General features: G+C 36.7%; 2 protein-coding genes and 2 long non-coding RNA genes across 4 annotated transcripts; 3 read left to right on the top strand and 1 right to left on the bottom strand.

Annotated features, from left to right (window-relative positions):
* The first annotated feature begins 32,292 nt into the window (after positions 1-32,292).
* LOC131646313 (embryonic abundant protein VF30.1-like) lies at positions 32,293-34,085 on the top strand. Its single transcript, XM_058916380.1, has 3 exons — positions 32,293-32,394; positions 32,725-32,830; positions 32,962-34,085. Exons 1-3 carry the CDS (start codon positions 32,356-32,358, stop codon positions 33,891-33,893), a joined length of 1,077 nt encoding a protein of 358 aa, XP_058772363.1. The 5' UTR covers positions 32,293-32,355; the 3' UTR covers positions 33,894-34,085.
* Positions 34,086-35,609: 1,524 nt separating this feature from the next.
* LOC131649404 (uncharacterized) lies at positions 35,610-36,221 on the bottom strand. Its single transcript, XM_058919165.1, has one exon. It carries the CDS (start codon positions 36,219-36,221, stop codon positions 35,610-35,612), a length of 612 nt encoding a protein of 203 aa, XP_058775148.1.
* An 8,044-nt stretch (positions 36,222-44,265) lies between these two features.
* On the top strand, positions 44,266-45,542 carry LOC131646314 (uncharacterized). Its single transcript, XR_009297411.1, has 3 exons — positions 44,266-44,483; positions 44,578-44,960; positions 45,382-45,542. It is a non-coding gene; the product is annotated as an uncharacterized LOC131646314 (long non-coding RNA).
* Positions 45,543-51,887: 6,345 nt separating this feature from the next.
* LOC131646315 (uncharacterized) lies at positions 51,888-53,164 on the top strand. Its single transcript, XR_009297412.1, has 3 exons — positions 51,888-52,105; positions 52,200-52,582; positions 53,004-53,164. It is a non-coding gene; the product is annotated as an uncharacterized LOC131646315 (long non-coding RNA).
* Positions 53,165-72,089: the final 18,925 nt, after the last annotated feature.

Consider the following 72,089-nt stretch of genomic DNA (forward strand, 5'->3'; position numbering starts at 1 on the left):
TATTCTACAAAGTGTTCGGGAAAGAATAAGGATCAAGAAAGTGACGCAAAGCTTGCAAAACAAGAAGAAGAAGAAGAAGAAGAAGAAGAAGAATAAGAAGAAGAAGAAGAGGAGATGATGCTGATGGTCACAACAAAAGATAAGGATAAATTCTAGGACTAATGGTACTTGAATTCAGGATGCTCATCACACATGTCTGGAAGGAAATATTGGTTTGTCAACATAAATCCCTCAATGAAGAATATGGTGCAATTTTCAAATGACAATACTCTAGCAGCTGAAGGTATTGGAGACGTTCTAATTATGAGAAAAGATGGCAAGAGGTCAGTAATTTCCAATGTGTTGTACATACCAGGAATGAAGAGCAACTTACTCAGCATTAGGCAGCTGGTCGAAAAGAACTACAAAGTGTCGATCAAAGACAAGATGATGAGAGTCGTCGATGCAAGTGGAAGGTTGATCTTGAAGGCTCCTGTGTCTCAAAATAGAACCTTTAAGATCGAACTCGATGTGATGGAGCACACGTGCCTTTCGACTGCAGCTAGCAGAGATGAATGGATGTGGCACTATCGACTAGGTCATCTCAGCTTCAAAGACATCAGAGACTTGAAAAGAAAGAATATGGTTTCAGGACTTCCAGAAATCGACATTCCAAACGAGGTATGTGAGGAATGTGTGCAGGCGAGAAGCACAAGAATAGCTTCAACAAGGATGCATGAAGTAAGTCAAAGGCTATTCTCGAAATCATATACTTTGATGTATATGGTCCTATCCAGGTGGATTCGAATGGAGGTAACAAATACTTTGTTACATTCATAGATGATTTCAGTCGAAAACTATGGAGTTATCTGATCAAGAAGAAAAGTGAAGTGATCCAGGTATTTGTCAAGTTTAAATCGATGGTCGAAAAACAAAATGGTTGAAAGCTCAAAGTTTTGAGAACTAATGGTGGTGGAGAATAAGTGTTGAAAGACTTCGGCATGTTATGTGAGAAAGTATGGATTGTGCATGAGGTGGTTCCACCCTACACTCTGTAGCAACCTGCCTAAAATTTTACTTAGAGAGTCGCCACCTATTCTACCAAGGCGAATAGGAAACCTTACGCAGACGCGAGATTCGCGGTAAGATACTATATTCAGGTCGAGGGAAGGTGTTAGGCACCCTCAACCCATTCCTAAAGGCTAACATCTCAAAGATAAAGGTTTATGGCAAGGCTTATAAAGAAAGGTGACAGAGAGTAATAAGAGTTAAAGGCTAATTATTTGAACATGATTAGAGTTTGGAAGAGGGGACTCGCCTTGTTGCCAAGTGCCTACGTATCTCCTTATGGAGAATCAGAGTCAACGTAGTTCGGGCACAGGGTTGTACGCCTTAGAATTGAATTTGATTGTATTTGAAGTTGTTTTGAAATTGTTTTTGAAATGCGAAGTTCGAAGGTATTTTGAATTACCTTATCGTAGTTTGAACATCGCAGAATTGAAGAGATGAAAATCCGTGGTTTGTGATTTGATGTATTTTAAGTGTTTTGGGCGTACAACCCTGATTTAATATGGCACTATTAACCGCAACGATCAATAGCTTCGAACGCCATAGTTAACAGATTAGTAAAGGATTGCTGGCAATTCTAATCGATTGATTCGATTATCACTTTTAGCAAATTGATATATTTTAATTATCAATTTATTAATTTATCGTTACCCCTCATAACCGATAGTTTCGATTACAAATAATAACGAATTGATAAGGGGAAATATGCTAATCATCATAACCAATAAGATGGTTAAAACCATTTAGCAAAATAATGTGTATTTTAACTTATAGGATTTGATTAATTAAATTAATCGATTATTAACCATCGCGACCAGTAAATTTAGTCGAAACGAATAATAATTTAAATCCTAATATTTTTGGCCAAGGGCCAATGGGATTGAGCGAACCCTAATGGACGAATCAACTTATAGGGTTGTTGTGATTTATTAATTAAAAATTGATTAAAGTAAATTAAGTCGAATAGTCGAAATAATCAACTAATCGGGATAAATTCTAACCCTAGTCATTAATAATCCTAATTTATATCTTAATCCTAATTATATATATTAATTAAACTAAACAATACTAATATATACATTAATAATGGATAAATAATAAAAATAAACCTGGAGGTGTTCCAGTGTGACTGCTCTTTGAGTCTCTATGATACACCTTTAGTCCTGGAACGTTTGATCTACTTTTGGCGTGATCTAATGGCTGGATATTGAGTGTGTACGGTGGGATCTCGCGCCTGAGGTGCGCTGGATCTGCATGCATATACTTACCAGAAAATTGATGAAAAATAATAAGGCCCTGGGGAATCGAACACACGTTCGTTCGCTGGCCAAGCATCAAAGACTCCCTCGCCAACTGTGTTGTATTGGCTGAGTGATGATTAAACGGAACGAGATAAATATAATGAATGCGAGATGATTTAAAATGGACGAAACTCGCGCCCAGCCAGGTCTTCTTCAACCTCGCGTTTTCTGCAAAATAAACCCACCTATGCCTACGGTTTGCTTCCCCGTCGCCAGAAGTCCTGCAAAACATACAAACCACTACACGCAACGAAAATAAAACGTGACACCATGGATGAACTTGCCTCACCATCACGAATTCACCTATGCCCCTAATTAAACCCAATTTTTCCTGCATCAAGAAACCCTCTTTTGGAACCTTAAAAGTCAACCATGGCATACGGCGACACAAGCAGGTAAACATTAGATTAAGCATCCAGAAAGTTACAGAGCATCATCACAAACATAAAAACGCAATCAAAATAAGTTTATAAGGCACGAATGGACGAAACCGATTCTGAAAAAAAGTGAGTCGTAAATCGTGAACACCAATATTGCTTCTGCGTGTTTTGATCGAAGAAGAGGATTTGAATAACTCCAGGAAGCATCAGGGGGTTGATTAGAATGCTCAAAATGCCTTGAAGCAAACTCCCCTCACCAAAAGGATCCTGACATTTTTCCTTCGTTTTATGAACTTGGTACGGCTTCTTCAGATGCAAAAAACCCCATCCCCTATCATTAGGATTCTCAGTGTATATATAATAGGTGAATTTAGGTCACTAAAACCGAAGTAAATCTTGATGAATCTTGAGTATGCAATTTGAAAAATATGATTTGTAAAACCTTCTAATTCTATCCAATTTCAACCTTTTCTTTCCAATCTTGTCTTGCACGATTTCCATGATATTATATGACATAATCTTGATATTTTGACCCCATAATAGATTTAAAATCAAATATTTAATTTTCCATTAATTATTCTAATTAAATTGAACCTAAAATGAATTAAATCAAAATAAATAAAATAACTAACAAAAAGGCATGGGGTTGGGCCAAGAGACTTCTACCAAGAATAAAATCTAGTTTGGATCAAGAATTATGGGCCCATTTGAAGAACAAAGCTTCTTTCTCTTTTCCTTTTTTATTATTTTTATTTGTTTCATAATTTTTTGTATTGTATTTAATATTTCAAAAGATAATTAAAACTAATAAAAGAATAAACCTATTAAAATTAATAATAACAGAAAATAATCAAACCAAATATTAAGATTAATAATCAGACAATACTAATTAATAATAATAATAGTTAAAAATGATCAAATCAAATATTGAAATTAATAGTCCAACAAAAAATCATAAGCTATATGATCAACTGTGAAACGGACTAAAAATCTCGAAGATGGCTGAGCCCAAACACCTTTTAACCTTAACCCTCATTTTAACTCAGGATATTCTATAAGAACGCAGGTTTGACAATAGGAATGTCAAACCCCATGATTCTTAATTTTGATCCTTGACGAATTAAAACATATAAATTGACTGGGCAAATTTTGGGGTATGACAGCTGCCCCTGTTCAATCTTCTTAAACCTGAAGAGTCAGATAGGCACGTCTGCCTATCGTAATCTAAAGGTAGAAGATGATTGGACACTGAAATGCCCTGAAATTTGCACTTGTTGGGAAAGAATTCCGTGGGAGATGGGCTTAAAGATGCCACCAAAAGTGAATACCATTTTTCAGAGTGTGAAGCAAACGCTTTTTTTTTTTGAAGGAGCTACGCATTTAGATCGTAGCGTGGCCTGAAAAGGCTACCTTGATTTTATGCAATGTTATGATGCATGCGATGCCTAATGCAGTGAGCTTCTCAAAATAAATGAGAGCCATGTATGTATATGCATAATGTATGAATGAGGCATGTTAATTGAATGATGCATGACTATTAGCTATGTTAGTAATTCTGAAAAGAAAGATAAAACCTTTGTTTGTTGTTGAAGTTTTCTCTGGAGAAGATCACTGCCGAGGGACTAACGTGACAAACCCAGTTGAGGAATCGTTTGAAAAAACCTTGCGCTTAAGTGTGAGAGAAGAGAACCGTCCTGCTAAAGCCTGAGTCTTACATAGCGAGGATTTGTAAGAGGGATCACTTGTTATGATTCTAACAAGCTCACCTGCACCAATAGGATCATTTGCGAGGGTTATCGCAAACTCACCTGCACCATTAGGATCCTTCGCGAGGGTTATCGCGAGTTCGCCTGCACCATTAGGGTCATTTACGAGGGTTATCGCAAATTCACCTGCACCATTAGGATCCTTCGCGAGGGTTATCGCGAATTCACCTGCACCATTAGGGTCATTTACGAGGGTTATCGCAAATTCACCTGCACCATTAGGATCCTTCGCGAGGGTTATCGCGAATTCACCTGCACCATTAGGGTCCTTCGCGAGGGTTATCGCGAATTCTCCTGCACCATTTAGGATAATTTGCTATGCTCATAGCAACTTCGCCTGCACCATTTAGGATCATTTACTATGTTTGTAGTAAACTCACCTGCACCATTTGGATCATTTGCCCTGGTTCAGACAAATTTCACCTGCACCATTTGGATTACTTGTCATAGTTTTGACAAGCTCACCTGCACCGTTAGGATTACTCGTCCTGGTTCGGACGAGTTTACCTGTATGAAAAAGATTCACCTGTTTGGAGACTCACGACTCAAGGGTCGGAAAACACACCTGTCACAACACGAGGGTTGGAAATCTCACGACACGAGGGTCGGAAAATACACCAATCACAACACGAGGGTTGGAAACTAGGCTTTTGCAGTATGATTTGATTTTTGATGTAATAGTCAGACGAGAACTGACTACCAGACGGGAACTGGATTTAATGTAACGGTCAGACGGGAACTGACTACCAGACGGGAACTGGATTCAATGTAACAGTCAGACGGGAACTGACTACCAGACGGGAACTGGATTCAATGTAACAGTCAGACGGGAACTGACTACCAGACGGGAACTGGATTTTGATGTAACAGTCAGACGGGAACTGACTACCAGACAGGAACTGGATTTTGATGTAACAGTCAGATGGGAACTGACTTTGAAAATGATTTGGATGGCCAATCAAAATTGGGTTTTTTTGTGATATGTGAATGCATTAGATGATATGCATATGCTAGTGTGTATGTATGTATGCTGATGCTGATGCAATCCCAAGATTTTATCTCTTTAAACCCATTGAACTTGTTTACTCCATGCTTGCACCTGTCCCATGACTATGCTTATGTTGGCTTTGTAATGTTTATGTATGCTTATGCATATGCGTATGTTTGGTCGACGTAATGAGTGGAGCGAAGTAATGTCTTCTGTAAGGTTACCTGAAAAGGTCTTTTGAATGGATGTGAATGTTTGTCTTAAAGAAGACTATCTGAAATGATTTTTCGAAATGGTAGCAATTTGTCTTAGAGAAGACCACCTGTAAAGGCTCTTAGAGTAGATAGAAATTTGTCTTAAAGAAGATCACTTGAAAAAGTTCTTAGCAAGGAATGAAGAATGTCTTTAAAGACGACTACCTGAAAAGGTTGAAAGATGTCTTAAAGAAGACTACCTGAAGAGGTTCTTGAGAGTGATGACGAATTGTTTTTTTTTTTAAAGAGACTACCTGAAAAGATACTTAGGACAAGAATGTCTCTAAGAAGCCTACCTGAAAAGGTGCTTAGAAGAAGGATGTCTTGAAGAAGACTACCTCCAAAGGTACTTAGAAAAAGAATGTCCTGAAGAAGACTACCTCAAAAGGTACTTAGAAAAGGGAACGTCTTGAAAAAGACTTCCTGAAAAGGAACTTTAGAAAAAGGGATGTCTTGAAGAAGATTACCTGAAAAGGTACTTAGAAAAAAGGGAATGCCTTGAAAAAGACTACCTGAAAAGGTGCTTAGAAATGACGATGATTGTCTTAGAGAAGACCCCCAGAAGGTTTTTTAGAAAAGAATGTCTTGAAGAAGACTACCTAAAAAGGTTCTTTGAAAAGAATGTCTTGAAGAAGACTACCTAAAAAGGTTCTTGGAAAAGAATGTCTTGAAAAAGACTACCTGAAGATACTCCTGAAAAGGATGACAATTTGTCTTGAATAAGACTGCTTGAGGAAACTCCTAGAAAGGATCGTGAGATTTGTCTTAAAGAAGACCACATAAAAAGTCACGGTGTTATGTATCAACCAATGTATGTAATGCATGATTTGTATGTATTTGTATGTATTTGCATGATACTCCGATGATAGGTTGTTGATAACCTAAGCGTATATAACTCGCTGGAGTTGCAGGTTTGTTTGATAAGGTGGGGTGTGATGCTAGCGCGATTCCCCGATACCTGTTTCTTGAATTTTGAAGATCGTAGTTAGGAGAAAGATTTTTCCGATGTTGTAAAGTGCGAGAACGCCTTTTCCTTATGTTGTGGGTCTTGCCCCAGTTTGACCCTTTGAATTACTTCACGCCTTATGGATTTGATATCTAATGCCCCTGATTGAGATTGCTTCGAGATGTAACCCAAGTCAATTGAACCTTAGGAAGAATGCCCCTAGTTAATAGGATGTTTGGTTGTATGCCCCTGTTTAGGAAAACCCTCTGGACGTGGTTTCCTCATTCAAGAGTCTTTATCAGAAATGATCGCCTTTGTGCTAAGTGTATATTCGTAAATGGCGTTGTATCCTTCGAAAAGTAATTCTAATGCGAATGCAAGTTTTGAAATCGAGGTCCGGCATGAATTAAGACTGAATGATTAGAAACGAATGTTTGAAGAAGCGTAGTGATTAGACATAGTTTTAACAAACATAGGAGTCAGTATAACAAAATCTTGCTTAATATGCTTTCGTAGTTAACCTTGCCTCAATTAGGACTTTTAAATGTTGTAACTTGGCCTGGTTCATGTTTTAAAAACAATGGATATAAGGCTCAAAATTTTATTTAACCCATCCCTTTCTCCTTGATGTTCTCCAGATCCTGAAGTTCGCCTAATCCAATGGATATGCTTTGTTTGTAAGAGAATCGGTTTTGATGTTGAGCAGAAGTCTTAGTATAGATCCAAGCACCGATGAAAAATGTTGTAAAGATCCAAGCATTGACGAGAAGCTTTGATGATTTAGCAGTCACAAGATTTATTCTTCGTATTTCGCCTTTGTATCCCTTATTTTTGCATGAATCAATTCTTTTGAATTTGATCCATCGGGATGCCCTGATTTTTGCCTAAGTCGTTTTTGTTTTTTCTGAAATTCTCCATTTTGACTTAGCGGGCATTTTTCTTTTGAAAGCTCCTTTTGATATTTGATCCTTGGATATTGAATGTTGTGACTGCCATATTGGTTTTGATTTGTAAACTTCGACTTTGACACTTCCTCGATCTTGAATGATGTATTGAGGAAGAAGATTGTTGTGAATGTTATCTTCATTTGCTTCCTCAACCTTGGATGAACGCGAGGAAGAAGATATGCTTGAAACTTTGCTTTGCTTGATCCTTATGCTTGGGCTGACTGATTCTCTTGACAACCAAAATACATCGTTGAATTAATTGAAATCTACCCTGCCCCTGGTTAAAATCAAGGTTTATTTGAAAAGTAGAAACAAGCTCCAACTCCTGGCTCGAGGGGGTGACGAGGGATTAACATCCTTATATCTCCACTGTTTGGGAATTGAAACAATGCCTGTACATCCTCGGCTCGGTCTTACTTTGAAAGCATATGTTTAGCTGGACTTAGTTATTTACATTCGTCATTCTCCCTTAAGTTTGTTAATAGTTGGGAGTGATAATTTGAAAGATAATTTGAAATGGAAAGTCGTAGTAGTGCAAAAGCGGAGCGAAAGAATTGATTTCAAAACATGCATGATTATTTTATTGAATTACTATTCGAAAGGTACAACGTTTTACATCAAATAGCATTTTGTGATCGTAGGAATTACAACTAGAAAGATAAACCTATTAATCCTAAGGGCAATCTCCTTTGTGAGTCCGTTGACCTAGCTTTACTCCTTAGTTCCTAGACTTGTAGAAGTAAAAGGGTAATCTCGAATTCTCCTTGGGCACGTCAAACCTGTCGGAAATGATTGTAAGCGGTGGGTTTTTGCCGTATCGGAACTTCATGAGTTTCCTTTGACTGAACCTCTTTTGCCTTTTTTTCTAAGGATAGCACAACACCATTTGCAGCCTTCAAAGTTTGTAGATTGATAGAAAAACCTATGGCCTTTTTGCCCCTTGGTATGGAGTTGGCATATGTCGCATTCTCTCTATCGTAGTTACGCATTTTTGTTCAGGGTATTGCCCTAGTTGGATTAATCCTTGCCCCCAGGTTATCGTAGAGCGTCCTTGTAAGTTTGCTATGTTCGTAGATGAACCCCCTTATGACTAGATACCCCTTTGAGTGTATCTATGGGGGAACTTCATTGTTGAACTAATCCTTGCTCGATAATAACCTTTGTTGCATTCACAATCCCGTTACGACAAGGCGTGGGCATGTGGCTGGCATGGTGAAAGGCGTCCTCTTTTCCTTAAGATCATTCTTAATTGTTTATCCTCCTTCTTTCTCCTCTTTAGTTTTTCTCCACGAGTCTCGGGAAATCGGCTAGCACGGTAAGTGTGGGTGCGGGCAAAGATATGAATGCAAATGTAAATGTCAATGTAAATGTATGGATGCATGAAAATGCAAATGCACGCGTACGCAAAGGACTCCTTTATTTTTTTTGTATGTTATGACTCCTTGTATGTAATGCGATGCGGACGTGCGACAAATATAATCCTAAGGATAGCCTATGCGGATTTAGGGACGACATTAGACTCTTAATGAGACACTTGCAGGCTAGATATTATGACACGTTAATGGGAATCCCTCAGACTAAGGGGTACGCGGAAAGTAGCAGCTGATGACCGTTCAGGATAGTCACCAAGTCTCATGACCTTCGAGAGGTCGTTCGACGTGTACTTACGAAGTTGTCCCTCGTGGGAAGGTTCTCTATGCGGAACACAACCTATCTAAGGACGATATAAGACGAAGTGAAATCCCTACAGGCTAGGGATTGAAGACGCGTAAATGGAAATCCGAACCCTACAAGTTAGAGGGTGCGCGGGAATAAACACGAGGTGACCGTTCAAGACAGTCACTATATCTCATGGCCATCGAGAGTCCAATCGACATGCGTTAATGAAGACGTCCTTCGTGGGAAGGCCACATGGTTGTAAAAATACAAAGGTGTAAAAGGAAAGTCCCTACGGGCTAGGGAGTGCGTAGGAGTAAGCATGGGGTGACCGTTCGAGACAGTCACTAGATCTCATGGCCATCGAGAGGCCAATCGACGTATGCTAACAAAGGTGTCCTTCGTACGAAGGACACGATTTTAAGAATAGGATCCCTATAGGCTAGGGAATATGTAGGGGTGCCTGCAAAATTGAAACGCATAGATACTCGAAGCATATAAATTGCAAACATATAATAAGTACATAAGCCCAAAAGTCCTAGGTTCATAGGTTCGACGTAGCGGCTCTTGGGAGCCAACCTTTTTATAGGGGGGTTCTAGAAGGTCTCATGGGGTCGTTCGTAGCCTCCGAGACTTTTTGTCTCTTCGGATTTTAGAACAACTCATTTTATCCATGAGGTTCGACTTTTTGGGGTAGGTTCTCGGAGAGATCAGCCAAGTATCCAGTCCTGCCCTCAACAAAGTCAAGCCTCGTTTTGGACATTTCCGAATACTCAACCCACTCTGAGTGGAGTTATCAATGAGACTCGTAGGCGATTCATACTCCCCTATGTCATACCCCAATTTTTGACCTAAGATACCACCTCATATCATTTGCATATGCATCATTTGCATCTCTAACAAATTGCATAGTTTGTGTTTGCTACTTGTGACTCAGCAGGATTTAATCAGGAAATCACTCATTAGTACAAGTAACAATCAATTAGGGTTTTGTTCCCCCTCCATCTCAAATGAATCATCTTCATCTACAATCAACATTTGGTCCTCAGAGATTCATTTCAACAAGCTCAACAGCTTTGAATCGACTGAATTAGGGTTTTGACTGAAGACAGCACACTCCTGACTCTTGCTCAGAATTTGACCTAATGGCTTGGGACATGATATCAAGACCTCAAGTGCATCATTTTGTCCTAATCCATTGGCTCATAACATCTCCTACACAAAGATTGATCAGACAAATCCTCAGATCAGGGTTTTGAACTATCAGGGACTGAAATCAGGGATCACATTTGGGAAACCCTAAAAATCCCCAAGAAGTCAATCAAAGGTTTCAATCATCCTCAAATAATCCCTATGACAACATCCAATGGAAATTGCATCTCAATTCAAGATCCACAGTCATCAAATCTCATCAGGTCGACAATTAGGGTTTTTGACCTAATTCACTGAACAACTGACTTTTTAATCAGGACATGGTGTCACAACTCAAACTATGGCTCAATATCCTCTAATGCTTCAATGTGATCCATTCATACCATCCATTTGATAAGGATAGCTTGGTTCATTTGAAATCTCCAGAAACGCGATTCGTCTGAAAAAGTCAACTGTACAAGATCACCATTGACTTTTGGGGAACTTTGGGCAACCATGACTTTTGAAGTTTTAAATCATCAATATATGATATGAGAAGTCATTTGATCAAGAAAAATCAAGAAAATCAATCAAGAATCAAAAAGTCAAAAGTTTGACTTTCCATACTTAGAAAAATTTCTAAGTGTTTTTCATGGTTTTTTCCAAACTTTGGAAGGGAATAACTCAAAATTTCACCTACAAACTGAAAAAAACTTCCAACATGAAAGTTGTAGACTTTGATCCAATGAACAACTTTGACACATATAATTTTTTTCCATAAGATCAACCATTTAAGAGATATGGAGCTTCAAAGTTGGTACTTTTTGAAAACTTCACTTAAAACTTCATTTTCTTCAAAGTTCATGGAACTTTTTCACCCATTTCCTTAAAGGTCTTGAAGAAACTTTCAACTAGGTTTTTGAAGTGTGTAACATGAGCTTTCCAAAATGTCCAAGAGCATGAAAAAATATGGAGTGTAGCTATGGTTTTGAATTATGCATTTAGTGATCATTTTCACTTGAATTTTCACCATTTTTCACTAAGTTTCAAGACTACATGACCTATAATCCAAGCAATGATGCAAAGAGGCAATAATTGAAGATATTTTCTCTGATTTGAGATCAGAATGGAAGAGGATAAGAAGCTTGAGTTTTAACCATGGTTTGGTCACTTTTAACCATTTGCATTTAATGTGAAAGATTCCATTTTATCTCTTAAGCCAAATCATCATTTCTTTGATCAACTTGCAAAGCTCTTCATTCAGAATCCTTGGCCTATAAATAGAGGTTCAAATCACTCTTCAAATCACACCAAAACCTCACAATTATAGGTTTTCTCTCTTCTTTCTTGAATTACAAGTCATGTGTTTCAAAGTGAGGTAGAAAACTCAACCTCCAAACCTTGCAAGTTCTGAACAAAGTGATGCTTCCCACAACTTCTAAATGTCAAATGTGATGTGTTTGAATCACTCATACACCCAAAAACACCTCAAACCTCAGAATCACTACCTCACTTCCATAATTGCATATATTGAACCTTATCATGCCAAAATCCATACCAAGCCATATCTGTCCAAACTAACACTCCTAACACCATCCATATACTTCATATGAATGATCCAAACACTCACCAGCAATCTGAAACACCTCCATCTTCAAATTCGATTCATACTTGAAGCAACTGCAGTTCGGGTGTCATGGCCATGCTCAGATGAATTCAGCTTGTTCCAGACATCCAGACACCTTCCATAATCATCATTGAAGCTATCCAGATTGATACAAAGCATCTGTAACACTTATATTGAAGAATCAAATCTCCAGTTTGGCCGTTTTTGAAGGTAAGTCACTTGAACTTCAAACTCTATCATACATGCATCATAAATGAAAAACTGCCATGCCATCTTGTTTCTGCATATGTATGGATCATTAACCCTCAATCAATTGCAACTTATCATGCACACACACGATTTCAGATTGAAACTCAAAATTAGGGTTCTTCGTGTTCATCAGAAAATTGATAGCCTTAGAGATAAAATAAATGCAATTAAATGATACCATCATGTTCCTGGTGAAAAATCGAGCAAGATAGGCTATTCACTCGATCCAAACAATTCAGTTTTCAGAATTTTCAAATTTGAATTGGGTATGTGTTCTTGGCGCCAGATTTTGAAACTGAAATTAGAAATTGATTCAAAAATATAATTGATTCGTTGCAAATACTAAACAGACCACGCGCATGGTCCAGTTGGTCAATCATTGGAACGATATGCCTAAAGTCAGAATTACACGCCTTGAAAGGCCCGCCTATGTATTTGCAACTGAAGCAGTCATCGATGATAAACCGTGGTTCCACGACATCAAACGCTTCCTTCAAACTCAAGAGTACCCGCTTGGGGCATCAAACAAAGATAAGAAAACTCTAAGAAGACTTTCTGGCAGTTTCTTCCTGAACGGAGATGTACTATACAAAAGAAATTTCGACATGGTTTTGCTCAGATGCGTGGATAGACACGAAGCAGACATGTTAATGCATGAAGTGCATGAAGGGTCCTTTGGAACTCATTCAAACGGGCATGCAATGTCCAAGAAAATCTTAAGAGCAGGATACTATTGGTTGACAATGGAATCTGACTGTTACAAACACGTGAAGAGATGTCACAAGTGCCAGATCTACGCAGATAAGATCCATGTGCCACCGACTCTACTCAACATTCTCTCATCTCCATGGCCTTTTTCCATGTGGGGGATCGACATGATTGGAATGATCGAACCAAAAGCTTCAAACGGTCATCGTTTCATCTTGGTAGCCATTGATTACTTCACCAAATGGGTCGAAGCAGCATCTTATGCCAATGTTACAAGACAAGTGGTTGTGAGGTTTATCAAGAATAACATCATTTGCCGATATGGTATTCCCAGCAAGATCATTACTGGCAATGGTTCAAACCTGAACAACAAGATGATGAAAGAATTATGTGAGGAATTCAAGATTGAGCATCATAACTCTTCTCCTTACAGGCCAAAAATGAACGGCGCCGTCGAAGCTGCCAACAAGAACATTAAGAAGATCATCCAGAAAATGGTCGTCACTTACAAAGACTGGCATGAAATGCTGCCATTTGCTTTACATGGGTACCGTACTTCAGTGCGTACTTCAACAGGGGCAACTCCCTTTTCTCTAGTATACGGCATGGAAGCTGTGCTCCCCGTAGAAGTTGAAATCCCATCAATGAGAGTCCTCATGGAGACTAAGTTATCAGAGGCTGAATGGTGTCAAAGCAGATACGATCAGTTGAACTTAATCGAAGAAAAACGTATGACTGCTCTTTGCCATGGACAGTTATACCAAGCAAGGATGAAACAAACTTTCAACAAAAAGGTTCGACCTCGTGAATTTCAAGAAGGCGACCTCGTGCTTAAAAAGATCTTGTCTTTTCAACCAGATTCTAGGGGCAAATGGTCTCCTAATTACGAAGGCCCATATGTTGTCAAAAAAACATTTTCTGGCGGCGCCATGAATCTTGCAACCATGGATGGTGATGAACTCCCACATCCTGTGAATGCTGATGCAGTCAAGAAATACTTTGTCTAAAAAAATACAAAAGAACAGCTCGGTAAGTCGAAAACCCGCAAAGGGCGACTTAGGCAAAAATGAGCGTCTCGGTGGACTGAAAACCCGAAAGGGCGGTCCAGGCAAAAATTAGAGACAATAAACAGAAAAATTCATCCTGGTAGATTGAAAACCTGAAAGGGCAATCTAGGCAAAAATTAGGGATTTATGACAAAGTAACTGCGTCAGTCCGTACTTCGTCACCTGAAGGGTCTTTTTCATCAAAGGATCTTCGATCAAATCATCGCCAATCTGAAGCGACAAACACAGTTGGAACTCAAAGTTGTTAAGGGGATAGTGGTTATTGCTTTCAATGTAGCCTTTTCCGCATAATTACCATTTTCAACTTTTTGTAAATATTCTATGGAATCACGCCTTTAGCTGATTACCATCCTATTAAATAAATTTGAGCCTTGTGCCCATTTGTTTGCAATCTTTAATTTCTTTTAGCTTGCGAAATGACGCTTTAATTGTGTTATTCGCTTTTGAAACAAAAAAGAAAAAAATAAGTTTTAAATGAATTTACTTCACTTTTCTTTTTCAAAATAAAAGCGAAATTTTCCTTTGAGTTGTGAACAACGGAAGGAACATCAACAGCTATCTCCATAGAATGAATCAAAGATTATGATAGAAGAAGCTCTTCTATCCCCAGTGAAGAAGCTCTTCTATCCCCAGTGAAGAAGCTCTTTTATCCCCAGTGAAGAAGATTTTCCATCTCCAGTGAGGAGGTTCTTCCATCTCAATAAGAAAAGATGCTTATCTTCCCCAGAGAAGTTTAAAGCACGCAACACCATTCATCACCTGTGTTATCTACACCGTGTTGAAGAACATTTGCCAAGTGTCTGGTTGAATTGCGACGTCGGTCCTTCTCCAGTATATACTTCTCTGTCTGTCAGTATTGTCAGTATGCATGCTACATTCATGACATTCATCATTCATACATATTTACATCATTTATGCATTCTTGCATTTTTCAATAATCACTTGTTCAGGATATATCTGTCCCAAAAAAAAGAAGAAATGAAAAAAAAGAAAACAAGTATGGGTGTGTCATCTCTCCCAAATAGGTTGTCACCCATAAGCAGAAAAAACTTCTTGTTTCTCCAGTTCCCCACTGAGATCATTCCTCGTGGAAGAAGGTTGCTTTAGTTTCTCCTCTCAAAACAAAGGAGAAAATCCCATTCGAGTTCATTCCTCATGGGTACAAAGTCTTGTTTGACTGTTTCTTTCCAATTCATTCTTGGTTAGAACCTTGTCTTTACCAGAGATTCAAATTCCGATTCCACCAAAAAGAGTCGAGAAAAACAGACCATAAACAATAGCCTCATCATCTGAGCAGTTTATGTCTCTTTCAAAAAATTTCCTCTCAAGGAAATCAATCATGAAGACCATTTGACAATCAGGGCCTTATTACTGTTCACAAGGCTGAATATCCAGTAATTTCCCTAGCAAAGTCTCCAAGATCATTTTATCACTCGACTGATAATTGATCAAGTCTTCAAAACCACTATCACGAGGCTGGTAGTCGGTAACCTTTTGTTCTGGTTATATTATTAACATATCTATCACGAGGCTGATAGTCGGTAATATTAACCAAACCTTTGAAACTCTTTTTACCTTGTCAAGTCTATCACCATGCTGGTAGTCGGTAACACAGTTTCATACCTTTCACCTTCGCATTATTAAACAAGTCTATCCCTTTGTTGATAGTCGATAATGTCGATAGGTAAGCTTTTTTTACAAAGCTATCATTCCCAGGCGAAGCATACACTTGCTTTCCCAAAAAAACGGATTCTCTTCCTAAAACGGATTGAGACATCCTTCCCAACCTCTTTTCCCCAGCGGAGTCATTCTTGATATCCCCTCGGTAAAGATATCCTTGCATCATTCGCAATTTTGGTATCTTAGGTCCAAAATTTGCGTCTTCTGATATTTAAGTCTCTTCCACCCTATCAAAACGAAGATTTTTCAATCTTCATGTCTCAGGTTGAAGAAACTTAAATAGGGGCATCTGTCATACCCCAATTTTTGACCTAAGATACCACCTCATATCATTTGCATATGCATCATTTGCATCTCTAACAAATTGCATAGTTTGTGTTTGCTACTTGTGACTCAGCAGGATTTAATCAGGAAATCACTCATCAGTACAAGTAACAATCAATTAGGGTTTTGTTCCCCCTCCATCTCAAATGAATCATCTTCATCTACAATCAACATTTGGTCCTCAGAGATTCATTTCAACAAGCTCAACAGCTTTGAATCGACTGAATTAGGGTTTTGACTGAAGACAGCACACTCCTGACTCTTGCTCAGAATTTGACCTAATGGCTTGGGACATGATATCAAGACCTCAAGTGCATCATTTTGTCCTAATCCATTGGCTCATAACATCTCCTACACAAAGATTGATCAGACAAATCCTCAGATCAGGGTTTTGAACTATCAGGGACTGAAATCAGGGATCACATTTGGGAAACCCTAAAAATCCCCAAGAAGTCAATCAAAGGTTTCAATCATCCTCAAATAATCCCTATGACAACATCCAATGGAAATTGCATCTCAATTCAAGATCCACAGTCATCAAATCTCATCAGGTCGACAATTAGGGTTTTTGACCTAATTCACTGAACAACTGACTTTTTAATCAGGACATGGTGTCACAACTCAAACTATGGCTCAATATCCTCTAATGCTTCAATGTGATCCATTCATACCATCCATTTGATAAGGATAGCTTGGTTCATTTGAAATCTCCAGAAACGCGATTCGTCTGAAAAAGTCAACTGTACAAGATCACCATTGACTTTTGGGGAACTTTGGGCAACCATGACTTTTGAAGTTTTAAATCATCAATATATGATATGAGAAGTCATTTGATCAAGAAAAATCAAGAAAATCAATCAAGAATCAAAAAGTCAAAAGTTTGACTTTCCATACTTAGAAAAATTTCTAAGTGTTTTTCATGGTTTTTTCCAAACTTTGGAAGGGAATAACTCAAAATTTCACCTACAAACTGAAAAAAACTTCCAACATGAAAGTTGTAGATTTTGATCCAATGAACAACTTTGACACATATAATTTTTTTCCATAAGATCAACCATTTAAGAGATATGGAGCTTCAAAGTTGGTACTTTTTGAAAACTTCACTTAAAACTTCATTTTCTTCAAAGTTCATGGAACTTTTTCACCCATTTCCTTAAAGGTCTTGAAGAAACTTTCAACTAGGGTTTTGAAGTGTGTAACATGAGCTTTCCAAAATGTCCAAGAGCATGAAAAAATATGGAGTGTAGCTATGGTTTTGAATTATGCATTTAGTGATCATTTTCACTTGAATTTTCACCATTTTTCACTAAGTTTCAAGACTACATGACCTATAATCCAAGCAATGATGCAAAGAGGCAATAATTGAAGATATTTTCTCTGATTTGAGATCAGAATGGAAGAGGATAAGAAGCTTGAGTTTTAACCATGGTTTGGTCACTTTTAACCATTTGCATTTAATGTGAAAGATTCCATTTTATCTCTTAAGCCAAATCATCATTTCTTTGATCAACTTGCAAAGCTCTTCATTCAGAATCCTTGGCCTATAAATAGAGGTTCAAATCACTCTTCAAATCACACCAAAACCTCACAATTATAGGTTTTCTCTCTTCTTTCTTGAATTACAAGTCATGTGTTTCAAAGTGAGGTAGAAAACTCAACCTCCAAACCTTGCAAGTTCTGAACAAAGTGATGCTTCCCACAACTTCTAAATGTCAAATGTGATGTGTTTGAATCACTCATACACCCAAAAACACCTCAAACCTCAGAATCACTACCTCACTTCCATAATTGCATATATTGAACCTTATCATGCCAAAATCCATACCAAGCCATATCTGTCCAAACTAACACTCCTAACACCATCCATATACTTCATATGAATGATCCAAACACTCACCAGCAATCTGAAACACCTCCATCTTCAAATTCGATTCATACTTGAAGCAACTGCAGTTCGGGTGTCATGGCCATGCTCAGATGAATTCAGCTTGTTCCAGACATCCAGACACCTTCCATAATCATCATTGAAGCTATCCAGATTGATACAAAGCATCTGTAACACTTATATTGAAGAATCAAATCTCCAGTTTGGCCGTTTTTGAAGGTAAGTCACTTGAACTTCAAACTCTATCATACATGCATCATAAATGAAAAACTGCCATGCCATCTTGTTTCTGCATATGTATGGATCATTAACCCTCAATCAATTGCAACTTATCATGCACACACACGATTTCAGATTGAAACTCAAAATTAGGGTTCTTCGTGTTCATCAGAAAATTGATAGCCTTAGAGATAAAATAAATGCAATTAAATGATACCATCATGTTCCTGGTGAAAAATCGAGCAAGATAGGCTATTCACTCGATCCAAACAATTCAGTTTTCAGAATTTTCAAATTTGAATTGGGTATGTGTTCTTGGCGCCAGATTTTGAAACTGAAATTAGAAATTGATTCAAAAATATAATTGATTCGTTGCAAATACTAAACAGACCACGCGCGTGGTCCAGTTGGTCATGTTTTTGAGTGGTGAGCGTGAGGTTGTGGGTTCAAACCATTGTGGAGACAAAACCAATTTTTTAGTCCCTATTTTCTTTGATTTTCTTCACAACTTCAATTAATTATTTAACTAACCAAATTAACTCATTTTTTATTCATTTTTTGCATACCTCTCACTTAATATATATATTTTAAGAATATCAAAAAAAATCATCAAAAAATATTTATTTGATACATTTTTTAATAGTTTTAAAATGACTTGTTTTTAAGTAATTTTAATACTTTTAAATATTATTTTTCATTTGATTTTCAAAGTTAATCATTTGTAAATACTTTTTGAAGCAAACCCTAATCATCTAAATGTTAATTGAAGACAATCTTTTTGTTTATCTTGATTAATTTGACTTCTTTCAAAATTCAAATCGTTTTAAAACGAGCGATCGCGATTCTTTTCAAAAACAATAAACCATTTCTTTTTGAAACTATTGATTAAATCTTTTTAATTGATCAATTGATTTTCAAAACGATGAGGGGCCTCTCGAATATTAGAGAGTATAAGACCCACTCCTTTTTCTTTTTACACAGTCTTTTTATTCAAAATAAATAAACTTTCTTTCAAAACAAACTTTCAAACCGTTTTTTCAAACGACGCGTCTGCTTTTCAAATATACCATGGGCCTCCATGTAGGTATAAGTCCCGAGCCCTTTCGTACATACCCATTCCAGTACATGAAATTAGGTATTTCATTGTACGCCTTTTTGTACATACACCTTTTTGTACATACCTCGATCAGTTTGACTTTTTAACTTTGAATAACAAACCAAAAATGAAGGTTTTTCTTTAAATCTTCCCAAAAAAATACCATGGGCCTCCATGTAGGTATAAGTCCCAAGCCCCTTTTAAATACCTGTTTACATAGCTTTGAATAAACTCAAGTGGACTTCTCCCCGAGTGTGAGTCCCGAGCCCCGTGTATACAAATGGATCATGCTTACAGGTATATTTCCTTCATAAACTCCATTATATACACACACTTTGTCATATATATAATTGTTCATACCTGTTCATGTTTGTTCATACTTGTTCATGTTTGTTCATATGTGTGATATGTGTGCTTATTCAACTTAGTACAACACTAGGTTCCCCATAGCCTCCTATTGGGCTTCGTGCAAAGAATCTCCCTAGTTTAGGTTAGGACATAGAGTATGGTTTCCCGGTGAAATCGCTCTAAGAGCTCAAACCAACTATACCATGCCTCCCCTTGGGCTTTGTACAAACGAGTGACCCTCCCATAGCCTCCTCTTGGGCTTATAATGCAAGGACCCTGGATTGTCCCTCCCATAGCCTCCTCTTGGGCTTACAATGCAAGGACCCTCGGATAGCCTCCTCTTGGGCTTCGTACAAGGACCCACGGGCTTCTTATAAGCATCCCCAATATCCAAATCAAATACCCTAGGAGATTAGACATTTTTCATCTCTATGATAGGAGTATCTCTTCTATATCATCACAAACAATCAATCAATCAAACTTTTTTGCCACAAGGCTGGCTAATCAATCAAACTTTTTTGCCACAAGGCTGGCTAATCAATCAAACTGTTTTACCACCGTACTGGATGATTAATCAAAGTTTTTGTCACAAGGCTGACTTCATTGAAACTTTTGCCACAAGGCTGGCTGATTAATCAAAACTTTTTGTCACAAGGCTGACTTCATTGAAAGTTTTTGCCACAAGGCTGGTTAAACAAATAAAAACATCTTTATCATTCTAAGCGCCATAAGTGGCATGGCCCAGGGCTTATAATGAAAAGATTTTCAAACAAAAACAAACAGATGTATGTGATGATATAGATTAGATACATCGAACATTTAGATGACATTTGTCTCTTTTCCTTTGCTTCCACTAGCATAAGTGGGAACTACGATTGCTCTGACTTTCTCAACATCCCTTTGAGAATACGTAGGCACAAGGTCGATCCTTGGCGAGCAAAACAAAACAAAAAAACCATTCAAACCTTAGCACCCGTAGACCCCGAGCTACAGATGCTCTGATTCCCTCTAAGGGATATGTATGCAGAGGATCGCGATGATCTTTGCGAGCATAATCAAACAAACACCTTAGGTCCCACCTATTTCACAACAGAACCTTCACCGTAGCATAGAATAAAAAACAATAAAGAACCCTGTAGAGTACTACAGATACGTTGGGTGCTAATACCTTCCCTTCGTATAACCAACCCTCTTACCCAAGATCTCTCCCCCCACTTTTAGGTTATTGCAGCTTTTTTCCTTTTCCTCCTTTGGAAATAATAAAAAGTTTGGTCGAAATAAAGAAAAATCATTTTTTATGAGCACTCGAGCCCAAAGAAGGCATCAGGTGTCTCATCCCACAAAAAAGAGGAACAAAACGGTTTTTCGCCCGCGACACCCTATTGATCTCAAAGTTAACTCCCACACTTAGGGTTTAACATAACATAAAAACAACAATGCATATAATAATATAGGTAGACATTTTAAGGCAGATAAATAAACATTTAAGACAAACAAAAAACAAATAAACAAATAAATAATTTGATATTTATTAAAAGATGAACCTCCCCCAAACCCTAAAAATGGCAAGTTTGCCAAACCCTAAAAAAACTTGCCAAACCTAAACCCTGTCAAAACCTATAGGAGCATAGTATTCACTATTAAGTTGTCCCCAGCAGAGTCGCCAGCTGTAGCAACCTGCCTAAAATTTTACTTAGAGAGTCGCCACCTATTCTACCAAGGCGAATAGGAAACCTTACGCAGACGCGAGATTCGCGGTAAGATACTATATTCAGGTCGAGGGAAGGTGTTAGGCACCCTCAACCCTTTCCTAAAGGCTAACATCTCAAAGATAAAGGTTTATGGCAAGGCTTATAAAGAAAGGTGACAGAGAGTAATAAGAGTTAAAGGCTAATTATTTGAACATGATTAGAGTTTGGAAGAGGGGACTCGCCTTGTTGCCAAGTGCCTACGTATCTCCTTATGGAGAATCAGAGTCAACGTAGTTCGGGCACAGGGTTGTACGCCTTAGAATTGAATTTGATTGTATTTGAAGTTGTTTTGAAATTGTTTTTGAAATGCGAAGTTCGAAGGTATTTTGAATTACCTTATCGTAGTTTGAACATCGCAGAATTGAAGAGATGAAAATCCGTGGTTTGTGATTTGATGTATTTTAAGTGTTTTGGGCGTACAACCCTGATTTAATATGGCACTATTAACCGCAACGATCAATAGATTCGATCGCCATAGTTAACAGATTAGTAAAGGATTGCTGGCAATTCAAATCGATTGATTCGATTATCACTTTTAGCAAATTGATATATTTTAATTATCAATTTATTAATTTATCGTTACCCCTCATAACCGATAGTTTCGATTACAAATAATAACAAATTGATAAGGGGAAATATGCTAATCATCATAACCAATAAGATGGTTAAAACCATTTAGCAAAATAATGTGTATTTTAACTTATAGGATTTGATTAATTAAATTAATCGATTATTAACCATCGCGACCAGTAAATTTAGTCGAAACGAATAATAATTTAAATCCTAATATTTTTGGCCAAGGGCCAATGGGATTGAGCGAACCCTAATGGACGAATCAACTTATAGGGTTGTTGTGATTTATTAATTAAAAATTGATTAAAGTAAATTAAGTCGAATAGTCGAAATAATCAACTAATCGGGATAAATTCTAACCCTAGTCATTAATAATCCTAATTTATATCTTAATCCTAATTATATATATTAATTAAACTAAACAATACTAATATATACATTAATAATGGATAAATAATAAAAATAAACCTGGAGGTGTTCCAGTGTGACTGCTCTTTGAGTCTCTATGATACACCTTTAGTCCTGGAACGTTTGATCTACTTTTGGCGTGATCTAATGGCTGGATATTGAGTGTGTACGGTGGGATCTCGCGCCTGAGGTGCGCTGGATCTGCATGCATATACTTTCCAGAAAATTGATGAAAAATAATAAGGCCCTGGGGAATCGAACACACGTTCGTTCGCTGGCCAAGCATCAAAGACTCCCTCGCCAACTGTGCTGTATTGGCTGAGTGATGATTAAACGGAACGAGATAAATATAATGAATGCGAGATGATTTAAAATGGACGAAACTCGCGCCCAGCCAGGTCTTCTTCAACCTCGCGTTTTCTGCAAAATAAACCCACCTATGCCTACGGTTTGCTTCCCCGTCGCCAGAAGTCCTGCAAAACATACAAACCACTACACGCAGCGAAAATAAAACGTGGCACCATGGATGAACTTGCCTCACCATCACGAATTCACCTATGCCCCTAATTAAACCCAATTTTTCCTGCATCAAGAAACCCTCTTTTGGAACCTTAAAAGTCAACCATGGCATACGGCGACACAAGCAGGTAAACATTAGATTAAGCATCCAGAAAGTTACAGAGCATCATCACAAACATAAAAACGCAATCAAAATAAGTTTATAAGGCACGAATGGACGAAACCGATTCTGAAAAAAAGTGAGTCGTAAATCGTGAACACCAATATTGCTTCTACGTGTTTTGATCGAAGAAGAGGATTTGAATAACTCCAGGAAGCATCAGGGGGTTGATTAGAATGCTCAAAATGCCTTGAAGCAAACTCCCCTCACCAAAACGATCCTGACATTTTTCCTTCGTTTTATGAACTTGGTACGGCTTCTTCAGATGCAAAAAACCCCACCCCCTATCATTAGGATTCTCAGTGTATATATAATAGGTGAATTTAGGTCACTAAAACCGAAGTAAATCTTGATGAATCTTGAGTATGCAATTTGAAAATAATGATTTGTAAAACCTTCTAATTCTATCCAATTTCAACCTTTTCTTTCCAATCTTGTCTTGCACGATTTCCATGATATTATATGACATAATCTTGATATTTTGACCCCATAATAGATTTAAAATCAAATATTTAATTTTCCATTAATTATTCTAATTAAATTGAACTTAAAATGAACTAAATCAAAATAAATAAAATAACTAACAAAAAGGCATGGGGTTGGGCCAAGAGACTTCTACCAAGAATAAAATCTAGTTTGGATCAAGAATTATGGGCCCATTTGAAGAACAAAGCTTCTTTCTCTTTTCCTTTTTTATTATTTTTATTTGTTTCATATTTTTTTGTATTGTATTTAATATTTCAAAAGATAATTAAAACTAATAAAAGAATAAACCTATTAAAATTAATAATAACAGAAAATAATCAAACCAAATATTAAGATTAATAATCAGACAATACTAATTAATAATAATAATAGTTAAAAATGATCTAATCAAATATTGAAATTAATAGTCCAACAAAAAATCATAAGCTATATGATCAACCGTGAAACGGACTAAAAATCTCGAAGATGGCTGAGCCCAAACACCTTTTAACCTTAACCCTCATTTTAACTCAGGATATTCTATAAGAACGCAGGTTTGACAATAGGAATGTCAAACCCCATGATTCTTAATTTTGATCCTTGACGAATTAAAACACATAAATTGACTGGGCAAATTTTGGGGTATGACACACTCCACAACAGAATGGAACTGCAGAAAGAAAGAATCCAACCATCATGAATATGGTGAGAAGTATGTTGAAAAGCAAGAATTTACCTAAAGAGTTTTAAGGGGAAGCTGTGTCAACTACGACATACATTCTGAACAGATGTCCGACGAAGAAGCTAGAAGGAATTACTCCTGAAGAATGTTGGTCTGGTGTGAAACCTAGCTAAGTCATATGAAGGTATTTGGATCTATAGCACATAGACATGTGCCAGATCAGTTGAGAAGAAAACTTGATGACAAGTCGAGTCAGATGATCCTAATGGGATATTATTCTATTGGAGGTTACAAGAAGTTTGACCCAGTGAATAAGAAAGTTGTGATCAGCAGAGACATGATCATAAATGAACTTAAAGAATGGGATTGGACGGAAAATGTCAAGAAAGATTCAGTGGGAATCTTACTCGAAGAACCAAAAACTCAAGTCGAAAGATAATTTCGACAAGAGGAGGTTAAAGATCAACCAGATACAAGCAGACCTCAGAGAACTAGACACATGCCTGCAAGGTTGTAAGAATGTGTGATTACACCAGATGATGTAGTCAATGATAAAGGTGAGCTGGTACATTACACTTTCTACGCAGATGTCGAACCCGTTAATGTAAATGAGGCATTGAAGGATTCGAAGTGGGTAAAAGCTAGGAATGAGGAACTAAAATCCATCAAAGACAACAATACTTGGTCACTTGTCAAATTGCCTCAAGGCAAGAAGGCAATTGATGTGAAGTGGGTATACAAAGTGAAGTGTAATCCCAAAGGAGAAGTGACTCGACACAAGGCAAGGCTTGTGGAAAACGGATTTCTTCAGAAAGAGGGAATTGACTTTGATGAAGTATTTGCACCTGTTGCCAGGATCGAAACAATCAGGTTGGTTGTTGGTCTAGCAGAAATAAACAGTTGACACATATGTCAGATGGACGTAAAGTGTGCATTCCTATATGGACCCTTAGACAAAGAATTCTATGTTGCACAACCAATTGGTTTTGTGAAACATGGCGAAGAGAGAAAGGTGTACAGGCAGCATGAAGCCCTGTATGGTCTGAAGCAATCTCCAAGAGCTTGCAATAAGAAGATCGACGGGTTCCTAAGGGAGAAGGAATTTGTGAAGTGCACAACTGAACATGGAGTATATGTAAGAAGAAGCAATAGTGAATTGCTTATACTATGTGTAGCGGGGAAAATCTGATATCGAAGCCATAGGATTGACTCGAATCAATATTTCGTTTGAAATCGCCACCGCGCTTTATTTTTTCAAAGGAAAAGGGAAAAGAACGTAAAACCCAAAGTTTTGTTTTTAAAACAAGAAAGAGAACTCAGGTTCAGGTGTTGATTATATGAGGGGAAGGTTTTAAGCACCCCTCATATCTGTGGTACTCCACAGGAACCTTTTTGAAAATCTGTGTCGTGTGTGCTAAAAAAAGAGTTTGTTTTATTTTTTTAAAATAAGCTCGGCAAGACGTTAAGCCTTGTGCCTACATACCTCCTCGGTGCAATGGAGAAGTCAGAGCTAATGTAGTTCCGCTAAAAAGGGAAAAACGTTTTTAAAACGAATAAACACTTTATCGTCGTTGGAGAGAAATACTCAGCCATTGTTCTTGAGCATAAGAACAAACGAGTTCTTTGCATCGCTAATGAAAGAAGGGCTCCAACTCGGATAAAATCGACGAGTATGCCGCTAGCTCTCTCACGCGGAAAAGATCTCATTATATCAATCAATTTCAAAATCGTGGGGTATAACCACTCGTTTCGACAATTAATAGTGTCTAAACTTTTGAAGAAAAGAGGAAAAGGCCACTAAGGGCAAAAGATATTTTAAGAAAAGGTTTTGAAAAGGTTTGCAAACATAAGAAGGTTTTTTAAAAAGGGAGAAAATTTTGAAAATTTAAGAATGGGAGGAGATGAAGAGGCTATCCTATTGCGTAAAATAAAAGCTAAGGAAAGAAACGGTCTAACCAAAATAAGAAGCCAACACTTGACATTGTGAGTCAAGGTAGATTTCCCATCCTTTGGAATATCAATACTAAACCAACATTATCACTTGGGGATCCAGATGAACTTATTATCTTAGCACCACTTCGCATTAAGCACATTAAAATTCTGACGAAAATCGGGCAGAGTAATGGCTGTTTTCGGGTAAAATCCTTATATCAATGCCTTGGAATTAACCATCAAGGGCTTTCAAGGAAATACCTGCACATACAAACAAACAACAATCCAATGCCAGACAGACAGAATAACAGCAGAGTAACAATATCATGAGGGTCCAGAGGTACTAAGTCCATAAGTCCGAATCTCCAAAATGCTAGGGATAGTAACCAATAGTCCAAAAGAGAGCCTTAAGTGTTTTTTAGATTTTTGTTATTTATTAGTGTTTTAGCATAAAAGTAAAGTATGGTCCAAGTGGACAAAAGAAAAATAGCGGAAGCATAAACATAGCGTCCAAATGGACAAAGAGAAAATAGCGGAATATAAATGTCCAAATGGACAAAGAGAAAATAGCGGAATGTAAATATGATGAAATGATAAAATAAAGCGATAAAGCGAGAAATATAAAGAGTAATATAATAAAGTGCGGAAATTAAAGTCAATTGTTAGATGTTAAAGATAACCATCTTGAAACTTGTCAAGTATGTTATCAAAGTTAGTAAGAAAGATCGATGGTGAGTGAAGGATGTTCTCGGATTTAAATTCAATGGACATTTATCAGAAGCTTGATAAAATCATAGCGACTACACGATAAACCTCCATAAGTCTTAAATCAACCGCATACAATTCTCTTCCATATGTGATCTTTTTTTATTCGGGACACGAAATATTGCGCTATGTTAAGCAGATCGCCAAGTGATTTATATAGAAATCACCCTACAACGAGGCCGGTCAAAACTTTATGTGCTAATGCATGCGAGAGAAGTGATATGTAGATCACTCTCCGAAAGCAATACCGCACGAAAAGAAAAATAGGGAGCGATCTCGTCTTTACCAAGAAACCATAAGAATTCTCAAGGTATCAAAGACTTTCATCGATCAAAAGAAAAAGTAATAAAAGATGGAACCACATTCAAAAGCTCCTTTCATCCATAATTTCAATCACTTAATATTGCGGATTCGGATTCTCATCCTATCGACGCCCTAAGTCCATTGAAATTAGAGAGAAATTAGGCCTGTAACTTTGTGATTCAAGGAAAAATCAAAAGAATGGAGTAGAAGATGAGTTAGAACCAAAAACAAGTTAAAAAAGGCAAAAAAACACATTCTGCTCAGATGTAAATCGATTTACACAGAGTGTAAATCGATTTGCATAACTCTGTTTTCAAATCTGCGCAGTTTTTCAGTTGTGTAAATTGATTTGCACCAGATGTAAATCGATTTGCACAACACAATTTTCAAAAAAAACAGCAAATCAAGAGAAGAAAACTTGTTTAAACATAAAACCAAACACCTTGTGATCTTGGATCAATTTATGCACGAAAATGTATCAAGTAAGCAAGCAAAACTCATCAATGTAGCACCAAAGGTGCATCAAACATAAACAACAATGGATCACATCTTGAATTATGGAATGGATCTAGAATTTTACCAAATCTTTCACAAACTTTGAATCTTCTTCAAGAACACACAACCACAAGCCTTGATCTCTCACAATTGCTGAAGAAAAAGTAGTGTTTATGTTGAGGTTTAGCTCTAAATTAGTGAGGTTCAAGATGTGACACACTAATTTGTGTGGAAGAAAAAGAGCTTTGAGTGAGGGGTTTGGAAGAGGTGAGGAGAGAAAGAGCAAGAGTTTTCTTGGCTATCAAAGCTTGAAAAATGAAGAGGGGAATGCCTCAATTTATAGCACTTAGGCTTGGGAAATTTTGTGGTTTGGAGTTAGGATTGGAAAATAGAATTAGGCTTGGAAAAAGGATTTGGAGCCAAAAATGAGATCCAATGGTCTTGATGCAATCACATGAGGGTTTATGATTAAATGATGTAGGTAATCAAATACAAGAGCTAAGTCATGCTTCCCATGCTTGCAAATGATGTCAACACTCTCAAAAGCTGAAATTTGCCTTCATTTTTCCAAATTCGCACTGGTGCAATCGATTTACGCTTTATGCAAATCTATTTACATAGCTGAAAAAGGCAAAATCTGGGGCAAAAACAGTTATGCAAATCGATTGCTGTCTTATGCAAATCGATTTGCACTGATGGCAGAAGCAAATCTGGTGTAGAAACAGTTGTGTAAATCGATTTACACCTTATGCAAATCGATTTGCACAGTGAAATTGTTGAAAAATGCTCCTTTTGATGGATACTTTGACTTGGTACCTACAAAACACAAACATACAAAAGCACAAGGCAATATTTTTGGTATTTTGGTTAGTAAAACAATATATACAAGACTAAAACATGGGTGCTTGATGATTCCCTTGCAGATGAATTGAGCATAACACCACAAGTAGAGCTCTAAGTTAAAACTTCTTGATTGATGATTGGTATGCAAATGATGTGTGATCTTAGGGTCAAAAATTGGGGTATGACACTATGCCTCTATGTCGATGATTTGTTGATAACAGGTAGCTGCAAGAAAGAGATTGAAAACTTTAAAGGTGATCTCAGCAAGGAATTTGAAATGTCTGATCTGGGCGACATTTCATATTTCCTTGGCATCGAATTCTACAAGAGTAGTAGAGGCTTAATGATGCATCAACGAAGATATGCAAGTGAAATTCTCAAGAGATTTGAGATGGAAGAATGCAACATGACTTCGACACCTGCTGAAACAAGACTGCAACTGTCGAAGAACCCAGATGAAGATGATGTCAACCCAACATACAGATGACTTATTAGGTCATTGAGATACCTTTGTCATACAAGGCCTGACTTAGCATACAATGTAGGTATGGTAAGTAGATTCATGCATAAGCCAAAGGTATCACACCTAGCAGCGGCGAAGAGGATATTGAGGTATCTAAAGGGAATGTTCAACTATGGCATTTTATTTCCTGCAGCTGATAAAGGAAAAGAATGCAAATTAGTGGGATACACTGATTCGAGTTGGTGTAGTGATGCCGAGGATTGAAAATCTACAGTAGGTTATGTGTTTAAGCTAGGTGGTGCACCAGTTGCTTGGAGTTTGAGAAAGGAACCAGTAGTGCCATTATTATCATGCGAAGCAGAGTACATAGCTGCTTCTTTTTGTGCACGTCAAGCAACATGGATGGTGAACTTGGTCGAAGAGATAACAGGTAAAGATCATGGAGCAATTACCATGAAGATCGACAACATGTCAGCTATCAACCTAGCGAAGAACCCGATAGCGCATGGTCGAAGTAAGCATATCGAAATGAGGTTCCACTATCTTCGAGAGCAGTTAGCTAAAGGGAAGATGAATTTGGAACACTGCAAAACTGAGAATCAGATTGCAGACATCATGACGAAGGGAGTGCAGGTCGAAATATTCAGAAGACTAAGAGCTATGATGAATATAGATAGCTTAGACACAATGAATTAGGTGGTGTGTTGAAAGTAATTCCTTGTGTCAAAACAGATTACTCGACAGAGACAATAGAGTGTCGAAAAGATTTGTTTGTGTGGGAATAGTTTGTTACACACGGATTTGTTTTAGATTTAGATAGATTTAATTTAGATTTAAAATAGATTATATTTGATTTAGTTCCGAAATAGGTATTTTGGACTTTTATAGTTTTGGGCTTTGGCTTAGGGAGAAAGCTAACCTAAATCTATAAATAGGGAGTAACCCTCGTTATTTTGTAATCAAGTCAATTGAATTGTATTCACATAATTTGCAGTTGCAAATGAATAACAAAATTTTCAACCATTTGTGGACAAAGAGTTACTCTGCAGAAACCCTAATCTCTTTTCTTCTTTAAATTTTCTTTCTTATTTTCATTGTTATCTTGTGTTGGTAACAATCTTATTCATCAAGATTGATAAAAAATCATCATAGTTTTTAGTGGATTTCCATCAAATACATGTGAATCTTTTTAATTTAAAATTGCATTTTACATATCGTGATCGGATCTATATGAATTTTACTCAATAAAACACAGATGTTAAAAAATATTATATAGCTAGGCACACTAACACTGACGGTGATGTCCAGACTACTCAATAAAATTATTAAGGGCTGCTAAGGATAAGCTTTGACAAAATGTCACCATATCAGATCTCATCATGTTACAATATTCTTATTAATTAATGAAATCTATACAAAATAATAATATCTAATCTCTTTCTGTACTAATAAAATAAAATAATAATATCAACTCTCTCCTTTTTTAAAAATATAAAAAATATATTTTCTATTTCTCTGATCTTTATTCCTTTTTATTTACTTTAAAGAGTAGTGAAATATTAAAATCAAAGAACTAAATTTCTTAACCCAGACATATCAATTAAATATTCATTCAACATTTAACCATTTTTACTATGAATTTATTTACAGAACAATATATTATTAGTCTGATTAACTAGTTTCTAATGACTTTAAATATCAGTTCTTATTTATAAAAAGATTCCCTCTCTCCGTCTCTTAATTTTTGTTCTTCCAGGTTTTAATATTTACTTGACATTCATAAACATATTTTTACACATTAAAAAATAATAAATTTAAACAATTGTTATAAAATACGCCTAGTTAAACTATTATTATTATTATTATTATTATTATTATTATTATTATTATTATTATTATTATTATTATTATTATTATTTTCATTTATAGTATTTTTAGAATTTAAGTGGGATATACAACTTTGACTATTATTTTTGGCTGAAAGTATTTTGATGATTCTTTTAACAACTTGTATTATTGTGAATTTAAAGAGAAAACAATTAATAATTTTTCAATTTTCTATATTATAAAATGTTTGTTAATCATAGCTGCCTTATTTTTTTTGAGTATGTTTAAATCATCGCAATTTAATTATAACAAAAATTAATAATAATTTTATTTCATTGAGATAAATATTTTATAATTTTTAATTTAAGTATGAGTAACTCAGACCTTTTTTTTTTCATGTGAGATAAACTTTGCAATTTAGTATACTTATGTTTTTTAATAGTTTGCATGTACGGATTGTTTGAGAATAATATTTGGGAGTTTGGAGGGGAAGGGAGGGAAAGGTTTTGAAAAATAGGAAGAATTGAGTGAAAATGATAAAAAGATTTTGGGTAGGAGGGTTTTGGAGGGTTTGAGTTTATTCAAAACACCAAAAACTCCATAAAATGGAGGAACTCAAAAATTGTATTGAAGGAGGGTTTTGGAGGCTTTACATAAATTTTCAAATATTTTTTAGGTTGTTATAGTATTCTGAAAATTAAAAATTTAGTAATGATAATGACTCTTTTATCATTCTAAACAGAATCATTTTTTCAAAAAATGTCAAATATTTTCCTATAATTATTTAAAATTCCGTTTTTGGAAGCCCTCCCCTTCCCTCCCCTCCAAACTCCCAAACATAGCAAGTGAATTTCTTTGTACATTCATATAGAGTGAAAAATACTTCTGAAAATTTCAAAATATCTTTCAAAAATGTATCTCCAAGGGCATTCATATTCTAATTTTAAAGATTTCGGATATATCTCCGAAATCACCCATAATGAGATTTTCAATGATTTCGGATATGTATATCCGAATTCACTAAGAAACTGTTTCGGAGATTCATATCCGAAATATGCATATTTTCAATGATTCACTTTTTTCAAAAAGAATAACATAGTATAGATAAAATTAAAACCTCCTACTATTCGATAAAATATAATGGAAATTAAAAATACGCAAATATAGATTAAAAAATATATTTTTTATAATATGCAAATATATATTTTATAATAATAAAATTAAAACCTCCTACTTTTTAAAATATTTTTTTTATTAAAAAATATATTATTAGATTTTTTTTATAATAATATATTAAAAAAATTAGAAAAATTAGTTTTATTTATAGCTAAATTTTTTTAATAATTAATCAATTTTTTTGTTAAGGGTCCTTTTTTATTATTTTCCTTGGGCTTCTAAAAAGTCAGGTGTATATATATATATATATATATATATATATATATATATATATATATATATATATATATATATATATATATATATATATTAGCAATTCTTAGTTCATACCTAAACAATCACGGGTTTCTACTTTCTACCACCTCACAGCTTAAATGGAGTTTACGCATCTATCTCTTTTAGCTCTATTTTGTGTAAGTTCTTTTCTGACTTGCTTGATCATTATGAATAATTGTCTCTAATTTCCTTTGAAAGAAGTTGTCTCTGTTTACAATCCAATATTTCATGTCATTATGAAAATTCCATCTTTCTTTATGAATTATTTTCTTTATATATATATGCTGATGTAATTTTGTAATCTCATTTTGTACACTCATTAACCACATCAAATTAATCGTTTGGTTTCCATCTCTTGACATAATGTTTTAGTAAAATATTTTTTATACACGTGAATCATTTTTAAAAGGTTCATATATTAGACAAAATCTATTACTTGTATGACATCTAATAAAGACTTGTTACAGTTAATTTTTGTAGGAACCAATGGATCTAAATCAGGAGAAGAATATTGGAAATCTATTTGGCCGAACACTCCTATACCCAAACCTCTTTTGGATCTACTGCTGCCTGGTTAGTAAATATGCATTATTGTGTTTAATTATGGTTAGTTTTACCTTTTTGATTGATATATGTGATTTCATGTGAATTGGTCTGTTGCAATATATAAGTTTCAGAATTTGGTTTGATTTTTGATGGTGCAGATAGCAAAACCAGTTTGCCTATTAGAGATCATGAAGAGAATCAATATTGGACTGTCTTTTTTGAACATGATTTATATCCCGGAAAAAAGATGAGTTTAGGCATCCATAAACATTCAAAGACACAGATGTCTGTCGAAAATACAAATCAACCTTTTGGAATCAACACATGGTGGGATAAAAAATCAATTGAAAAAGCCAATCAAGCTTTTGAAACTCACATGGCAACTAATAAAGCAATTGATGATGAAATTAGGAAACCGATTGAAACTTTTGGAATTCTTATATGGACTGGTAAACCAAATCAAGATATTGGGAGTCGTACAAAAATTGATAAAGCAACAAGAGAAAATATTGAAAAAACAGACCAACCTTTCGCTACTCGCAAATGGATTGATAAAAAAACTAAAAGATTAAGTCAAACTTCTACGATACCCCTATGGACTAAAGAAGAGATGCGCATTTTTCATGATTATTGTGGAAAGCCTTCCCCAATCGGAGAAGATAAATATTGTGCACCATCCTTAGAATTGATGATGAATTATGTCATTTCTAAACTTGGAAAAAATATTAAAGCAATGTCAAGTTCCTTCGCTCAAAGTCAAGACAAATATGTGGTGGAGGAAGTGAAGAAAATAGGCGATAGAGCAGTGATGTGTCACAGATTAAATTTAAAAAAAGTAGCATTCTATTGCCACCAAGTCAATGCGACAACGACTTACATGGTCCCGTTGGTGGCTTCTGATGGAACTAAATCTAATGCATTAACTATTTGCCACCATGATACAAGAGGTATGGATCCTAGTATCATTTATGAAGTTCTTAAGGTCAAACCAGGAACTATTCCAGTTTGTCATTTTATTGGCAATAAAGCTATTGCTTGGGTACCCAACAAAGATGTAACTGAAGCCAATGGCCATCCTTGTGTCATATAGTGGATATTTTCTAATTTATAAGCCTCTTATGTTGTGACTTAAGTGTGATATACTAAGACAAATATGAACCAAAAATATCATACACTATGTATTGAGTTTTATCCATGTATTTCATATAAAACTAGTTGGAACTATTTGTTTGTTATTAACTGTGATAATATGAATGGCCAGTATGTTGTACTTTTTATTGAATATTGTGAAAGATGTTAATGTGTTTGAAGTAATATGTTCTCTATATTTAAATTTCAAAATCATGGAAATAGCTATGGTATTTGAAATATAAACTAGCATGTTCTTTAAGCGCACAACAAGAAAATTGATTTGTAGTGGCAGATAAAATTTGTCACTAAACATCAATTCTCCGAACGTATTTTTTTTGACATTGACTAACGACCACAATCTTGGTGACAGACAAAATATTTTTCATTTTTTTATAAGCAATGGAGCAATTGATTAAGTGAGTACAAGGGGTACTCTCCCTATTACAACATAAACAATCAAACAAAATCCAATGGACTTCTGTACCGCCAATAAAAATCACAACAACCTTTGGTTTTGGATCCTAACGCATGCCAATACCAAGATAGCATTTTTATCTTATCTACAACCTCGCCCACCGCGACTTCGTTCTTGAAAACGCAAGCATTCTGGGAACTCCGTAACGTCCAGCACGTTACCAACCAGAACAATAGTATCCTTGTCTTTTTTACACTCCCCAAAAGTGACGTTTTGAAAAGCAAAGCATGTTCAGTAATGGTAACATTATCACCTATGTTCAATCCTAACCAACAATACACCTTCACCCACACCTCCATCGAGAATACGCAGTTTAGAAGTAAATAATCCAATTATTCTATCACCGTCGAGCAAAATACACACATACGATCTTCGTTGTTGTGAATCACGCCCTGTCTCATTAATTGTTCCTTTGTTGCCACCTTATCCTTCAAGCATCTCCATCAAAATACCAGCACTTTCGACGGGAGCTTTGACTGCCACAATAATGAAAGAGCTTCCTTTTGAACAGCTGTTTGGACCAGCATACCCTGTGATTGTAACTGTGCTCTATATCCATCCTTTACAGCACTTTCCATCTAAATTCACAAACCACTTAAAGTTGTCCTCCTTCCCCGTCACAGTAGGAGTAATCTGAGAAATGAGTTCCATTAAAACTTCCCTCTCTTCATGAAACTCTACAGGCTGATTGAGTCCCACCTCTTGGAGCTACTACACCTAATTATCTTTCTCAAAAACACCCATTTCTTGGATAGTTTCCACCGGATTCGTAGCTTGATTGAAGAGGAGTGGAAACATGTTCATCAGCAGCGCCCCTCCACACCATCTATTTTTCCAAAAGAGAATTTTTATGCCCGTGCCGACGCTGCACGATACTCTCTTTGTGAACCAACCGTTTGCAACTTCTGCCACTTTTCTCAAACTCTTGATGTCTCTCCACCATAACAAGTTTTTATTATCCCTCGAGTATGCCCTCCCAATAAACACAATTGCCTCTAACGGATCGTAACGGTGTTGCAGAACATGTTTCCAAAGAGCTTCCTTGTCCACCAAGAGACGCCAATGACATTTGTTCAACAATGAAACATTGAACGTCTCAATACATCTAACCCCCAAACCGTCGTTTTCCTTACTCCGAAAAACCTCCTTCCAACTCACCCACAAAATCTCCTTCTTATCCGCACCTCCATTCCACAAAAATTATCGTTGTAATTTGATCATCTCTTTAAGTACTACCTTAGAGATCTTAAAGAATGACAGAAAATAAATTGGAATTTCATTGAGGACATAATTTATAAGTGTGATTCTTCCCCCAATAGACAACAGCCTACTTTTCCACGAAGATAATATGTTTCGCATCTTCTCAATCACCGGATTCCAAACAAATAGTTTCCTATGATTGCTCCCAATTGGTATGCCCAAAAAATTGAAAGGGAACTTACCAATTCTGCAGCACAAGAAGGTTGAAGTTGCTTGCATAAAAGAGTCCTCGACATGCACTCCTAACGAACAACTCTCTGCTAGATTAACTTGTAAACCGGAAGCCAAATCAAAAACTCTCAACACTGTTTTTGTACACCACAAGTTGTTCCAGCTATCTTCCCCAATGATTACCGTGTCATCTGCAAACTGCAACAAGTCCGCCGCCCAAGACTCGCCGATTCTGAAACTGCTATATGCTCCTACTTCTGATGCCTTGGCCAACATCTTTGCTAAACCCTCTGCAACTAATGAAAATAGGAAATGGGGAAATGGATCCCCTTGCCTAAGCCCTTTCGCGGTCACAAAGTCATCATATGGACTACCATTCATGATTACTGACATAGAACTATTGCACACACACGCTTTGATCCACCTTAACCATTTCATTCCAAATCCATACCTCTTCAACATATACATTAGAAAACTCCAATTCACATTATCGTACGCCTTCTCGAAATCGACCTTTAACATTATGCATCTTCTTTTGTTTCTTCTGGCCTAGTCAACAATCTCGTTTATAACCACCACCCCATCATGAATTTTCCTACCTGGTACAAAAGCAGTTTGGCTCTTTGAGACCAATTTGCCAATGACCTTCTTCATCCTATTCGCTAATATCTTGGTTACAATTTTATACATACACCCTACAAGACATGTAGGTTTGTACTCACCTAAATGATGTGGATTAGTGACCTTAGGTATCAATGCCATAAAAGAGGCTGTTACTGCCTTAGGAAGATTCGCCCTTGTGTAGAATTCTGAGATGAAGTTGAAGATGTTCACTGATCGGAAAAATAGCAAGTGTACTATTTTCACCGATGTAGTAATAATAGGGATTTATCCCCAATATCGATCTCGAGGACTGCGTAGGAAATACAAGTTCTTATAATGATTCAATTGAACAAAATAACATAGGGGTTTTGTGATTGTTTAGAAATAATGATTAATACAAATAAATTAAAGCAAAAGAGTAAAATTGTCTTTTAAAAGATATGAGAGAGTATGCTAGGACAAGGTGTATGAATTGCCTTGTAACAAACTTTACTCCTTATTTTATGAAATAAGTTTCCAAATGATCTATTACCGAATCTCAAGAATAGTCTTTCCTAATTCCTTAGTCGAAGACTCTTTTGATATCAATCTTTAATCCCAATTCCTTAGCCATTCAAGGTGATATCAATAAAAATATAATTTAACAAGATTACTACGGTTACTATGGTGAATCCTCATTCCTAAGCAATATCTACGGTAGTATTGTTGTGCAAACAGCGATAAGGTGGTTTGTCCGACCTAAATCTTAATCGTATATCAAAATCTATTGGTCCGATAGAAAAAACGTTAAGAACTTTGCACAATAAAATAGATTCACACAAACTTTGATATCATAAAATAATGGAAATTAGGTTCATCACAATAGAGATTCAGGGACACCCCCTAGCATTAGGGGTTTTAGCCGCTCATAATATTCAAAGAAAATACAGTAAGAAGGTTAGACATTACAAGAAAATAGGATTGCTTTGATCTTCAGTTACGATGGCTCTTGAAGATCTCTGTTCTCCGGAACCCTTGAGAGCTCTCTCCTTTCTTCTGCAATTCTTTCGTACATCAAAAAGTGTTTTTATCTTTCTCCAAAAGTAGCCTAAATATCCTCAGGTCACTTAAAGTTGTAGCGAATACCAAAATTTCCCTCCGGGATCACAAACATAACATTTCACAAAAACTTAGTAAAAACAGCGCGCTTGCAAACACGGGCCACGTCAGCTGACACAGGCACCCGTGTTGGGTCCCTGACTTGGGCGTTTAAAACTATTTCTCCCAGACTTGCTAAAACGGGCTGTGTCAGCTCACACGGGCACGCGTGTCAGCCCTCTGCCAAATCTTCAAACATTCACACAACTCCTCTTCAGCCTTCTCCTAACACGGGCCGTGTCAGGTGAGACGGGCACCCGTGTCAGGCCTGTGTGTTGCTCAAATATCACTTTATTAAAGCCTAGGATCTGATTCTTCTCGCATTAATCCATTTGGTTTTTGGCTGGACCTGGAAACATGTAGAACTACCACGGAAACACATAAAATACGACATAAAGAGATAAACCACTAAAAACACTAACAGGCGAATGGAAATATGAAACGTAATAATAACTCGAAAAATAATAAAATACAAGACAAAGTGTTACCGATTCCCGCAGATTCATGCCGAATAAATGACGGAACACTTCTAGAAACGGTGACCGATAATCCACTAATAACACGCTCCAACATTTTTTCAGAAAGCTGAAATTATAACTATCTAGACCAGGGCATTGTCACATTCACAATCCCACGCCGCCTCCTCCACTTCCTCCATTGTGAATTCCACCTCCAAACTATCTGCCTCCTCTCTTGATAAACTATTAAATACAACCCCTTCTAACAATGTGTGAATACAAGATCACAATCACAAAGATGTTTTTGATTCATGGCAAACTCAATAAGCATACAAGCAACAAGGGACAAGCAGAAGAACTCAAGGAAAAGCAAGCATTGGTCATTTGTGACAGAGCAGGTCGACCTACTATGCTTATAGGTCGACCCAACACAAGCAAAACAAGAAAAATGCAGAATAGCAGCAGCTAGGTCGACCTACTGTCAACCTAGGTCGACCTAAAATGGAGAAAATTTCACATACTTCTGCTAGGTCGACCCACACATCAACTAGGTCGACCTAAACTGAAGAAATATCCCAAAAACTCATTTGAAGAGAACTTTGGTCGACCTACTTCCCAAACAGGTCGACCTAACTGGGAGCAAAATCATTTCAAGTTAATGCACCTCTGCTAGGTCGACCTAAGCTCTACAAGAGGTCGACCTAACTGATCAAAAATGCCAAAATGTCTGTTATTCATTGCAAAAAAAAAAATTAACACCAACGACTGAAAGATACACAAAGGCTTCTCATCTTCGTTCTTCGTCATCTCCAACACAATTACACATAATCATTCTTGCGTTGAGGGTTAGTGATCGAGTTCGATAACGTCCATGGAACGGAATTGAAGATTCCTAGTGGGTGAAGATTTGTGGGGTTTTTGGTGAATAAAATCCGAGGGTTTTGTCCTCCAAGATAGGTGTTTCTTGGGGGTTTTTATCAAGAGTTTTCATCGAGGATTCGGCTGAGTGTGACAATTGAGGAACAAGGGTTCAAGCAATTCAAGACACTGCAGAAAGGAATCAAAGTGAAACTCTTGGATCACCTTGATCTTGTTCAAGATTAAGGGGGAAGAAGATTCAAAGGATCGACATAATTGGTTTATCGTTTATCGCTTTGTTTTCTTCTTTGTATACACTACTTTCAACATTAATGGAAGATTTCCCAATTTCAATTTGGAATTGGGGGCAGACGTAGTCGTAGCGAGGACGATCGACGAACTGCCTAAACAAATATCGTGTTCTTGTCGCTTTTACCTTTTCATTTACGTTCTGTTCATATTTGGTTATAATAGCAAATTGATCAACGATTCGAGTGTTAAGATTGTGAATTAAGAACTCACATAAACATCACAATCCATCACACATTGAATCACCATCAATTTGATCATTATCACCAAGTGTTTTTGTTTTTGCTTATTTCACTATTGCTGCATTGCAAACGTCGTTCATCATATAAGAAGTTAATTGATTTTCAATAGAGCGACGTATTGATTCTATAGTGTAGTCTCTTATCGTTTATCTCAAGCTGGTTAGTGGTTTTAACACATATACAATCGTTTCAATAGTGGTTCGGAATAGACGCGAGTCGATTCAGAATCACTTCCGCTTAAAGTTCAATTAATTCTGCAAAACTGTGTAAGATCTATTCACCCCCCCTCTAGATCCTAAGGCCAGCGTCTAACACAATGGTCTCCTCATCATGGATTCCTTAAATTTGTCTTTGAAAAATCGTTTAGCATCTTCTTTTATTCCTTGTACGGAATCAGTTCTGCCCATTGCGGTATCTAACCCCACCAACATATTCCTCCTTCTTCTTAACTTTAAAGAATTGTGAAAGAATTTTGTGTTTGAATATCCTCCATTAAGCCAATTCACCCTGGATTTCTGTATCAAAATGCACTCTCTAAGATGTAAATTTTTCTAGAATTCAGTTGTTGCTTCCCTTCGCACTGATTGGCTTCGAACTGAATAAAAATCTCCAGCAACACACCATTCCCCATCCGTCTACTTTCTTTTCAAATTCACCAATTGTTCTCGCAACCTTCTCTTCAATTAAATATTACAAGAGGAGTAAACATTAACAAAGTAGCAATCCTTTCCTTTGAACATAGCTTTGATTCTAAGGAAATTCTCCCCTCTGAAACTAAAATAAGGTATGAATACATCCGTCTTCCAACACAATAACATCCCTCCTGACGCCCCCTAGAATCCATTGCTGACCAAGAAAACTCCGAATCCCCCAAAAAGACTTTGCCATCTCCTCCGTCATTCATGTTATTTTTTTTCTCTTGTAAAAAACAAAAATCCGCCCCTCCTTTCATTAACACTTCTTTGAATCTTCTTTTTAATGAGCTTCCACCCCCTAATGTTGAAGGTGACTATATTCATGATCCACCCTCTTCTAATTCCGCCTGCTTTCTCATATATTCAGCCCGATCCCTTTTCTCCATGACTCTCACAGCTTCGATATAAACGTCGTCTTTCTATTTCCCCTCCACCCCTAAATCTCTCGCCGCCCCCCACACCTTTGCCGCCACCACCTTCAAAGGATCTTCCTTAAACCTTTTATTTTCTTAAGCTATATCTGAATTTGTTATTGGTTCTCCACGGTATATTCCTTCCCCTTGAGTAACCATGTTTTCAGCTCTTTTATCACCTTTATTTTCCACATTATCCGCAAATTCTATCCTACTATTGAAATCCCTCGTTTCCCCTACCTTCTTCAATTTTCTATTTTTTATAATCAATTTTCTACTTTAGTAACTTTAGTTCTGGATGGTTTCATCAGAACATGGTCTGGCAAACATCAAAAGATGGACCTGCAGATTCAGAACATGATCTGGAAAGCATCAGAAGATGGCAGTCAGAAGCGAAGCTCTGATGGTATCAGGCTCAAAGCACTTCCATAGTCTGAGTGACTGAAGTTGCATCTGCATCAAAAGCTGAAGACTCTGATATTCAAACGTCTTTCTACAAAGTCTGAGTCTAGAAGCAAGTACAAGATGAAAAGCCTATAACGTCAAATCTCTGACTAACAACGGTCACATTTCCTCAGCGCCTATATATACAAGTTCTGATTCAGAAGCAGTACACAACTCTTGTGCAAAAGAACCAACACGTTTTCAAACTTAAATCGTAAAAAGCAAAGAAGAACTTCATCTTCAACCTCACAACTTTGTAATATTTTAGTGAGTGTTAAGAACTAGAACTTAAGAGAAATATCACTTGGTGATTACAGCTTTTATAGAAGCAATCTAAACTCTTTGTAATATTTATTTTACATTGATTATAAAGGAATTCCTAGAGTGATCAAGTTGTGATCTGTAGACTCTAGAAGACTTAGAGAGAGTTCTAAGTGGAGAACCATTGTAATCAAGATTGATTAGTGGATTAAATCCTCAGTTGAGGTAAATCACTCTAAACGGGTGGACTGGAGTAGTTTGGTTAACAACAAACCAGGATAAAAATTATTGTGTTCAATATTTTTTTCTGCCAAGTTTTAAGTTACACTTATTTAATCCCCCCCTTTCTAAGTGTTTTCTATCCTTTAATTGGCATCAGAGCGCCGGTTCTAGGTGCAAGCACTAACCGTGATAGATAAAAGATTCAGAGAGAAAAACACAAAATGGTTGAAACAAGAACTACTTCAATTCCTATTGATCAAAACAACAATGGTAACAATGGAAGTAGTAGCTTCAATGGTTACATTAGACCACTTGTCTTTGATGGTGAAAACTTTGAGTATTGGAAAGATAGACTCGAAAGTTACTTTATTTGTCAAGATGTTGACTTATGGGATCTAGTGTTGGATGTTTACACACATTTAGTTTCTGCTCAAGGAGTCAAGCTCACAAGGCAAGCCATGAGTGATGACCAAAAGAAAATGTTCAAGAATCATCACAAGTCAAGAACTATTCTGCTGAATGCTATCTGTCGCACGCTCGCGAAAATGGACAGAGTCGCCACCAATATATTTATCCCATAAAGGGAAAGGAATATCAGAAAACCTAGGATGAATAAGAACGAGGTCTTTCGACCAGAGATAGGGTACGGGAGTCGGTTACGCAAGGGGAAGGTACTAGCACCCCTCACGCCCATCGTACTCGATGGTATCCACCTATGTTTGTTGCTATCTAAAGGGTGTGTAAATCTAAAGCTTAATTACTAAGGGAATGCATGCAAATGAAAGAAAAGGAAACACGGGGAAAATAAGGGTTTTAAATAGTTGTGCTCGCTTAGGCCCCGCGACCTAATGCCTACGTATCCTTTTCAGGAATCAGAGCGCCGTAGTTCGGCTCTTCAGTTTTTGTTTGTTTTTGTGTTTTTTAGTGGACGACGTTACATTCGCACTCCGCTGCTCGACCTCTGGAGTCTTAAGCTGGGAATGGAGCGGAAATAACGTGTCCGATTAGGAGAAAGAATGCCCTGAAGGCAAGAGAAGGAATGCCTCGGAGGCAAGAGAGAAAAGAGAGAAAATTTGTTTGTATTTTTTAGGGTAATTCCATGATGAACAAAACCCAATACAAGGTTCCGCACCACTTCATTACTTTGATTTAGGTCTGAGCCTTTATTAGATGTTTTAGACGTTTTTGGTTGGTGATTTTTAAGGGATTTTAATCTGCGAGTTGAATCACATAGAAAGAATGCCCTGAAGGCAAGAGAAGGAATGCCTCGGAGGCAAGAGAGAAAAGAGAGAAAATTTGTTTGTATTTTTTAGGGTAATTCCATGATGAACAAAACCCAATACAAGGTTCCGCACCACTTCATTACTTTGATTTAGGTCTGAGCCTTTATTAGATGTTTTAGACGTTTTTGGTTGGTGATTTTTAAGGGATTTTAATCTGCGAGTTGAATCACATAGAATGTATGATGTCAAAGAAACAGATTAGGGAATGAATCCCACTCATTTCTCTACATGGATAGAGAAACAGATTAGGGAATGAATCCCACTCATTTCTCTAATAATCGAGAAACAGATTAGGGAATGAATCCCACTCATTTCTCTTCGTAGTGATCAAGAAACAGATTAGGGAATGGATCCCACTCATTTCTCTCTCATTAAGTGTTCGAGAAACAGATTAGGGAATAAATCCCACTCGTTTCTCTCCCACTTTTAATGTGATTCGCCTCTTCCTTTGTTAAGTGTTTTAAAGTTGAAAAGGAAAAGGGATGAAAAACTAGTCTAAAATGAATAACTAGCCTAATGTTATGATGGGAACTTCTAAGTCCTAATGTTGTCATGGTTTCTACCTAGAGGTTAGGAGCAAAAAGCGACATGAGAATATAAGCATAAGCGGAGATCGAAATTACAAGTAAAAATACAAGTAAATAACGATACAAGAATTAGTGTAAAATGGCTAACATAAACACTTGAAAATATAGCACAAAACATGAAAACAAATGATTTAAAATATAGTGCGAAAATGAATTAAAAGATACTATTTTTATGAGAATTTTACATGAGAAAAAGAATTCGAATCAAGCATGAAGAATTAAAAGGAATTTAGCCTAAAACTAATATTTTTTATTGAACATTTTTATATGTCAAAAATTGTGATTAAAAGCCTAAAAACAATATGAGCAAAATAGTGATTTTGTTACCTAAAAAGAAGTTGGAAAAATTATAATTAGGAACCTAAAATATTAATTGAAAACACAAGGAAACAGGGGGTGTATGACTAAAATGATGGTGCAGCAAGCAAAGCGCAGGCCTAATGGTACAGACCCAAATTGAGTATTTTTGTTACAGGCTTTTTATTCAGATTAATCAACCAAAATTAATTAATTAAATAAAATTAAACAAAAAACTAAACGAAATAGAAAGAGGAATTAGGTTACCTGCAATACGTCGATTCAAATCCTCTTCGCTTCACTCTCTCTCAACGGTCTTGGCGAACTCAACGACGGCGGCGGCCAGGGCACTTCTCCGGTGGTTTTAATCGACTCCTGTAAACCAACGACTCAGCTCATCGGACCGGACACTCTCGTCTCTCTCCTCACGCATCGGACGCGGCGGCGCAAATGGAGAGCTCTAACTTCTCCGATGCAGCAAATCTCCGGCCACTATCGCCTTCGAATCAAGTCCCTCACCCTCTCGCTAAGTTCTCCCGACTCGTATCTTGCAGTGACGGCAAGAGTTCAACTTTCTCCTCCGACGAGAATCTCGCCGTACCGCGGTGAACAATCTTGCTCGTGCTTCTCCTTCAGCCTTCTGCGTACCGAAGCTTGTGATGCGTTGTTGTTGTGATGCAGATTGTTTAACAAATTGGATGTTGATCACTTTCTGAAGCAGGTTCAAGAATCGTTTGCGATTGTGGCGATGCCGTTTCGTGAAGCAAGTGAAGATTGACGATGGAGTTGCTTCGTGACTGCTGCAACTATGAATCGCGATGGTCGAAGATGCAGGTGAAGTTTGTTATCTTTCTCAGAGTTTCTGTTACGATTTTCTCTTCACTCTTTTTTTGTTTCTTTTTGTTGGTGATTGAATTGAGATGTGTAGATAAGGAGAAGATGATGAACGAGTTGCAGAAGAGAAGGAAAAAATGAAGATTTTGGTGAAGCTTCAATTATGGAGGAAGTGAAGATGGTTTTGAAGATGGTGAATGAAGTGGCTCTGAATTGAAGATGGTGAAAAATGGTTGAGAGGGAAGCGATGAAGAAGATTGAAGATGGAAAATGGAGAGATGAATGGCGTCGAAGATGATGAAATGATGGAGAAGGTTAGAGAAAGAGATGAAGAATGGGAGAGGAGCTTCTGAATTGGAGGGAAGTCTGATTTATAGGAGTTGAAGGAGGTTGGAGAGTTGGTTGTGGATGCATCTCAGCCTTTGATTGAAGAAGTTTGTTATACAATAGATGGAGAAGATTGAACCTGGTAGAGAGGTTAGTTGCATTTTCTGTTATCAGTTTGTTAGGTGGTTATATTTCTGTTTTTCTGTTATGGGATGATTAGGTTCTGTTGCAATGGTTAGTATTTCTATTAAACAAACTGAAGAATTGGTTAGAAACGGTTAGCTGGCAGTTAGGGAAGTTGGTTAGAGAACTTGTTAGTTATAATTGGTTAAGGCAGTTAGAGGAGTTAGGTTATGAAATGGTTCTTTTGACATGATGCAGGGCTGCCATGGAATGTGTTTTTGTATGGAAAAGGCTTGATGTATGTATGGTTTTGATGTGTTATGTTATGAATTTTTGTCTGGATGGTATGGTTATGGTTTAGAGTTTGTATAGAATTGATATTAAATGAATGGATGTGTATATCTGGTTTTGAGTGGTTTAACTTATGGCTGCCTATGAATCCTTGCAGGTTATTAACAACTGAAGAGAGTGGCTGTGGGTTTGCAAACTATCTTGAACTGGTTTATTGAAACGGGTTGGAACCGGCAGATTTACGGTTACGAAGCGAAGTTGAACTTGACTTGAGGAGCAAGAGTGATGGGAGGTGGTGAAGCTGGAGACTTGGAAACAATAGGCTTTTTAGAAATTTTGTTTGACTTTCAATCAACATGGATTTTCATGTAGCTTCATGTTCCCTTTTCTGACAGTTCTGTAATTGAATTCCTTGTAGTATGTGATTGTACTTGAATTTGACTTTTGTATTTCAAATATAAACAATGAGTGATTTCCCTTTTTTGTTGAATAAAATACTTCCAAAACACGGTTGTAGCCAAGTACTAAGAATAGGTCAATGTGACTCGGTCAACAAAACTCAGCCCTCCATGGTTGACTCGGTTGACCAAAAGTCAACTCGTGCTTATTTTCAATTTCACTCTTTTTCCAACATGCATTTCTTCTAAAGCTTCTTTCCTTGAGGACACTGGAACCAAGATAGCTTGCAACATACGGAGCAATATTTGATCAGGTGAACTTATAAGAATCCAATATATGTAAGCCAACCATTGACCTAATAATGCCGCACACGATGCAGATGAATGAATGATTTTACCCTAAAATAAATGAAAGATAAGAATTTATGCAAATGAATCCAAAGTCATAAGCCAAGTGGAAGTCAAATTAGATGGGCAAATTTTGGGGTGCAACAGCTGCCCCTATTTAATCATCTTAAACCTGAAAGTGGGATTGGCGTTAGCCTTTCGAGCATTCAAGGTGGAAGAAGATTAAATACTAAGTGAACCTGAAAATTTGCTCGGAGAAAGATGAGATCCACTGGGGAAAAGGATGGTGTCAACTCCACTGAGGAAAAGTGTATCAATTCTGGATTGAACAAATTAGCTCTGGGCTAGAAATGAAATAGAACTCAACTCTGGGTTGAAGAAGAATAGAGGGAAGTCAACTCTGGGTTGGACAAGATGTAAATATCAATTCTGGATTGAGAATAGAAAGGGAAATCCGTATTAGTGGGACAAGATATAGGCATCAACTCTGGGTTAAGAAAAAGTACGGACATCAACTCTGGGTTTAAAGCAAGATGTGGACATCAACTCTGGGTTGAGAGAAGGTGATTCAACTCTGGGTTGAAAGAGGAAAGATGAACAATTAGGAATGACCGTCAACTCTGGGTTGAGTGGGTAAAGACAAAAGATGACTGTCAACTCTGGGTTGAGTGGGAAAAGAGAAAAGATAACTGTCAACTCTGGGTTGAGTGAGAAGAGAAAAGATAACCGTCAACTCTGGGTTAAGTGGGAAAGAGAATAAAAGATAACCGTCAACTCTGGGTTGAGTGGGAAAATATAATTAACTCGGGGTTAAAAGATTAAAGGAAAATCAACTCTGGGTTGAACACAAAAACATCAACTCTGGGTTGAAGAAATATGAACATGATTGACTTTGGAAGATGACACCACAATGGTAGCTCTGAGTGATCCAGTGGATATCAATCGAATGCTTGTAGGGACCTCATCTGATGAGTAACTTCTTGGCTTATGCTTCACATGCAAATGTTTGATTTTTTTTTTATGCACTTCTGGAGATGCAATGCAATGCAATGAATTCTATATGTAGTGTACTGATTGATTAGGGTTTCTGCTTTGTGGGGAATAGATTAGGCGGAGTTCTGAACTTTGCTTGATTCAAGATAGGGTGGATGCCCATGCTTTATTGATGATTGGATTATTGTAGGAGAAATGAGAATGCTATGATATGCATGATGCATGTATGAATATGGATGAAATGAATGTTTCCAAGATATGGGAAATGGATGGAAAGGTCACAGTTTGTGAAAGTATTGATGAAGGTGAGGTGTGACTCCTTGACACATATCTTGATATCTGACACTTGATTGAAGATGAAGAGATGAATTGTTACTAGCTTGCCCCAGCTTGTAAGATCTCTTGAGATAGAAATTTGATATGCTTGAATCATGGAGATGTGCAATGATCTGCCCCAGTGTATATCATGGAATGAATGCCCCATATTGAAAGGAACTCTTCCACCAAATGGATGTTTGAGATATTTGCTTAGTGGATGACCAACCTTTACCTTTGTAAGATTACTCGATGGGATTTCAATGTTGAACTTTCCTTGGTATCAAGTACTCGCTTTCGGATTAGAGACAATTCTGTTTTGAAAAAGATACTGAGAATGCAATGCACATGTTAATCTCAAAGTAAAAGTTTTTATTTGTCAAAATGTTGTACTGATACTAACACAAATGACACAACAACATTAGGAGTCAGTTTGACATGATTTTACAGTTTGTATGCTTTCGGAACGAACCCTGCTTCAATTAGGACTTTTGAGGGTTGTAACGTGGTCGGGTTCACGGTTTAAGAAACAAAGGATAAAGGCTCAAATTCTACTTAACCCACCCCTTCTTCGTGATGTTCTCCAGTCCTACGCTCAGCTAGTTTGACACGAGTGTTCACCTTTCAGGAAGGATTATGATGGATGAGGATCTTTTGTAGCTTTGATGGAGATGGCAGTCACCTTTTGGTGCTTTTGTTGATGATCACAACAACTTGTCCCTTAGAGGATTTATTTCTTTTGCTTTGCCTCTTGCTTTCCCTAACTTTTGCCTGGACAAAAAGTTTCTTTTGATATTGGTGTTCGTTGTCCAGCGGGATATGCCCTAATTTTTGCCTAAGTCATTTGCTTCAAAGCTTTTCCTTTCTTCTTTTTTTTTTGACTTAGCGGGCTTTTGTTTCTTTCTTCTTTTTTTTTTTATCATAACTTTCTTTTCATTCTTTTTGTCTCGTTCGGGAACACGTTGTATGACTTTTGTGAATGACTTGAAGAAAAGGTTGTGACTGCCTTCTTCTTAGTGAATGAGAGACATCCATTGTGGATAGTGCTCTTCTTCTTTTGTTGTGAGATATAATTGATCCTCTGATGGAATACCTGAAAATTGAGCGCTCGGTCGCACTAACTGAAGACTACCCTGCCCCTGGTTAAGATTGAGGGTTTTGTATTTTTGAAAGAAACTACTACTCCTTAGGCTCAAAGGGGTTGACGAGGGTTTCACTTCCTTATAACTCCGGTGTTTAGGAATGGAAACAATGCCTGTACATCGTCAGCAGGATCTTGTTCCAAAGGCATACAATTAGTGATTCATGTGTTTTTGATTTTCATCATTCTCCTTTTTTAGTTGCTTAAGACAAATGAGTGAAGTATCAATGAACATAATGACAAAGATGAAATGATTTGAGAAAAACATGTATATTACGTTATTTTTATTTATTCAAACAGAATGGGTTTCTTACAATGAGAAGTACTTGATAACAACAAAAGCAATACAATTGAAAATACTAAAGGAATCTATACAATGGCAAGCTTGGCTTTATTCTAATGCAAATGAAATGTTCTCTGACAAACATAAAGTATTTAGGCTCCATTGGTGGAAGGTACCCTCATGAGGAGGCATGATTCTCTGATAGTAGCTTGATTTTGTTGTAATTCCCCATGATTCTTTTTCTGTGAGCTCTTGTGAGATATCGGTGTTGAGGAATCGTCTTGACTGATCTGATGGAGAGGAAGAGTGGTAAGAGTCTTGGTAACCATGGATGCATATGCATGAATGCAGAATGTTAATGATGATGCAAATGTATCATAAATCAGGATCAAGGATCAAGGCCTCTTGTGATAATAACTTCTCATGGTCATAAGATATGGCCGAATCCTCCAGATTCAGAGGTTCGACGTTGCTTTCTGGATAAATAGCTTGTGCATAAGTCAAAGATGGTCGAACTCTCCAGATTCAGAGGTTCGACGTTGATTCTGATAGATAACCTTTGCATAAGTCACATAAGGTCGAACCTTCCAGATTCAGAGGTTCGACGTTGATTATGATAGATAGTCTGAATGGCATGGGGTAGGATGGAGGCATGTTTTCCTGCAAAACAAAATTTCCCAACCCCTCTCACAGGTGTGATCTAGTATAAGGTAGGTCAAAAAGCCAACAGAGGATTGAAAGTAGGCGTAATCATACGATATTGCCTCTTTCAACCAAGCTCTGTCCGTGGATACATGATCGGATCAATCAGACATACGTCTTCTGTCCGTCATGGCCACTCTATTCCTAGTTCCTAAGGTATCACTCATGGCCTGGGTATTGGGCCTTTTACCTCATAGAACATCCCACCCAACCTGCAAACAGAGAAAATATGTGGTCCCCACGGGGACCCATAATATAGTCCAGATGCATGCGAAAAGTAAATATGATATGCAAACAGGAATAAACATGATATACAAACATATATACACAGGATGTAAGCATATAAACAAATAAAGAAAAACACCCAAAGAAAAGAAACAAACAAAGGCTAGGATCGACTCGCTAAGAATGGACCAGCACAGGTCTATCACGTCCCCAGCAGAGTCGCCAGCTGTCGCACGCTCGCGAAAATGGACAGAGTCGCCACCAATATATTTATCCCATAAAGGGAAAGGAATATCAGAAAACCTAGGATGAATAAGAACGAGGTCTTTCGACCAGAGATAGGGTACGGGAGTCGGTTACGCAAGGGGAAGGTACTAGCACCCCTCACGCCCATCGTACTCGATGGTATCCACCTATGTTTGTTGCTATCTAAAGGGTGTGTAAATCTAAAGCTTAATTACTAAGGGAATGCATGCAAATGAAAGAAAAGGAAACACGGGGAAAATAAGGGTTTTAAATAGTTGTGCTCGCTTAGGCCCCGCGACCTAATGCCTACGTATCCTTTTCAGGAATCAGAGCGCCGTAGTTCGGCTCTTCAGTTTTTGTTTGTTTTTGTGTTTTTTAGTGGACGACGTTACATTCGCACTCCGCTGCTCGACCTCTGGAGTCTTAAGCTGGGAATGGAGCGGAAATAACGTGTCCGATTAGGAGAAAGAATGCCCTGAAGGCAAGAGAAGGAATGCCTCGGAGGCAAGAGAGAAAAGAGAGAAAATTTGTTTGTATTTTTTAGGGTAATTCCATGATGAACAAAACCCAATACAAGGTTCCGCACCACTTCATTACTTTGATTTAGGTCTGAGCCTTTATTAGATGTTTTAGACGTTTTTGGTTGGTGATTTTTAAGGGATTTTAATCTGCGAGTTGAATCACATAGAATGTATGATGTCAAAGAAACAGATTAGGGAATGAATCCCACTCATTTCTCTACATGGATAGAGAAACAGATTAGGGAATGAATCCCACTCATTTCTCTAATAATCGAGAAACAGATTAGGGAATGAATCCCACTCATTTCTCTTCGTAGTGATCAAGAAACAGATTAGGGAATGGATCCCACTCATTTCTCTCTCATTAAGTGTTCGAGAAACAGATTAGGGAATAAATCCCACTCGTTTCTCTCCCACTTTTAATGTGATTCGCCTCTTCCTTTGTTAAGTGTTTTAAAGTTGAAAAGGAAAAGGGATGAAAAACTAGTCTAAAATGAATAACTAGCCTAATGTTATGATGGGAACTTCTAAGTCCTAATGTTGTCATGGTTTCTACCTAGAGGTTAGGAGCAAAAAGCGACATGAGAATATAAGCATAAGCGGAGATCGAAATTACAAGTAAAAATACAAGTAAATAACGATACAAGAATTAGTGTAAAATGGCTAACATAAACACTTGAAAATATAGCACAAAACATGAAAACAAATGATTTAAAATATAGTGCGAAAATGAATTAAAAGATACTATTTTTATGAGAATTTTACATGAGAAAAAGAATTCGAATCAAGCATGAAGAATTAAAAGGAATTTAGCCTAAAACTAATATTTTTTATTGAACATTTATATGTCAAAAATTGTGATTAAAAGCCTAAAAACAATATGAGCAAAATAGTGATTTTGTTACCTAAAAAGAAGTTGGAAAAATTATAATTAGGAACCTAAAATATTAATTGAAAACACAAGGAAACAGGGGGTGTATGACTAAAATGATGGTGCAGCAAGCAAAGCGCAGGCCTAATGGTACAGACCCAAATTGAGTATTTTTGTTACAGGCTTTTTATTCAGATTAATCAACCAAAATTAATTAATTAAATAAAATTAAACAAAAAACTAAACGAAATAGAAAGAGGAATTAGGTTACCTGCAATACGTCGATTCAAATCCTCTTCGCTTCACTCTCTCTCAACGGTCTTGGCGAACTCAACGACGGCGGCGGCCAGGGCACTTCTCCGGTGGTTTTAATCGACTCCTGTAAACCAACGACTCAGCTCATCGGACCGGACACTCTCGTCTCTCTCCTCACGCATCGGACGCGGCGGCGCAAATGGAGAGCTCTAACTTCTCCGATGCAGCAAATCTCCGGCCACTATCGCCTTCGAATCAAGTCCCTCACCCTCTCGCTAAGTTCTCCCGACTCGTATCTTGCAGTGACGGCAAGAGTTCAACTTTCTCCTCCGACGAGAATCTCGCCGTACCGCGGTGAACAATCTTGCTCGTGCTTCTCCTTCAGCCTTCTGCGTACCGAAGCTTGTGATGCGTTGTTGTTGTGATGCAGATTGTTTAACAAATTGGATGTTGATCACTTTCTGAAGCAGGTTCAAGAATCGTTTGCGATTGTGGCGATGCCGTTTCGTGAAGCAAGTGAAGATTGACGATGGAGTTGCTTCGTGACTGCTGCAACTATGAATCGCGATGGTCGAAGATGCAGGTGAAGTTTGTTATCTTTCTCAGAGTTTCTGTTACGATTTTCTCTTCACTCTTTTTTTGTTTCTTTTTGTTGGTGATTGAATTGAGATGTGTAGATAAGGAGAAGATGATGAACGAGTTGCAGAAGAGAAGGAAAAAATGAAGATTTTGGTGAAGCTTCAATTATGGAGGAAGTGAAGATGGTTTTGAAGATGGTGAATGAAGTGGCTCTGAATTGAAGATGGTGAAAAATGGTTGAGAGGGAAGCGATGAAGAAGATTGAAGATGGAAAATGGAGAGATGAATGGCGTCGAAGATGATGAAATGATGGAGAAGGTTAGAGAAAGAGATGAAGAATGGGAGAGGAGCTTCTGAATTGGAGGGAAGTCTGATTTATAGGAGTTGAAGGAGGTTGGAGAGTTGGTTGTGGATGCATCTCAGCCTTTGATTGAAGAAGTTTGTTATACAATAGATGGAGAAGATTGAACCTGGTAGAGAGGTTAGTTGCATTTTCTGTTATCAGTTTGTTAGGTGGTTATATTTCTGTTTTTCTGTTATGGGATGATTAGGTTCTGTTGCAATGGTTAGTATTTCTATTAAACAAACTGAAGAATTGGTTAGAAACGGTTAGCTGGCAGTTAGGGAAGTTGGTTAGAGAACTTGTTAGTTATAATTGGTTAAGGCAGTTAGAGGAGTTAGGTTATGAAATGGTTCTTTTGACATGATGCAGGGCTGCCATGGAATGTGTTTTTGTATGGAAAAGGCTTGATGTATGTATGGTTTTGATGTGTTATGTTATGAATTTTTGTCTGGATGGTATGGTTATGGTTTAGAGTTTGTATAGAATTGATATTAAATGAATGGATGTGTATATCTGGTTTTGAGTGGTTTAACTTATGGCTGCCTATGAATCCTTGCAGGTTATTAACAACTGAAGAGAGTGGCTGTGGGTTTGCAAACTATCTTGAACTGGTTTATTGAAACGGGTTGGAACCGGCAGATTTACGGTTACGAAGCGAAGTTGAACTTGACTTGAGGAGCAAGAGTGATGGGAGGTGGTGAAGCTGGAGACTTGGAAACAATAGGCTTTTTAGAAATTTTGTTTGACTTTCAATCAACATGGATTTTCATGTAGCTTCATGTTCCCTTTTCTGACAGTTCTGTAATTGAATTCCTTGTAGTATGTGATTGTACTTGAATTTGACTTTTGTATTTCAAATATAAACAATGAGTGATTTCCCTTTTTTGTTGAATAAAATACTTCCAAAACACGGTTGTAGCCAAGTACTAAGAATAGGTCAATGTGACTCGGTCAACAAAACTCAGCCCTCCATGGTTGACTCGGTTGACCAAAAGTCAACTCGTGCTTATTTTCAATTTCACTCTTTTTCCAACATGCATTTCTTCTAAAGCTTCTTTCCTTGAGGACACTGGAACCAAGATAGCTTGCAACATACGGAGCAATATTTGATCAGGTGAACTTATAAGAATCCAATATATGTAAGCCAACCATTGACCTAATAATGCCGCACACGATGCAGATGAATGAATGATTTTACCCTAAAATAAATGAAAGATAAGAATTTATGCAAATGAATCCAAAGTCATAAGCCAAGTGGAAGTCAAATTAGATGGGCAAATTTTGGGGTGCAACACTATCTCTCATGCGGAGTATGAGAAGATAACAAATAGAGAAATAGCCCATGACATCTTTGAATCCCTAAAGATGACTCATGAAGGAAATGCTCAAGTAAAGGAGACAAAGGCTCTGGCTCTCATCCAGAAATATGAAGCGTTCAAGATGGAGGAAGATGAGAACATTGATGTTTTCAAGATTCCAGACTCTGACTGCTGGACTGAGAGTGCTTGACAAAGGTTACACCAAAGTTGATCATGCAAATAAGATCATCATAAGCTTACCCAGAAGATGGGGACCCATGGTGACTGCCTTCAAGATTGCTAAGAATCTGAATGAGGTGTCTCTTGAAGAGCTGATAAGTGCCTTGAGAAGTCACGAGATCGAGCTGGACGCAAATGAACCTCAGAAGAAAGGTAAGTCTATTGCTTTGAAATCAAATAATAAAAAATGCACTAACGCTTTTCAGGCTGAAGAAGAAAGATCTGATGAGTCAGAATCTGAAGAAGAAGATGAACTGTCTCTCATTTCCAGAAGAGTGAATCAACTCTGGAAAAGTAAGCAGAGAAGATTCAAGAGCTTCAAAAGACCTGAAAAGGGAGAATCTTATGATCACAGAAGATCTAGCAAGAAGAAAGTTGTCTTCTACGAATGCAAGGAACCTGGACACTACAAGAATGAATGTCCAAAGCTTCAGAGGGAAAAACCAAAGAAAAGATTTGAAAAGAAGAAAGGTCTTATGGCTACCCGGGATGACTCAGATTCTTCAGATCAAGAGTCAGACTCTGAAGACGAGCAGGCCAACTTAGCTTTGATGGCAACTATTGATGGAGACTCAGAATCTACATCAGACTCAGATTCTGAAGAGGTATTCTCTGAAATTTCTAGAGAAGAGCTTGTTTCTAGTCTCTAAGAACTTCTGGAAATCAAGAGTTAACTTAGTATCAAATACAAAAATTTGAGAAAGCTCTTTGCATCTGAAACTAAGAGACTTGAAATAGGAAATTCTGAATTGAAAGAAAAAGTTTTAAAATTAACCAAAGATGTTGAAACATCTTTAGATTCATAAAATTCTATTCCAAGCACACACAATATTCTGAAAGAATATGACTTGAGTTTCAGAAAGTTTCTATCTAGAGGTATAGGCAGAAGCCAGCTAGCCTCTATGATATATGGTGTGAGTGGAAACAAGAGAATAGGCATATGCTTTGAGGGAGAAGTCCCATATAAAGTAGATCATATTGATGAAATGATCATAAAGTATAAACCTCTGCATGAGCAGTTTACATATGGTCATTCTCATGATATAAAGCACACATCTCACTCTAAGAGTTTCCACATTTCACACACAAAGAAAAATACTGTTGCTTATTCTGGTATACCTTATGTGAAATCTCAGTTCAAACAGAACGTGAGAAAAACTAACCCCAAAGGACCCAAAAGAATGTGGGTACCTAAGGATAAAATTATTCCTGTTGCATATCTCCTTAACAGCTCAAAAGGAAAACATGTCATGGTACCTGGACTCTGGATGCTCACGTCACATGACGGGAAGAAAGTCTATGTTCCAAGATCACGTACTTAAATCTGTTGGAGAAGTAAAGTTTGGAGGGAATCAAAAGGGCAAAATCATTGGCTCAGGAACCATATGCATTGCTCAGAAGTGTTTCCTTCTTGGATATTCTGAATGCTCTAAAGGCTACAGAGTATACAATACTGAAACGCTGATAGTTGAGGAATCAATCAACATCAGATTTGATGATAAGCTTGGCAATGAAAAGCTAAAGCAGAATGAGAATTTTGCAGATATAGATCTTTCTGATCCAGATCAAGAGGAAACCAAAAGAAAGGATGATGCAGAAGATCAAGTTGCAGCTTCTTTAAAGAATCTCAGAATATCTGAAGAGCCAACACTCAGAAGATCTTCTAAAGTCAACTCCTCTCATCCAGAAGATATGATCATTGGAAAGAAAGATGATCCCATCAGAACAAGAGCATTCCTTAAGAACAATGCAGAATGTCAATTTGGTTTAGTATCTTTGATCGAGCCAACTTCTGTTGATCAAGCTCTGGAAGATGCTGACTGGATAATTTCCATGCAAGAAGAGTTAAATCAGTTTACAAGGAATGATGTTTGGGATCTGGTTCTAATACCTAAAGGCTTTAACATTACTGGAACAAAATGGGTTTTCAGAAACAAACGTAATGAGAAAATAGAAGTGGTAAGAAACAAAGCCAGACTGGTTGCTCAGGGCTATAGTCAGCAGGAAGGCATTGACTATACAGAAACCTTTGCACCAGGGGCCAGGTTAGAATGTATTCACTTATTAATATCATTTGCCACTCAGAATAAAATCACTCTGTATCAGATGGATGTTAAGAGTGCCTTTTTAAATGGTTATATAGATGAAGAAGTTTATGTCCATCAAACTCCTGGTTTTGAAGACTCTAAGTCTCCAGAACATGTTTTTAAACTCAAGAAATAATTAAACGGATTGAAGCAAGCTCCTAGAGCTTGGTATGAAAGATTAAGTTCTTTCCTTCTGAATAATGGTTTCATTAGAGGAAAAGTGGATACAACTCTCTTCTGTAAAACCTTTAAAAAGGATATTTTAATTTTTCAAATTTATGTTGATGATATCATATTTGGAACATCTAATGCTACGCTTGGAACGAATTTTGCTAAGTCTATGGAGGCAGAATTTGAAATGAGCATGATGGAAGAACTCAAGTATTTCTTGGAAATTCATATCAATCAAACTTCTGAAGGAACTTATGTTCATCAGACCAAGTATGTCAAAGAGCTTATGAAGAAGTTCAGATTATCTGAAAGCAAATAGGCAAAGACCCCAATGCATCCTACGTGTGTATTAGGTAAGGATGAGGTAAGCAAGAAGGTAGATCAGAAAATCCACAGAGGTATGATAGGATCTCTTCTATATCTTACTACTTCTAGACCTGATATTTTATTCAGTGTATGCCTGTGTGCTAGATTCTAATTAGATTCTAGAGAATCTCACTTAACTTCTGTTAAGAGAATTCTAAGGTATCTGAAAGGTACTACTAATGTTGGTTTAGTCTACAAAAAATCTGAAGAATACAACTTAGTAGGATATTGTGATGCTGATTACGCTGGAGATAGAGTTGAAAGGATAAGTACTTCTGGAAGCTGTCAGTTTCTGGGAAGTCACCTGATCTCCTGGTATAGCAAGAAGCAAGCCACAGTTGCCCTCTCTACAACAGAAGCAGAATATGTTGTTGCTGCTGGATGTAGTACAAAGATGCTCTGGATGAAATGTCAGCTAGAAGACTTTCAGATATATGAGTGTAACATTCCTATATTCTGTGATAATACTTCTACTATCTGTTTATCTAAGAATCCCATTTTACATTATAAGGCTAAACATATAGAGATTAAACATCACTTTATTAGGGACTATGCTCACAAGGGTGTTCTTTCTTTAAACTTTGTTGATACAGACCATCAATGGGCTGATATCTTTACAAAACCCCTTGCTGAAGATAGGTTTAAGTTCATTCTGAAGAACATCAGTATGGATTTATGCCCAGAATGAGGTTATGAGAAGATCTGAATGTGGATTAATTTGAAAACATTTATGCATTTATTTGTCTCATCAGATGTTTTGTCTGTGTATGGTCATTTAGATACTCTGATTCTGTTATTCCTAATGTTTCATATATCTAAGTATGATACAGAACTTCTGTTAGAGCAAAACAGCTGTCACCAGCTATTCTAGATGATGACCACGTGTTCATTCTGAAGGGACAAACATGCGTGCAGTAGATGAGACGCCGCCCTAGGTAACTGTTCAAATCATTTCAAATTTCACGCTATCTCTCCTAACGTCATTTAGCATAATGTGATTGATTCTCTGCATTCTGTAACTGCTCACATTCAGAATTTCATTGCATTTAGTTTTCAAGTCCGTGTCTATATAAACCCATATCATAACCATTTCTTCTCTTTTCACGCATTCATCATCTATTGTTATATCGATTTCTGTCTTCTTTTCTCTCTCTTCAAAAACCCTAAAAGCAAGAAAACCAACAATCTCGAGCGTTTGTCAATGGCTTCTTCATCTAAGCAACAAGTTGGTTCTTCTTCTCAACAACAAGAACAAGTTCAACAGCAACAACAACTTGTTCCGCAGAAGACTTGTCTGATTCCTATGGATGATTTATAAGTTATATGTAAAATGATGGTCGATTTTGATAACCTAGAAGAGCATGACATTCATCTGAAGGATAACATGATTTTTCAGGGTAGGGAAGCATTCTTTTATAGGTTGTGTGGACCAGTTTACCCAGATTTAGTCAAAGAATTCTGGGTTCATGCAACGATTATGCCAAAAGCAATTCTTTCTTTTGTTCATGGTGAAGAGTTCTTCATCACTGAGAATCTCTTAAGAAGATTGTTTGGTTTGGAAACTGTTGAAAGTGATTCTGGAGAAATTATAGGAAGAATAGATTGGAATGTTGTGTATACATAAATCTTCAAGTATGGAAAAGAGTCTACAGATATCAAGGAATTGAAGGATCCTTGCAGAATATGGCCTAAGATCCTTCTAGGTTGCATCTATCATAGAAAGGCAATTGTTTCTCCCAACTATGTTAACAAGGACCAACAATACATTCTGTATTGTATTGGTAAATAAGAGAAGGTGGATCTTCCTTTCATCATTTTTAATCACATGTGGAATCATGTGAAGGACTCTAGAGAACAATTCAGATTGAAGAATCCCAAGTACAAGAGAAATATCATTCCCTTTGGAAGAATAATTACAGATCTTCTAATTCAAACTGGATTGGTTGGTGATCTGGAGAAAGCTGAAATTATCAAGGATATATTTGCAACGAGTGGAAGCACTATTAATGCTAACACTCTGAAGAAGATGAGCTTAATCGAAACCATTGGTGCTCCTCCCAGAGTGGACCATGAGATTCTGACCATAAAAGCTCCTGCTCTGGCTGACTTTGAATTATTTTTCAAAAATGAACATCCTGACGTTGTTGTCCGCTATATAGCTATGTATAAGAAAGAAGGCTCTGTGTATGATCCTGTGTGGATAAGCAGATAGAAGGCTCTTACTATAGCTGATCAAGTACCAGAAAAAGAAGAAGAGAAAAAGAAGAAGAGAAAAAGAAGAAGAAAAGAAAGCAAGACCAGCAAGAAGGAAAGAAGGAAAAGAAAGAGAAGAACATTCAGATGGAAGTTCAAGAAGAAAATAAGGCAAAGAAAGTGCAAACAAAAGTTCAAGAAGAAAATCAAGAAAATAAAGAAGAAAAGAAGGAAGAGAAGAAAAAGGAAGAAGAGAAGAAGGAAGAGAAGAAGAAGGAAAAGAAGAGGAAGACTGTTGGAGATGGACCTGCCAAGCCTCAGAAGAAGAAAAAATCATCAGGTATTTCTATCTCTGAGCCTGTTTCTGCTCCTGTTTTAATTTCGAAACATGTACAAACAGAAGCTCCACCACTAAAATCACCAGAAAAAACCCCAGAAAATCCTCCTCCAACCACCAAAATTTCTAACCCTCCATCTTCTTCTTCACCCAAGTCTAAAGGCAAACAGCCTATTCTTGATTCTGAACCTGCTCATGCTTCTGAACCAATTCTTGAACCAACACCTTTAAACACCGTCATTCCTCCTCACGCCATAATCTCCACCTCTTAACCTCCTCCACATTCTAACTATGAACCTGTTATGGACATTCGAGTGTTCTTTAACCCCCCCTCGCCAGAATCATCCTTTTTTGACTCTTCCATTTGTCTCATGAACACCTTTAAATCCCTAAACACTACCTCTGACCCCATTCTCGTAGTCTTAGAGTCTGACAATGAAGCTGAATCCTCTCTTCAACCATCCTCTTCAAACATATCTTTTGTGCTTGATAGAGAACCTCAACCTTATGTCCTCTTCAACCCAGAAAAACCAATTTCCATCCGCAACCCAAAATCTCCAATCACCCCTCTCAGAACAAACCCTCCAAAACCTTCTGTTGATGCACGTTTTGAATCATTAAATCACAAGGTCAGAACAGGGTTAGAAGTTCTGAAGGTTGCTCATGACTCCAAGCTGGATCATGTAGTTGCTGGAAAGCTGCGGAAAGCTTTTGGTGAGGAAGTGCAAGCTGAGTTTTTGGAAGAGAAGCCTTTCGTTGATGAAATGGAAGCAGATAATTCCTTGGCTATGGTTGTTTGGAAGCCAGATCCATATAAAGTTTTGACTGGAGATTTTCAACTTTTGTTCAACTGGTTCCGGGAGAACCCTCTAAAAGAGAATCCTGACATGGTGTATCCAGAGATTAAGTATCCTCCAGAAGTAGAGATTCCTGTTGTTCAAGAGCACCCTGCTGAATAAATTCCTGTTGAGGAAAATCTGGAAGATGCTTAAATGGTCGAAGTTGATGCTGATCATCCTGTCCTAGAAGATAACTTTGTTGCTTCTTCTGCTGGTTCTTCATCTTCTGTTCTGATGAACACTCTGAAGGAACTCCAACAGAATCAAGCTACATTGGTTAGTCAAATGGACAAGCAAGATGACACCAATGCTGAATTCAGAACTTGGATGAAAATATCTGAAGAATCTTCAAAGAAGCAAGCAGAAGACAACGCTGAGATTAAGAACCTTCTGGCAGATTTAGCCTCTAAGCTTACCCAGTCGTAATCTGTCTTGTGTTTTAGTTTGTTTTATTGTTCCTTGCATCTGTTTTGAACTGCATCTGCTTTGTATTCTCTTCTGATTAAATCAATGAAATATCCTTTCTTTCTTCACTCTGTGTGTCTTTCATCTGAATCTTTTATACTTTTTGATGTTATGACAAAAAAAGGGGAGAAGCGTGTTAATTAAATTGATTTATATATCAGTTTCTAGACTTAAGTCTCAACATTCCTAACAAATATTGCAAGTGTTCTGTCTTTGATAGTTTTGCAGGAATGTGATATTCTGGACAAGCTCAATATGGGGAGAGGCAAATATTAGAGAAAAGCATCTAAAGAAAAGCTCTTAAAGAATTGAAGCAAGCTTAGTGCTCTAATACAAGAAGCTAAAGCTCTGATACAAGAAGTCTCAAGCTCTGATAGCTCTGATACAAGCAAGCATTCTTGATGCTATGATAAAGCCAAGTGATCTCAAAGAGAAATTAAAAGCTCTGAAGCTGTCCAATGGAAGCTCTGAAGTGAAGCTCTGAATTATCTGAAGATTTAAAGCTCAATTGTGAAAGTCTCATCTGAAATGGAAAATACTCAGGGAAGTCTTTTATTTATAAATTCTTCTAGTATTAATTTCAGGGGGAGATTGTTAATCTCAAGGGGAGACATATTCACACACTCTGATTTATATGCTTTAATGCTATATCTGTGTATTGTCTTTTTCATCTGATATTCTGGATACAAATTCATATCAATTTTGTATGTTTTTGTCATCATCAAAAAGGGGGAGATTGTTAGAACAAGAAATGTTCTGATCAATATTCTTAGTTTTGATGATAACATTATGTATGAAATTTGTATAAGACAATGTGGTACTCTAATCCTTTGTGTTTTCCATTTCAGGAAAAGTATAAAAGAGTATGCACAAATCAGCGTTCAGAAGCACTGACCCAGAAGTTCTGGAGGGTTTCATCAGAACATGGTCTGGCAGAAATCAGAAGATGGACCTGCAGATTCAAAACAAGATCTGGAAAGCATCAGAAGATGGTAGTCAGAAGCGAAGCTCTGAAGCTCTGATGGTATCACGCTCAAAGCACTTCCATAGTCTGAGTGACTGAAGTTGCATCTGCACCAAAAGCTGAAGACTCTGATATTCAAACGTCTTTCTACAAAGTCTGAGTCCAGAAGCAAGTACAAGATGAAAATCCTATAACGCCAAATCTCTGACTGACAAAAGAAACGTTAGAAGCTACAAAAGGCAAAGTCAGTAAAAGCAGCAAAAGCATGGCTCGAGGTAGTTGACAAAAGTGTGAAACATTAAATGCAGCGTTGTACTATTCAAGCAAAGCATTAAATGCTCCCAACAGTCACATTTCCTAAGCGCCTATATATAGAAGTTCTGATTCAGAAGAAGTACACAACTCTTGTGCAAAAGAACCAAAATGCTGTCAAACTGAAATCGTAAAAAGCAAAGAAGAACTTCATCTTCAACCTCACAACTTTGTAATGTTTTAGTGAGTGTTAAAAACTAGAACTTAAGAGAAATATCACTTGGTGATTACAGCTTTTATAGAAGCAATCTAAACTCTTGTAATATTTATTTTACATTGATTGTAAAGGAATTCCTATAGTGATCAAGTCGTGATATGTAGACTCTAGAAGACTTAGAGAGAGTTCTAAGTGGAGAACCATTGTAATCAAGATTGATTAGTGGATTAAATCCTCAGTTTAGGTAAATCACTCTAAAGTGGGGGACTGGAGTAGTTTGGTTAACAACGAACCAGGATAAAAATTATTGTGTTCAATATTTTTATCTGCCAACTTTTAAGTTACACTTATTCAATCCCCCCTTCTAAGTGTTTTTTTATCCTTCACGTTAATCATCAATTGTATCATTATTCATCGTCACACATCAAAACAACACATTATTAACCAATAATCTATGCAATTTCATCAATTATAACCTCCCTAAACCTAACATATAATCCAATTGAGCTAGACAATATCCCTAATCAATGTTACCATCCAAAACACGATAAGAAATGCTAACCGGAAAGTCCCCCCTTACCTTAGCAAAACTCTTGATTTTGGCCTCTCCCTCTTCCGTTCCTCTTTACGTTCTTCGTGTTCCAAACCTTCAGCTCTTCTTCTTTTTCACGTTCTAACTCTTTCTTTCCCAATTCCTTATTATTTTATGAAAAATAATATTTTAATTAGTAATGGGCTTACTAACATAACACCTCCTTCTTACTAATACCACATTCGGCCCAATGCCATAATCCATCATCTTCCAATTATTTTCATAAAATTCATAATAATTCTAATTATTAATTCAATTTCCAAATTAAATTAAAATTAACATATACGGGTGTTACAATTCTTCTCCACTAAAAGAGTTTTCATCCTCGAAAACATACCTCAGGTAAAGAGTTCCGGATAGGAATCCTTCACCTGGCTTTCTAGCTCCCAGGTGACATTCCCATCAGCTGGTCCTCCCCAAGCCACTCTGACCAAAGCTATCTCTTTGCCACGTAATTGCTTCAGCTTTCAATCTTCAATCCTCACGGGTAAAGTCTCAACGGTTAAGTTATCTTTCACCTGTACATCGTCTATCTGGATCACATGAGACGGATCCGCGACGTATTTCCTCAACTGAGACACATGAAACACATCATGCAAATTCGCAAGCATCGGCGGTAAAGCAATACGATAGGCAACTTCGCCTACTCATTTTGAAATCTGAAACGGTCCAATAAAGCGCGGAGTCAACTTCTTTGACTTCAAAGCCCGACCAATACCTGTCATAGGAGTTCATAAACACATGATCTCCCTCTTGAAATTCAAGTGTTTTCCTCCTCTTGTCGTGATAACTCTTCTGACGACTCTGAGAAGCTTTCGTCTTCTCCTGAATCATTTTAATCTTTTCCGTAATTTGTTGTACAATTTCTGGTCCGATCACAACACTTTCACCCAATTGGTATCAACATAACGGTGTCCTACATCTCCTACCATACAAGGCCTCAAAAGGATCCATACCGATGCTCGAATGAAAACAGTTGTTGTAGGTAAACTCAATCAAAGGCAGATAACTATCCCAAGCACCTTCTTTTTCTAGCAAACAAGCACGCAACAAATCCTCCAACGATTGAATCGTCCTCTCAGTCTATCCATCCGTCTGTGGATGATAAGCAGAACTCTATCTCAGCTTAGTACCCAAAGCCTTCAGCAACCCTTCCCAGAACTTAGATGTAAATCTCGGAACTCTGTCAGACACGATACTCGAAGGAATACCATGTAGACTAACTATCTTCTTAATATACAACTGAGCCAACTTCTCCATTGGATAATCCATTCTTACTGGTATAAAGTGTGCAGACTTTGTCAACCTGTCCACAACAACCCATATAGCCTCACAATTCTTAACAGTTCTCGGCAAACCAGAAACAAAATCCATTGATATGTTATCCCACTCCCACTCAGGAATAAATATCGGTTGCATATACCCAGATGGCTTCTGATGCTCAATTTTTTACTTCTGACACGTCAAACAAGAATACACAAACTCCGCAATTTCTTTCTTCATTCCAGACCACCAAAATAGCTTTTTCAAATCATGATACATCTTGGTAGCACCAGGATGAATACTTAATCCACTACGATGTCCTTCTTCAAGAATACTCTTTCAAAGTGCAACAACATCAGGAACACAAACTCGATCACCAAACCTCAATATACCATTCTCGTCGATTCTGAATTCACCTCCTTTACCTTGGTTAATCAAAGTCATCTTATCAATCAACTCAACGGCAGTTTTCTGACCTTCTATAATCTCTTCAAGAATACCGCTAGTCAGCTTTAACATACCCAATTTAACACTATTAGGAGTATCTTCACACCCCAAGCTCAAGTCTCTGAATTGTTCAATCAAATCCAAATCCTTCACCATTAGCATAAACATGTGCAAAGACTTCCTACTCAGCGCATCAGCAACAACATTTGCCTTACCAGGATGATAATTCAAACCAAAATCATAATCCTTAAGAAATTCCAACCAAAATTCTCACTTCGACAATTTGGCAAAAAGTTTCTTCTCTCTTAACAGCTCTAACACAGTTCTGAGATGTCTCGCATGTTCTTCCCCATTCTTAGAATATATCAGGATATCATCTATAAATACCACCACGAACTTATCGAGATAAGGATGGAAGATCCTATTCATATACTCCATAAAAACACCAGGTGCATTAATAACTCCAAACGGCATTACCAAATACTCGTAATGTCCATACCTTGTTCTAAAAGCAGTCTTCTGAATATCGTCATCTTTCACACGAATTTGGTGATACCCAGACCTCAGATCAATCTTACTAAATACACACGCTCCAGCCAACTGATCCATCAAATCATCAATCCTCGGCAGTGGATACCGATTCTTGATAGTAACCTTGTTTAATTGTCTGTAATCCACACACAGCCTCATGGAACCCTCTTTTTTCTTTACTAGCAACAAAGGCGCACCCCACAGAGAAACACTCGGACGAATGAATTTCTTCGCAAGTAATTCTTCCAACTGTTTCTTCAGTTCAGCTAATTCGGACGGCGACATACGATACGGTGCCATCGACACAGGACTAGTTCCAGGAATCAAATCAATAGCAAATTCCACTTCTCTACGTGGTGGCAATTTGTTCACATCTTCCGGAAAAAACTTCTGGAAAATCACATACCACTGGTAGTTCGCTACTTACCGCTTTCTCTTTCAAATCCATCAACGTAAATAACATAAATACAGTTGCACCGTCTCCGATAGCTTCATTCACCTATCTAGCAGTCACGTTTAGATCATCAGCACTAACATCTTCAGGAAACAACACCGTCTTCGAAAAATTGTTGATATGAACACAATTGAACTCTAACCAGTTCATTCCCAGGATTATATCAAGTTGTTTCAACGAAAGGCACACTAAGTCCATCCCGAATTCTCTACCAAAAACATCAATCGGGCAATTCAAGCAAGCAGATGAAGTAGTTACTGAACCCGGCGCGAGAGTGTCAATAACCATACTTCCATTAATATCAGATATTTCTAAATTCAACCTCTTAGCACAATCCAACGAAATAAAAGAATGTGTTTCTCCAGTATCAATAATTGCAATTAAAGGTGTGCCATGGATTAAACACATACCTTTAATCAATCGATCTTCCGGAGTAGTCTCTGACCCAGACAAGGCAAAGACCTTCCCACCAGACTGATTCTTCTTTGGCTTAGGACACTATGGGCTAATGTGACCTTCTTCACCAGAGTTGTAGCAAGTCACAACCTTCTTCTTACAATCAGTAGCAACATGGCCCAGTGTATCACACTTGAAACACTTCTTCTGATCAAGCTTGCAGTCATTCTTACGATGTCCAATTTCCCCACATTGTAGCACCTTACAAAAGCACTAGAGTCTCCCCTAATAGGCTTCTTCCAATCACCAGCTTTAGGATTTCCTCTACCATATGGCTTACTGTTATACCCCAAAATTTGCCCGCATCTTTTTCAGAAAGAAGGCAACAGACTTCTGTCTAAAAATTGAGAGTTTCATATAATCTTGGATTTTATTTCATAAATATCCCGATTTTATGAATACTCGGTTTTTAGAATTTTTATTATACAGTATTTTGGCTCGCTGTTGAATTTATTCTTACACAAACGCCAATTATTGTTTATCATTTCACACACGCTGTTTATTTACAGATATATAGTACCGACGCAAGTGGTACATAATTAAATTTTTTGCAGGCGCAAAGTCCGGGGATTCAGACTGTACTGGTAACAAGTAAATTATTATTAGTTTTTTGTTTCTCACTAATTTTTGTACTATATTCTATTATTTTCAAAATCTTTTCCTTTTTTTTCAAATCTCTTTCTTTCAAAATCAAATCTTAACTTTATTCTACACATCTCTCTTTTTCAAATCCTACCATACACTTTCTTTCAAATCCTACTACCACTCAAATTTTCCTTTTTTTGTACGGAATCGCTTCATTCCCCAACGTCTCTATCCTTCTTTTCACTCTATAAATACCTCTCATTTTTTTCATAAATTCTCACATCAAATTTCAACTCATCTCTCAAATTTCTACCCCATATTTATTTTCTCTTCTTCCCCAGCATAAATGGCGAAGTGGATGGATACGTGTTTTCTTATGGTCATCACTGTTTTAGTGGTGATCATGTCCTTTTTCTGGCTGCATAGCCCTGAAAAATGCAGACCTGGGTTGTTTACACTCCCGATCATCTATATGTTGTTATTTATAGCATGGGTTTTTAATCGTCATTTTTAAAGTTTGTCGTATCTTTCGCTTTCAAATAATGTACCGTTTATTTGTCGTACTGTTCATTATATTATGTAATATTTGTACTGTCAGTATTAAATGTCGTACTATTTGTCGTATTGTAGTTTAATTATCCAGATAATATTATGTGTGTTTTCTGCCAGTTAAATATTTATTTTTCTGTGCATTAAATATTTTTCAAGGTTATTATCGGTAATTTTGTTCGCGTACAGTATATTTTATTTATTTATTATGTTTGTGTTTTTCTAACAACTCATGTAAATAAATTTTCACCATTAACATAACAAAAAAACAAAAAAAGAAAAATTAACTTTAACTGTTGAATTTTCACTTTAACTGCTACGTTAATGCCTGAACAGTCAGTTGACAGTCAAACCCGCTGACGGTGCAATTCTCCGTGTTTTGTACTGTTATACCCCAAAATTTGCCCACATATTTTTCAAGAAAACTCCAATCTGAAAATTAAGGGTCTCATATAATCATGGATTTTTATTTCAACAAATATCCTGACATATGAAATACTTAGTTTTTAGAATCTTTCTTATACAGTAATTTGGCTTGCAGTTGAATTTATTCTTACGCAAACACCAAATACTGTTTATTACTTCACACATGCTATTTATTTATTTACAGATAAATAGTACTGACACAATTGGTACAGAGTTAAATCTTTTTGCAGGCGCAGAATCAGGAAACTCAGACTGTACTGGTAACAAGTAGATTATTATTATCTTTTGTTTCCCGCTAATTTTTGTACTATATTCCATTATTTGCAAAAATCTTTTCAAATCTCTTTTTCAAAAATCAAATCTCTCTTTTTTCCAACACTATCTCCACTTTCTTTCAAATCTTACTTCCACTCAAATTTTCCTTTTGTACGGAATCACATCATTCCCCAACGTCTCTTTCCTTCTTTCCATTCTATAAATACCTTTCATTTCTTTCATAAAATCTCACATCAAATTCCAATTCATCTCTCAAATTTCTACTTCATAATCCATCCTTTCTCTTCTTCCCTGACAAGAATGGCAAAGTGGATAGAGACACTGTTTCTTACAGTCATCACCATTGCTACGGTGATCATGACTTTCTTCTGTCTGCATAGTCCTGAAGAGTGTGGACCTGCAATAGTTGCACTCCCAATCATCTACATGTTATTGTTCATAGCATGGGTCATTAATCGTCATTCTTAAAATTTGCCGTATTCCGTATTTCTTAAATGTACCGTTTATTCGTCGTACTGTTCAATATAGTATGTGATATTTGTACTGTCAGTATTAAATGTTGTACTATTTGTCATAATATTGCTTAATTACTAAGATAATATTTTGTGTGTTTTCTGCCAGTCAAATATTCCTATTTCTGTGCATTAAATGATTTTCAGGGTTATTATCGGTAATTTTGCCCGCATACCGTAAATATTAGTTATTTATTATGTCTGTGTTTTTCTAACAAGTCATGTAAATAAACTTTCATTTTTCACATAAAACAAAAACAAAAAACAACAAAAAAGAAAATTAACTTTGACTGTTGATTTTTCACTCTAACTGCTACATCAATACCTGAACAGTCAGTCGACAGCCAAACTGCTGGCAGTACAATTCTCAGTGTTTTGTACCATCAATCAAATCAATCTTTCACAATTCAAAATTCCAAGATTTTTGTTCTATAAGTCTTCTGAATATCACGCGATTAGCAGAGACTCAACAATGCACAAAAATCAGGTACGCTTAACTGTCTCCTACACAAACAGTCCCTAATCAGGGTTTTTCTTGTTTTACAGGAGCAACAAGTTTTTGAGAGCTCAAATGGATTTCATACACATCCATATATCTCAAAGTACCATCATACAAATTTTCAAACTTCAATTCACTCAGACGCACCGTCAGCAGCTCAAACAGTCAACAGACGACCCGTTTGACCAAAAAAGTCAACAGACAGTCAAAAATGAAATTTTTTGTCAAAGTCCATATTTTGTCAAAGGATTCATCATTTGATCATTGGATGATCATAATTCATCAAGGAAAGATCAAAAATCAACAAAACCCTAAGATTCAAAATTAGGGTTTTTGCCTGAAAAGTCAACTCAACTTTGACTGATCATAACTCTCTCATCCTTCATCCAAAAAATTCAAACCAAAGCTTGTTTTGAAGGAAATTCAATTATCTTTCAAATGCCATTGATCCCATGGTCATTGGATTCACCATTTGAAAAATATGATCAAAGACATTACAGGTCATTTTCAAAGTCAACAAAAAGACACTTTTTTCAAAAGGACACACAAGGAGCTTCAAAAATCATTTTGACATGAGACCAAAGACATTGGTTAGAGGACTCTTTGAGGTTTCCAAAAAGTGCAAGAACTCCTTCATATGACAAAAATTGAAGGATTTACACCTTGTTGAAGTTGGCTAAATTTTGGGAAAATGCATGAAATCAACATTGCTCAAAAATGTATTTTTTCCAAATGGGGCCAAGTTTTCAGCATTCAAACATCATTTCCATGATGTTATGGGCCTCCCACGACCAAGACTAAGCCCATACCTTTTTTATCCATTTTTTGCATGATTTTATCTTACTTTAAGATTAAAATTAAAAGGAAAATGCATGGATAATGGTAGCTTAACTTCCAAGCATGACTCACCTCAAAGAATCTTCATCTTTCTGCAGAGGATTGAAGGACAAGGCAGGTGCATTGAAGGCAAGATGACTTGGTCAAGAATTCAAGCTTTTTTATATTAAAAAATGCAAAGTTTCAACAAAGGCAACTAAGACACATCTTAGCTTCATTTCTAAGCACACATAGCTTATAAATAAGCTATCTTAGTTCAGCAAAGAAGAGGACACGAATTCAGAAGCATAGCATAGCATATAACACTTGTAATCGCTTCAAAAAATTCAAAGAAAAACTCAAATTCGAATTTGTAATTTCAGTCCATTTCAATACAAACTAAACATTCATACACCTTCCTTAAACATCACTGAAACTATCTCAATCAATTACAAGCCTTGAAGCTCACTGAATCGAGCTACACAGGTCAAAGTTTGTTCAAACTAAAATCAATTCGTATCTGGTTATTCACACATGTTTAACAAGATGTAGACATACTATTGAGTTTGGTTTGAGGTGTAGATCATTTCTGGAAACTTAATTGAAGTTTGGACACGCATAAACGAAACTACCATTTTAGGGTTCATAGCTTCAAATTTAGGGCTTTCCAAATTAGGCAAAATTAGAAGTTCTAAATAGCACCATTAGGTTCGTATGGACAAAACGAATTGAATGGTACCATCGCGCTAAATGTATGTGTGCGTTTGACCCTATTCGCTATTATTACCAGGTGTAAAAGATTAGGTTTTTTACACCACCTGCAAATGAACGGTGTAAAAACCTATCTGAAGGTTGAAGATGATGCGTGGCGCCCTCTGATTCGCTGGGAGGCGCGCGCGTGTTTTTTAAATTAACTTGGAATTCAGTGTTTTGCAGGTATTCCACGTGTTATGGTCCCTCACCATCTGGGCCTTCTGATCCATCCATCAACTCATCCAACGCTCCAGATCATGCATGCACACCATGCTCCCTCACAAACAACCACACAGGATCAGTATCCTTTATTTCTATTTTATTTTCTATTTTTATTTTAATTTCTTTGTTAAATTAATTAAAAATAGTTTTAAAAATCCAAAAAATACACAAAAAATATTTTTAGACTTCTAAAATAATATACTATTTTATGAAATAAAAATATTTTATTTTTCTTCAAAATTTCAATATTTTGCATAATTAATTAGTATATATTTATATATTTGCTTTTTAATTATTCTAACCAATCAAAAAATCATAAAAAAAATTGTTCTTTATATTAAATATTGTTTATATATTATAAACTAATTTTGTACATATTTTGAATAATTTTCTTTTTAAGCTTTAATTATTTGTATAATTATTTGCATAATTATGTTTTAATTAACTTAAATTAACTTAAATCATTTCCAAAAATTCCAAAAAAATTAGTTTTGTTTTAAAATTAATTGACAAATATTTTGTACATATTTTGAACTTATTTCTAGGTTTAAATCTATTTTCATCTTTTTTCTTCATTTTAATTTAATTAATTATGCATTAATTATAATTAAAATCAATCATAAAAAATCCAAAAAAACATGCCTTTTATTTTTCTTGCAATTTAAAATTCCTAGATAAATGTATAGGATGTCAAATTCATGTAAATAGGCTAGTTTACATTTCCCGCACAATCGATGTAATAGCGTAGATTTACTTTCCGCACTTTACATTTCCGCATTTTAATTTCCAGCAAATATAAACTGCGTGTATGTCAAAGATAAAATTGAACCGTTAGATCACTAACTTCAAAGATAAATATCTGAATCCAATCACAATCACACTTGCACCTCTTCAGGTAATCCCTTCACAATCTATCAAAATCAAAGTCAAATTCAACTGCTTCGAGTACAAAATCGAACCTTGCTTTTATATCCGGAGAAAGGATAGATTTTTAAAGGAAACAGGATAAAGACCTTACAACTCAGGGTAGACCTCCTAGTTTGCTTGCTCCAATCAAAACAAACAAAATTCTCATACACTGTTGATTTTTCAAAACTTTCAAAAAAGACAATACTTTGTATACATCCAAACACGGATTATTACAAAGTTAACGTTCTTTTCAAAACATCTTTCGAAAGATAAACAAGCATTTTGTATACATCCACACACGGATCATTACAAAATTCAAATTACAAAGGTATTTGAAACCACATATGAGCAATTTCAGAGCAATTGAAAAGTGATCGAAAAACAAGTGAGCTAAGCAAACTTAAGAGCCCATGGATAACCATGGATACAAAGGGTGCTAACACCTTCCCTTTGTATAACCTACCCCCTTACCCAGAATTTCTTAAAGGTCTTTTTTCTGTTTCTTTTATAAACCTTTCCTTAATTGGATAAAATAAAAGGTCGGTGGCGACTCTGTGATATTTTCAAAAGTGCGAAAGCATTAAGCGACAAAAAAGAGCCAGTTCACGTATCTCTACAGATCAGAGGTATGGCCCGGTATTAAAAAAAAAATCGGAGGTCCACAGAACTGGCGACTCTGCTGGGGAATATACTTTCAAAAACAAAATGTTTTCAAAAGGGGTTACCTTAAGAGAATAGATCACTTCGATGTTTTCAATTGTTTGACTTGATTGCTTTATTTTTCAAAGGCTTGTTTGGGTATTTTGCTTGTGTGAAAGATTCTAACCCGAATCTCGAGATACCTTAAGTATATGACAATAGACCAAGGAAACTGTACGGCATGTACCGATACGGTTGATCTGGTAGTCATCGTTAGTGCGACACTT

Source organism: Vicia villosa, linkage group LG2 (assembly GCF_029867415.1).
Source record: "Vicia villosa cultivar HV-30 ecotype Madison, WI linkage group LG2, Vvil1.0, whole genome shotgun sequence".
Taxonomy (NCBI): Eukaryota; Viridiplantae; Streptophyta; class Magnoliopsida; order Fabales; family Fabaceae; genus Vicia; species Vicia villosa.

Excerpts from the sequence above, each read along its gene's own strand:
- LOC131649404 (XM_058919165.1), bottom strand. The coding sequence starts at position 36,221 with ATGAATGGTAGTCCATATGATGACTTTGTGACCGCGAAAGGGCTTAGG.
- LOC131646313 (XM_058916380.1), top strand. The coding sequence starts at position 32,356 with ATGGAGTTTACGCATCTATCTCTTTTAGCTCTATTTTGT. Across the intron at positions 32,395-32,724 it reads CTCTTTTAGCTCTATTTTGT|TTAATTTTTGTAGGAACCAA; the intron begins GTAAGTTCTTTT and ends GACTTGTTACAG. Across the intron at positions 32,831-32,961 it reads TTTGGATCTACTGCTGCCTG|ATAGCAAAACCAGTTTGCCT; the intron begins GTTAGTAAATAT and ends TTGATGGTGCAG.